General features: G+C 42.2%; 2 protein-coding genes across 2 annotated transcripts; one reads left to right on the forward strand and one right to left on the reverse strand.

Moving 5' to 3' along the window:
• Nucleotides 1–430: 430 nt before the first annotated feature.
• Nucleotides 431–31,886, forward strand: LOC137915373 (calcium-binding protein 8-like). Its single transcript, XM_068758711.1, has 6 exons — nt 431–552; nt 5,919–6,040; nt 13,247–13,390; nt 16,245–16,357; nt 28,759–28,915; nt 31,759–31,886. Exons 1-6 carry the CDS (start codon nt 473–475, stop codon nt 31,884–31,886), a joined length of 744 nt encoding a protein of 247 aa, XP_068614812.1. The 5' UTR covers nt 431–472.
• A 3,275-nt stretch (nt 31,887–35,161) lies between these two features.
• LOC137915371 (WD repeat and SOCS box-containing protein 1-like) lies at nt 35,162–53,121 on the reverse strand. Its single transcript, XM_068758708.1, has 9 exons — nt 52,776–53,121; nt 51,435–51,603; nt 50,522–50,805; nt 50,172–50,303; nt 42,662–42,762; nt 40,620–40,792; nt 39,404–39,517; nt 38,110–38,217; nt 35,162–37,213 (listed from the first exon to the last, which is right to left on the reverse strand). The coding sequence occupies exons 1-9, from the start codon at nt 52,813–52,815 to the stop codon at nt 37,051–37,053; spliced, it is 1,284 nt and encodes a 427-aa protein (XP_068614809.1). The 5' UTR covers nt 52,816–53,121; the 3' UTR covers nt 35,162–37,050.
• Between the last annotated feature and the right edge of the window lie 6,709 nt (nt 53,122–59,830).

The raw sequence follows: 59,830 nt of genomic DNA on the forward strand, positions 1-59,830 counted from the left end.
TGCCGCTGTCTTTCCGTGCCTCTTCCCTTCTGCTATGTGTGTTTTGTGAGCACAGCTGCAGGCAGCAGCTGGAAGGTAGGGCTCAGCCTGTCATTGGGACTCTCTAATGAGCCCTCCGCTCTGTCTCCACATGTGCAGGAATGTTTGCACTGGACAGTGACGGAGAGAGCAAAGGGGGGGAGGGAAATCAGTGGAGCTGTCTTACCTGCATGTCTCACTGCTCAAGCATTTACAACGGGTTTCTTGGAACTGGTGCCTCTACTCTGGGACAAGCCCAAATTGTGGCGGCAGTCAGGCTCGGTGGTTTGTGCTCGGGCAGTCTGCCAATGCTGCGAGAGGGACCACTGCACCTAAGCGTCTGATGGAGGAGGAGGTCACGGAGCCGGAGCCACAGACCGCGGAGCCACCGCCGGGGATGCACTCAAAGATCAATGGAGACTTGCCAGGCAGCCCGTACCTGAGAGACGAGCCGATGGATGTGATGGAGAGTCCAGCGAGAGAGCCGGTTCTGCTGCAGGATCCTGCTGAGTTCAGCCATGGCCACCGGTGTGGGTAAGAATCAGAAAGAGCATCAGTCGCTGCAGGAAGCATGCCGGTAGCACAAGGAGGGATAGAGCACTTCTTTGGGACAGCGCCTTCCCTTTTCTCAGTTTGAACCGCTGACTGCTACTTTGCCGTATGAATGTTTGATAAATTGTCTCGGATCGCTGCCTTTTAAAGCGCTGCAATGTTCCTTTTCTTCACAGTCCAAAGCATCGACCGTAAACTGCTTTCACGGAAGGCTTAGCCATGTTATTGTCGGCTGCTTCAGGGCCAAGACAACGCAAAGGGAATGTTGTTCCGTAGCAGAAACTCCTGAAGGAGATAGTCGGGCTATCAGTCTGCGAGCTGAAGCTCAACTTCATGTACAGGGTGGCAATAATTCCAAGGGCAACTTTGATTGGCTCACAATTAACTAAATTGGGGATTTGGAGATGCTGTGGTGACACCCACCAACCCACCCTGTGATGTCAGAGCTCAGTAACAGTAAGCATTTGGCTACTGCTAAGGCGGGACAACTAGCAATTACATTCAGGCGCTGTCTTTTTATATAAAATCATTAAAATCTGGCATTTTGTGTTAATTCAAGTTTTAGTGGTCGGAGGCAGTTAAGAGGAAGCTGCACACCCGATAGAGGAGACCAAGATCAGGTCCAGGACGTTCTCACTCTATTCCCCTGGACACTCTGGGACATTTACTCTTTGGGTTTTCTTATGCTGTTTTATACTCCTTAGGACCAGATTAGGGCTAGCTGGTGAAAAGGTCATTGGTTATTCATTCATCCTAATCCATTGCTAGATTTTTAGCATCTCCTCTGCGTGTTTGCTTGCAGCAGTGCTCAATATTTTCTTACTGGCTGTTTGTATTGAATTGAACTTGTTCATCCTGAATGTATACATGTGCAACGTGACGTAATCAATAGATAGGTCTCAACCCAGAGGAGCTCGCAGCTTAACAGAGAGCCAGGCACCCTGAAGGAGCTTCAATAGCGACGCAAATGAAAAAGCATGTAAAATGAAATCAGGTGATTAATTATAAACGAAGTCAGAGTTATAGCTCCCAGCCTCACCAGTGATTGCTAGAGTTCAGAACGGAACACTTCCTGCCGCATTCCTCTCTATGTCTGCAAACGTAGGCGTTCTGTAAAAGCGATCACAACCTGAACAGGTGATTTCCCTTCTTGTTCTTATATCTGTGATAATTTGATCCAAAGAAATGAGCTGCAGGCCAGCAAGGCAGTGCGTATCTATTTAAAGCAAAGCTCACCTTGAAATGAATGAATGTGTGTTGTGTACTGAAACTACTAGAGCCACTCTCCAACATGCCAGTGCTTCATGATCTTTGTCACACAGCTGAGGGTCTGCCGCCAGTACGCTGCCGTCCCATTTTGATCGGCTGCTGCAGGGTCTGAAGTGAGAAATGGCCTCTGGCCTGCTTGTCATGCAGAAAGTTTTGAACGCAGTCATGACCATTTTGTCAGGTGTCACTCTCCTCAGAGTTGAGGACTGGTGTCTCTGGGTGGTGATGGGTTCAATTAGTCATGTCACAGAATGAAAGACCGGCTGCTGATCTGCAAAGACGAAAATCTGCTGTGGTGTGAATGCGGATGGGATCAAAGAGTTTGTGCAGCCGAGCCGATGTAAATTTTGTATCTATAAAAAGTGTGAATTCCATATTAATTTACATTGAGTATTTATAAAAAACTATTCTACTTTTTTTATTATTCGAAAAATAATTCACAACATTGTTAAAATGTAAGTGCCTTGAAAGTATACGCTCAGTATCTACAAGAGCTCGCCGCTCTGCCTCCGGTGCGTTGGCAGCAGAGTAACTGCCGTGAGGCGCGTCTTCCTCCAGGGTCAGAGTGCTGATTGGTCGCGCCATCTTTGCCTTGTCCTTGGCGTGTCAGTGCGAGTAGAGCTCGGTTGAGCGTCGCTGCAGTGATGGTGGCTTCTTTCCCTTTTGCTGTGATTGGGTTCAGTTTCGCCACGAACCTTTTAATAACCCTGGAAACACTCCAGATGATAGAATTATGATTTGTCGTCTGCCCGCCTGTCTTGCTGATTCTCAAGTTTTCATAACCTTCAATGTAAATGTTTTTTTTTTATATGTTTTCCAGTTCAGAATTCTTGGACATGACCAGACTTCAGATGTCATTAAACCTGCTGTCATCCTCCACGCTTTGTTGTGCAGGCTTTTATTACTTTTATCCATCCAGTTAAAAAAGACAGACGACTGTGTGCGTGCCGTCGACACAGATCAGTCTTAAAGTCAGCTTTATTTATTATCTGTGTGTCTCGTGTACTTTATTTTTGGAATCAAAGTATGGATTCTGACCTTTATCTGCAGCCTTGTTTGCCTCGGCTGACAGTTCTAGTGACTGTGGCTGTGAGAGATGTTGCGTTCATGTGTGATTTTACTTGTCTCTGTGTTCTTCTGGTCAGCCTAAAGGTGAAACAGCCTCACCCTCTGTAGGTCTCTGCATTCTGAGTCACGACGGAGACCTTCAGAGGAAATGGATGGAGCTGAAACAATCATCATCATTTCAATGTGAATGTGAAGCTTTACTGCTTTTTTATTTTTTTCTATCATTAAAAAAACATTTTGGACCCGGCGCATCTCGGGATACAAGAAGCTGAAAAGAATTTTACCCCAGTGTTATATTTGATGAATTAAACATAGATCAGATAACTCAGCTAAAGTAAAAAATAAATAAATAGAATAAACATGGAGCTTGCTCAGTAAAATAAAAAAAAAACACCATACAATGATTTCATGGTTCTTTCCCCCCCTTTTTTAAGTCACTGAAATTCTATATCCCTGAATCCTCCCCCCCTTTTCTATTTAACTGGTTTATAGAGCATAGAGCTTTGGGAAATATCTAAGAGGTCTGAGTCTTTGAGACAGTGGTGATTTCTGTATTTCACTCTGCTCCTGAAGGGCAGATTAGCTTCAGCTGAGACTAATCAATTTAATCAAGCGTAATAATGCCGATGGAGACATGCAGCTCTGTTCGTTGTCTTCCAGAGGGGCTGGAGAGCAGTTATTTTCATGTTTGAACCCATGATCACGCCAGGCTAGACGGAAGCAGCCTTTTCATCAGTCATCATACAGGACAGCTTGGTTTGGTGTGAAAGGCTCTGAGCTGCTGAACGGATTCCAGCGTGAGAAGGAATTGTCATGTCCAGGAAAATGTGCTTGGTCATGTTTAGTTTCTGTCTTGTGTCTGTGTTTTTCCCACTTCCTGTTTCATTTTGGCACTCACCCCAATGCTCTCCTGCCTTTGTGTGATTGTCAATCCAACCCCGATTGGTTCCACCTGTGTTCCCCTACCTCACGTATAAATTGTTTGAGTCTCGCTTTGTCCTGTGCCAGCTCATCTCGTATGTTTGAAACAGAGAACCAGCACCAATCCTTGTCATGCAAATGAGATTTGAGTCTTTGATAATTTGTTTATTCTTCTTTGGTACTTTGCCATTTTTGGTTTGTTACTTTGTTCTTTATCACGGTCATAGTTATATTTCTCTGTGAGAGTGATTTCCGTTGATACTTTGCATTAAAACGTTATTGAATTGGACATTGCTTCTGCATTTGGGTTCAAGTCCTAGTTCGGGTTGCGACAGGAATCTCCCAAATGAACAGCATCAGATCTCAATTACCTCAGAACTTCCAGAATCTATACCTCATGAGGGAGAGGATGAGGTGAAGGAGACAACAGAGTGACGCCAGCGTGAATGAGCCGCCAATCACGAAGCTGATATTGAACTATTGTTGTCAGTTGGTTGAAGTCCGAGTTCAGTTCTAAGCCCAAAAGCATGATGCGTTTAATCAATGGAGGTATTCTAGCACCTGAGCAATACAGATATATTTAGGTCAAAGATAAATAAGTAAATAAATGATGCAATTAAAACAGTATTGAGGTTTTAGCTGGTATTCTTTATGTAGCATTGATAGTGAAATATTCCTTTTAATTCAATTGTCAATTTAAGTTATGAAGTTGTGGTAAATATACAATCGCTGCGTGGTATTTAGTCTGAGATCAATCATCCAGCAGTATTCTGGTCCTCACTGCTGATCACTCTCTGCTCAGTGCAAATTATTGAAGAATGCAGATCCAGAGGTGCAGAATCGTGAGGAGGCGCGATGCAAGCCTCGGCCCTCCTGCGTGCACACACTGTGCATACATGACTGACATGTGAGCTGATTAACATGCCTGCCTTTCCTTTTTCAAAACACTTTTGCACCACTCTGATAAAAAAAAAGATAAAGATTCAGAACAAGTTTTCAAGTTATTTACTGCAGTCCTGAAAAATGTGCAGTGAAAAACTGCATGCACATTCTGTAGATCATTCCAATAGACCCAGGTTTTTTTGCAACTCTGTCAAACTGTGTCATTTATCTAGCAGCCATACGGGTTGTAACATTAATGTAGAGAAAGGGACAGCGAGCGATGATTGTAATATTCGGAACGACAGCTGAAAGACGACTGAATAATTAATGAATGAGCAAATGGGGGGGGGGGGGGGGGGGAGTCTTGGCAATGCCTGCAAAGAAAGTTGGTCGTAAAGCCCCGGGCGTTACTCATTCTTGATATGTATGCTTATTAAACTGACAAACAAGAAAGATGTGGGGACCACTTTGCAATTTGCGAGGGCAGCTGGCTGACGGCGCTGAACACTGAAACATGGACATCGGCACAGGAACTGGACAGAGTGATAAAAGCCATCAAAAGATGTAAAAACTGCCAAGTCCACTGCTTCAGAACATCCCAAAGTTACACACAGCGCTTTGTGCAATGTCTGAGCTCGTTCTCAACGTACTAAGCTCTCAGATAAATACCGACCAAATCCCCATCGAGATGAAATCCAATGAGAGAGCAGGAAGCATGCGGCCCCAAATCCTTCTGCTGTGACAGCTCTCACTTTCCTCCTGTGTCCTCGGGCTCCGATTTATTGAATAATGAATTGCCGCAGTCGCCTTTGCACATGGAGCCGCCTGTGACGCGTCCATTGCATTTACCTCTAACTATGAGTCCCCTTCACTGTGTGACTTCCCATTTAGTGAAGGCGTTCGACTTCATTTGTTTCTGCTGTGCCTCTCAAACACTAATTTGTTTGTAGACTTAACACTGGAATAAATCAGTCAAGACAGGTGTCTGTTGCCAATCACATGTTTACATTGCATTTTTTTTAACATAAATAATTTTTGAGCGTTTATGCACCTCACTGGTAGCATGGGATTCTTCTGATGAGCTACAGCGTGTGGAGCATCTAATTTATTTTTGTTCACCATTAATCTTACATAGAGTCTAAGGGAGAAATGTCTTCACCTTGTCGCGTTCAGTTTCTGCTGTCTAAATGTCTGCCTGTTGTCTCTAGGGAGACGATGCCGTTCCACCATGTGACAGCAGGCCTGCTCTACAAGGGGAACTACCTGAGCCGCTCGCTGTCCGACAGCGAAGACGACGTGCTGGCCAGCATCTCCGTGGAGGAGCTCGGTGGTAAGCGCCTGGCTGCTTTTTTTTTTTTTTTTTACATCTAAAGGACGTTACTGTAACCTGAATAATACACTTGATTAACTTGTTTCAGTGGGATTCATTCAGGATGCAGCATTTCACTTTTTGCTGATGACATGACGGCACGTAGCATCTCTTTTTAGATGAGGAAATTATGAAAAATGAAAGTGCTTTGAATATGGTTCTCCATACAAATGATCAAAAATTCATTTTTTTTTATCCTCAGTTCTGCTTCATGTCAGCTTGACTGACACCCAAGTAAATTGTATAGGCAGTACCGGTAATACTTTGAACGAAAACACCAAGCTACAAAGCAGCGTTGAGCCTGAGCCAGAGAAGGTTCACAATGTGTTATTCCCTGGGAGTTTTATCTCACCAAGGAATACTTGGCTCTGCTTGTTCTTTAGCCGGTCTAAGAGTTATCACCCGGGCCCACAGAACACAAACCTGTGTATTAGTCACACACAGCACAAATAAAATACTCCACTCCAGTTCTGCAAAATATAAATCCACTGATGCGACACTAAGAGGCACTCTGGAAAATTGGCTGACAGCATGCAGTAATGGCCTGATATCCCATCGGGGTTGAGTTTTGATATGCAAGGAGACAGTTGCGGAGTATGCGTTTCATTTCTATTTCAACAGGTTCATTTTGTTTGAAGAATAAGCAGCTTGTGTTTAAAGAGGTCAATTAAACACCGTGAACCGGTGCCTGTTGACTGTATGATTAATTTGTCAGTGTTGACTATATTTTATATGCTACATTTTGCATGATTATTTGGTGCCATCACACCAGTTAGAGGGTCACCAGCGTGGCTGTTTATGCTCTCTCTAGTTATCTGAGAACTGAGTGGGAGAAATTAGTCATTCATAATGTAGGGCGACGGTGGTGCAGGTGGTTGAGCGGGTCGTCCTATGATCGATTTGGTGGTTCGAATTCCGGCTCCCGCACATGTGTGCACTGTCGTTGTGTCCTTGGGCAGCACAGTTCACCCACATTGCCTGTGTGAATGTAGTGAGTGAATGTTGGGGGTGGTCAGGGGGGCCGATGGTGCAAATTGGCAGCCTCGCTCCTGTCAGTCTGCCTCAGGGCAGCTGTGGCTACAGTAGTAGCTTCACCACCACCAAGTATGAAGTGAATGAATAATGCACAATGTAAAGCGTCTCTGAGTGTCCAGAAAAGCACTGTATAAAACCAACGCATTGTTATCATTATTATTCAATCATATTTCTTGTCAAGCCAATGAACCCATGAAAATCGGAGAAATTAGTCAAACCAGAGAGTGCACACACGTCACACATTCTGCTAGGATCACCATGGATTTGTCTTTGCGGTGTCGACCCCGGAGGATAAAGGGTTTTGAATTCACTTAAAATATAAAAGAGCCCCTTGATGGTGCCGTGCAGCCAACAAAGCAAAGCAATTGTTGCATCAGGAAACAAAGACAAGAAACAAAGCATGCTTATCTTAAAATTCAAATAAAGATAAATATAATGTGAGTATTTTAGGAATAGATTAAGCTTTGAATTGTCCTTTCCTCTCATACTTGGGAAACAAATGTGTAGCACGAGAATGTAATTGTCACGTGAACAAGATTAAACTGTGATTAGTTTTATATAGTTTGAGCTTGTAATCAATCGAAATGCAATGTGTAATATAAAATGTATTGATTTATTGTTGATTGTCATGGCAATATGTTGATTATATACTCTTTAAGTGACAGAAAACAAATATATTCTTAAAAAAAAGAAAATGTATTTATATATAGACAAAAACACGCAACTTGTTTTGAATAAATAAATGCATGCAAAACAAGTCATCCTTCCCAGCAGTGGCTTATTAGTGCTACAGCTTTAAATGTAGCATCGACAGTGTGGACATTTAATTATTTCATGACACATCAAGCATGATTAGCAACTCCTGTACGTATATTTTCCAGTCACTATTTGTTCAGTGCAGCGTCAACATTCTGCACAATCGGCACTTCTGCTTCACAATATTAAAGGAAGCTATTTTCTGTATTTGTCTGGGACATTTTAGAGGCTTGCAGCTGCAGGACTCTCACTTGGTTGTGGATATGGAGTCAGTCAGCTGGGAGGGTTTTTATAAATGCTTCATCTCTCAGGAGAAGCTGTTGTGGCCTGTTTAAATATAGAAGGATAACAACTGGCCCTCATGTCGGCCTTCATTTATTGATTATACCTTGACAACACAAGTCAGTCATTGAGAGGACGCTGGCTATAGTTATCCTTGTTAATATGAAACGGTGAGGTTTTTCCCAGCAGCTTTAGAGCAGGAAAGTAACTGTCTAATGTGAGAAACTGTGGCCTTAAGTTTGCTCTTTTTTAATGTCAAGAAAGTAAGTTCCTCCTTGCATCAACAATTAAGCCTTTATTTATTTATTTATTTATTTTTATTCATTTTCCCCATGAAGTTGCATCTTTACAGAAGAAAGTCATTTTATAAAGCAATGCAGGGTCCTTAAACATTTCTCTTGGGATGCAGGATCACAGATATGCCTGTCAAACACAAACACCAAGCCTGGCTTCAGATCTGAGTCGCTGATCTGTGATCCATTCTAGAGACTGCACTGCTGTCACTCACACGGAAACAAGACCGCAAGGGCTTTTTTGAAATGCTCTTATATTCTTACACAAAAAAATAGTCATATGATATGAGAAATAAAGCGAAGACAAACAGATGCTTAAGCAAAGACTTCATTTAATTCCACAAGAACAATTGAAGTGCTCTTAAACTGAACATCATACTTGAATGCCTTCTCTCGTAAATAACTTTAGATACAGAATTACCATAGACATTTTATTCAATCCATTAACTGCCTTATAGTAAATATTAAAAACCCTTTCATTTATTACATTGCAGCAGCTGCTCTTCTTTTTGTGCTGTATGTTTGATGAGAAACTTGCTCTAGTTTTGTGCAAATTCTTTTACATTTTATATTAAATATTAAACCAGTCAGCATAGGCGGAGAACAGCACTGTCGACATAATTTCTGCATCGGCATTACGATGCGCCCATGTGCAATAATCATCACACACACACGTGCTACAACTTATTTACTTGCATCTAATTTAACAGAACAATTTCCAAGTGTACAAACCCCCACTTGACCAGGTTGATGTGTCTGAGTGGAGATTTGAACTAAAGGTGATGGACGAGGAAGACTCTAGTCACCGAATGATGATCAGCTGACCGTCTTTATATGAATAACACATTACATGTATCCAGTGTGCTCTATGCATGACAGTAGAACCTCAGTTCTAGAACATAATTTGTTCCGTAAAACATTTCAACGGCGTAATACTGTTTTTTGTTCCCAAAAGAAATAATGGAAACTAGATGAATCCGTGTCGGGAGGGAGGTGGAAGGAGGGAACGGAGAAGGGTTGTTCCTTTGAAAGGCAGTCCTCCTCCATAAAATGACTGGGTAACAGTCCTTCTGGGTTTTTCCCTCTCTTTCTCTTTAGCTCCGTTCTCTTAAGAAAAGTTGAAATCCTCGATTTCGCCATACATTTCGGTGCAATAAGTTCTTTGAGAACCAAGGTTCCGCTTCACACACATTGTACTGGGTTAGTTTTGATGTTTGTAGACAGAAAAAGTAAAGCTCCATTCTGGCACCATCAGCACAATGCTCAACAGCGTCGAGCATCCAGACACTCTTTACATGTTGAGCCAAAAATGTTTCCAGTGGTTGTCCAGGGAAAACTTCATAACATTGAAATCCTGGACAGACTTTAAAGCAAAAATGTGATTTTTATTTTTATTAAAGGCTCAGCGAAAGGGCATCAGAATAAATCCTATAGCAGTTTACTTGCTGTGCACGCTGAGCTGAACCAGATGGCAGTAAGCCTGCAGAGAGGTTTATTTCCGTGCAGCCCAGCAGCATTCATTTTTCCTTGAAGCAGAGCAAGAGAAGGAATCGGGAGGTTACTGGGCATCAGCTTACGGCAGCTTGTTTCCAGTTCCATAGGCATAAAGTAAACAGTTCCCTCTCTAGCTTTTGGACTTGGGTTGGGCTGAGAGATTTGCCTACACACTGAATTGGCACGGATGGGTAAATTACGGGGTGTGGATTTGGAACCAGCTGCTAACTGAAACAACTTCTCTTAGCACAAATCAAGGGAGTTACGCAGACAGTCAATCCTGCTGGGATTTGACAAACCTATAGTAAAAAATGATTTCTAGAAACTATACAAATGTAAAGATGTGGTATTATTTTATTGTTTAAATATTCTCAATACCATGTATGTGGTTCCAAACAAGCTAAACTATCAGATTAATTTAACACTCAATAGAATGTTGTTTTTTTTAGCCTATCCCAGCTGACATTGGTTCTGAACAAGATACTGGTTCATCACAGGAAAACATGAAAGACAATAAATAATATGTGACATTTTAAACAAAAACAAGAGGGAGAACATTTTGTAACTGAATGTTTTGTTCGGTCATTAAGTGAACTGTGGTCCCACGTCGAGCGCCGGTCTCCCTCATCAGGCCTACCCAGTCCATCATCGCATCAAGTCAGTGTCTGTCGGTTCACTGAGGATGGGGCGTCTGCTGTTTGAATGGGTACCTCATATTAAATGCACCCACACCTCAGTAACCAGATGAGAAATACATTGAGAATTAACATACTGCCAAATTAATGCAGCACAGTGGAAAGTGTTGTTGCCTCACAGCAAGAAAGTCACAGGTTCGAATCCGACTTGCGGCCTTTTCTGTGATGAGTTTGCATGTTCTCCTTGTGTTAGTGTGGGTTCTCTCCGGGTTCTCCGGCTTCCTCCCACCATCAAAAACATGCAATTTATAGATGAATTAGTTACACTAAATTGTCCATAGGTGTGTGTGTGTGAATGATTGTCTGTCTGTCTGTGTGGCCCCTCGATCAACTGGCGGCTTGTCCAGGGTGCGCGACCCAGTAACGGAAAAAGTGGTCAGGAAAATGAATGAATATTACTAAATTAATAAATTTCCATGAATATAGAAACACAAAATGACACATAGGGCAAATACCGACCAGAGACTATCTTTTAATGTCTGCTTCTCAGGAAAAAAGGTTTTAACGTTCTTGAAAATCCTTTAAAAGTTTTTTTTTTCTGCTCCAGCTTCAGAGTTGAATGTTGAATATGGGCCAACAATTACAATAGCTTGAGTCATTCAAGTGAAGCTCAATTTAATGCCGAGGTAAGACCCTCCTCTGTTTGTGTGGGTCTGTCAGCATTTGTGTGTGCATGTCCTAGAAAGTATCAAACAAGCCTTTGTATTGTTGGAAATGATGACGATGCTTTATTTGCTTGGTACCAGCGTTCTCGGGATGCACAGTGCTCTTTTCACGCAGGTTTGAGACGGTGTCATAATTGAAGCTCCATTCATGGTTTGTTTTAAATGATTTGCCAGCAGACAGGAGTACAGCAGGATATAAAATGAGTGACGCTTTATTTACTTCATTTGATCAAGTTCTGGGTCAGGCAGTCAGGCATGTTTGCTCTCTGACAAAAATGCAAGTAAAGCATGTCTCACCCAGTTGATTTCATCTTCTCTTTATTTCTGTGATTTCCCATGCAGCTTATCCTGCATTGTTTCAGAGTACTGCAACAAATCCCTGGCAACTGGCTGTTGCTTCTTTCATAAATTGTAGTTGGTGCTGAGACTTGCAGGGAGATGCGTGTCCCATTTAAAGACTAAAAATACAGCCTTCCTGCTTACTGGGAATATTGGAAAGCCATCTCTTCCAGCTTCCACACTCAGATTATTCAGTGCTCAACAGTGAGCTCATGCATGCCATGCAGTCAGTGTTCTTCAGAGGTGACGTTCCATCTCTATTTAAAAACACCAGATGCCTGTCGGTCTCTTCTGTCTTCTCGCCATACACCCGCTCCTGCCTGTTGGCACACTTGTGAAATATGCATTTATGAATGCATATTAAAGCCTACACTGACATCTTGTTCACGCGTTGGGAAGCCAGTGACCCAGCTTCTCACTAGAATGTGTATAAATGAGGCATTGTTCTCTATGCTGTGAGATTGAGGCAATTTAGGAGCATGTAGCGTTAGCAGGACTTCATGTAAAGACCAGCTTTCAGAGCTGAAAAGCCCTTCATCTAGCTTGCGGTCCTTCTTAAGGGGCCTGTGGGGCTTTCACCACGCTGTTTATCCTGTGCTGGTGCTTTGTAGCAGACGGTTGGCCCATTGCTACGCCACAAAGCTATGTTGTGATACGCTATATTCATTACCAACTGAAATTCTCTGTCAGGATCCATGGTTTGTTTGTTTTTAATTAAGATATTTATGGCAACGCATTGGTCAATAGACCATCATCATCTTCATCAAAGGTCCTGGTACTTGGATTACATTTGAGGTGTCGGCAGGAAGCACGGATGACAAAACATGTTTCAAATTCAGACTGATTCTGACTTTTTTTTTTTTTTTCTACGACCCCTTGCTTTTGATTCATCCATGTGAGGCAAAAGCATCTTTGATGTTTATGGTCTGATGTTGGAAATATTCATAAAATGAGGGATTCCTCATGAATGAAGAACCTCTCCAAGAAAGTATTGTTATGAATGAAGCAGTAATTTACCTCTGTGGTCATTTACGTTATTATGCAGGGCGTCTGATCACTGACAGCCATATTCTATAATATTGAAGAAGTCCATTATCTTGAAGGTCACAGGCCATTTATGAAACCTCACCTGTCCAACTTTCCAACTGTCTGAATGTAACTTCAGATGGATGGTTGGTAATCGAGATATTAAATATGTTCTATATATGACAGAAAGACAGCAGCCAGAAGGCTTTAGGGGGGCAGAGAGGGGTGGCAGTGACTGTGGCAGCAGGTGGAAAGGATGAATCAGTGGGTGGAATTGATCTTGTTAACATAAAGCAGTGATGCAAGACCAATTCCTTTACAGGCAGCCAAAAGCTGGGTCAGACAAGAAGGGAGAGGGAGGGATGTAGATAGAGGTGTGCAAATGGTAATAACAGAGGGGGGAGGGGTGAACTAACTTACCTGGAAGAACCAGGTAACAAGTTACCAAATAAAAGAATCCCACACACACAACACTGTGAGTAAAGCAAAAGATGTCTGCCACACGGGACTGTAAATTATTTTCATTGTTTGTTTGAGGAAGCACCGGCTTATGCTGAGTCGGCTTCCTGTTTATGTTGGCAGAGATCCGGGAGGCCTTTAAGGTGCTGGATCGTGACGGAAATGGGTTCATTTCCAAGCAGGAGCTGGGAATGGCCATGCGCTCTCTGGGTTACATGCCCAGTGAGGTGGAGCTGGCCATCATCATGCAGAGACTAGACATGGACGGTGAGTCACATGCACACACACACACACACACACACAGGGTTTTACATTAAGTGTCATGATTTATTTCACATATGCGCTAAAAGAAAAAATATCCAAGATATTTGATGCACTTGTCTTATCAATAAGCACATTATTAAGAAATACAGTCAACAATGTTTTCCCCAGGCATTCTTGTTTTTTTTTTTTTTACATATTCCATTAAAAATCTTCATACATACCTGATTCTGGACTCATTTTAATGCTAACCACTCACCGTCTCTACTTTAATACCACAGAGACACGGTGAGGTTATTGAACTGTATGAATGGCAAAGAGATGGGGTTATTATTTAAAGGGAATGCACCATAAAGATATTCAGAGTGCTTATGATTTCTGCTGTCTAGGATTTATTTCTGCATCATCTTTACATGTGACGTTTTTGTCCTTTGAGAGGACTGTAAGATGCAAACACCATCCATCCCTCGTTTTGTAGACAACAAATACACAGAATAGACTTTTTCATTTCATAAGGGGGGCGGAGTGGAAATTAGAGTGGAGAAATGTATGCAAATGTAAGATCACGTGGAAATATTAATATTCTTCATTCTGCTGTTGTAGCCTTTGATAAATGTTTTTCAGTTTCACATTAGGGAGGAAAAAAATCCGGCAAATGTTCCGGACTGAATATTGAAGTTTAAGAAGCCGGACTTCCTTTATTCCGGTTCTGACTCATCTGTTTTCGGTATCTCAGGAGACCAGAGCTGCTTGTGTGCCTCGGGATTAAGTCTGATGCAATTCAAGGAAGCATTTAAAGCTGACTAAGGTCAAAGCAGCTCTTATCTTGGGAAGTGTGAAGTATAATGCTATTCATTTATTCATTTGCATGGTTCTTATGGTCGCTCTTCCTGCAGCTGTAAGCTGGTCAGAACAGACATTCACAATACTGTTAATGGGGGTGACTGATTGACTGATAATAGTAATAAATCAATAAATTAAATAATAGTGATTTATACACTTCATGTGAAGTGGGCCATTGGTCTCAGCCATCGATTTTAATGCCATGCAACGTCCAGCTGATCTCGTTTCGGTAATTTGTTTATAGCTTAAGCAGGATTCTTGGTTTTGCCATGGCACAGGAAGAGCTTGGTACAAGAACTGTGTTCCCTGGTAGGCACGCATATTCACGGCTGTTGCTGGAGCCGATCCCAGACGGCTACAGGCGAAAGGCGGGGTACACCCCGGATAAGACGCCAGCTCAACACAGGGCAAACAAAGGAGAAACAAACATGTTCACACACTCGCACCTACTGACAATTTGGCGTAGCCCAATTTACCTAAGCTGCATGCTTTTGGAGGTGGAAGGAAGCTGGAGAACCAGAAGAATCAATCAGGTGTGCTCTGTGATAGGAGAGTATCAGCGAGGATGAAGGGAAAGGTCTACAAGACAGTGGTGAGGCCAGCCATGATGGACGGCTTAGAGACAGTGGTGAGGCCAGCCATGATGGACGGCTTAGAGACAGTGTCTCTGAGGAACAGACAGGAGGCAGAGCTAGAGGTGGAAGAGATGAAGATGCTGAGGTTCTCCTTGGGAGTGACCAGGTTGGATAGGATTAGAAATGAGACAATAAGAGGGACAGTGAAGGTTAGACGTTTTGGAGATAAGGTCCCTTACAAGGTTGGAACAGGGCTAGAGGTTGACCCAGGAGAAGATACATGGACGTAATGAGGGAGGACATGAGAGTGGCTGGTTTTGGGGAGGACGATGCAAAGGACAGGGTGAAGTGGAGAAGGTTTATTTGCTGTGGCAACCCCTGATGGGACGAGGCAAAAGAGAAAGAAAAGGAATGCTCCAAAGTAACGCGTGACCACAGTCAGAGCAGCAGCAGAGGTGCTGTTGCTGTTGTTGGGTGCAGATTCAGTCGTGCTGCTCTGGTAACGTTCCACTGACAATGCATCGGCTTCATCTGTAGATTCAGCAGGTGACAAGATGAGGGGAACCAACAAGAAATGAGGGTGAACAAGGTTTTCAAAGAATTGAACACAGTAGAGAATGTGTCCAATTTTCTCTCACTTGTGATTTACCTAGAATTGCTTTGACAGATAATTTCAAAGTGCGTCTTCATGGGCCATTATTTTTTAATGTCAGGTTTAAATTTTCCGCCACGTTTTGCTAAACCCTTAGTGATCTTATTATAGATGGCCTGTAATCTACAGGAAGACTATGCAGTGCAGCTTTGTGTAATTATGCACATAATAAAACGAAATTAACATAAACAAGGGACCTGAACGAAGCTTGACAGAGTAAATGATCAGATCAGCGTTGACAGAATCAGTGTGCATGCAGGATTCTGTGGATGAAAGCTGAGATCTGTTCGTCGGAGATCATTGATTCTGTCTCTTGTCTCAGTTACTGGGGTAGTGAACCGTGTCTTTTAAAGCAAAAAACAAAAGTATTTCCCTTTAAGCCCAAATATAGTTTAATATGTTCTCTACAAAAGCACAGAAACCTTTTGCAACCTTTAAGGCTCAGGGGAACCCAACCTGTTCAGGATGCCAACACCGGCTGTTATTATGCCCCGGCTACAAAATAATCAATCAATAATCAGGAAGGTTGTTGTCATGCTGTCTTTATCATTTTTGCAGTGCCGTGTAGGAAGGTTAAAATGAAACAAGACAAACTGCAGACACCGATCCTTTCTCTGAGTCTGCACTCTTCACGAAAGAGAAAGACGGAAGAGATGAATGAAAATTCAATCGGGATGGCCAAGATGATTGATCTCCATTGGAGTGATAAATTGAATATTCCGGATGGGAATTAATATGTTGTTTACAACCAGCAGCTAATTCTACAAATCCATCTTTTTTATTGTATCAGGTGATGGACAGGTTGATTTCAACGAGTTCATGACGATCCTCGGACCCAAACTCCTGTCTTCTGAAACGAGAGAAGGCTTCCTGGGCAGGACAATAGATACCATCTTCTGGCAGGTAAAACATGATTCTCTCAAACATATTGGATCTGTTGACTTTCTTGTGAAATGAATGCTGTTTGTTTTAGTAGAAGGGTAGAGCAGGATAATTAGCAGATTATTATTTACATATTTACATATTTTTCATTATTTTTCTTCCTGCAAACCTTGTTCTGAGATATTGGAAATCTTTTTTCCCAATTGAAAGCTGTGGTTGTCTCTGGTCCAGGGCCCAGTTCAAGCAACCTCAGTTGTTGTTCTCTTGAACCTCGCACTGTACCTTGATGTAAAAACTAAAACACATCCAATCATGTATGGTTCAAGCTCTAATTAACCTGAAAGCGATGTTTGGGGTTCTGAAGCTACATCTGGTGTCCGGTTTCTTCAGTTTTTTGGCACATTATTTTCTACGATAGCCTGATCTAGTGCAAGGTTTTGGAACAACATATGCTGCTGTTCATTCTTTCTTCTCCTGTCCTGCATTCTAAGTGAACACAATGCAAGTGCAATGGGGTTTCTGTTTGTCGCTCCTCTGGACTGTGTTGTGACACGGTTGCACAGCTTCTCTGGGGTTCAACATGAACGAGAACGAGTTCAGTTGCTGGTGTCTTTGAACTTAAGAGGATTTTATGTTGCTGAAAAGGAATATTTCTGCCCAGAGAGAAACTGTGGCAACAGATTTAAGCATTCCCTGAAGAGCTGAGAGAGCCTACCCTCTCATCTAACACTATAAATCATGTTAAAGGAACACTAGTCTACCAATCTCAGTTTCACTCTGTCAAACAAAACTAATCCTAATATACTGTACCTGGCAGCATATATACATATATATATATTGTGACTGATGGTAACGTGATCCCAACAGTAAACATACAGGTGAGACACAGAGCAATGGATGTGGAGACAATTGAAAGAGTGAGAGTGTTCGGATAGTGATGCTGTCAAACTGAGCAGGTGTGATGGAAAGGTCATCTGGCTCTGATCGTAACACTTGGCAGGCTTGCCCTCTTGATATAATGATCAGCTTGTCCTGTGTCTTTTATAGGGTGCAGGATCTTGTGGTTTATACCGTGAGGACCACAAGTCTTTGGAGGCTGAGTGCAGGCTGGGCCTGCGTGCTGCCAGCTCCTTTTGGGTGCTGCTATAACCTTGGCTTGTGCGGGGAAGCGGTTGGCTTGAAAAGTAAGGCTCGTGCTTGTGGGTTGAGGTCGGTGGCTTCCACAAATTCAGTTGCTGATGAACTCATGTCTAGAGGTGTGAATCAGAAACCACTACATCATCTTATATTTAGAGAAAAAAAATTAACTCGAGTATTTCCCAAAATGTCTCACAGATGATTGGTAGCCTGATGTAATTCAGTTTTACCTCATCTCGCTTGTTCATGGACTGTGGCGCATGACTGAGCCTCTGCTGATCTGTTGCTGTACTTGAATATCCGTTGTGATGTAAAGGTGTTTCTCAGCTTTAGAGTAGTGGATTGGCTTCACATTATATATGCTATTTATACATATGTTCAGAAATACCAATAAGACATATGTCCAGCATGTCAATAGCATTTTGTTGAATTCTGTGAAGCCTTTATTTTCCTGTGCTGAGGTTATACGATGAGTTTAACCCGGCTAGCTGCTATGAAGCACACATTATATTCGGCTCCGTCTCATTGAACTATAGCAACAGTTCAGTTCCTGTCTGTCCAGAGATTTCCTCATTCCACTAATGTCAGGGAAAGTGTCAAATCCTCACCAGCTGGAGTGATGGGATAATGATTCAGTCGCTGTCACACCATCACCTTCCTACTCACTCGTTTCTGATCTTGGACCGTTTGTTAATGCATCCAGTCATTCTGAGCTTCCAATGGAACAATTGTAAAGAAGCATTATAAGGAGACAAAGTGCTTTGCTATATTTGATCTCCCGAGTTAATTTATATTTCGCATGAGTTATCTCTTTGCATTCGATGATTACATTTGCATGCCTTTGGTTTGCTGGTCACATACGAGGGCTTTATTCTGCGCACGATAAGTTGAAGTAAATTGAGGATGTGTCGAACGACAAGGCTTCTCTTTGTGCTTTTAATTGTCACTTGTGGAGAGCAGTGATCAAGGCTGACGGTGAAGATCGTACTTTTCCTTATTCTCGGTATGCGGCATATAACATTATAGTTGTCCAAAACGAAATATTATGTGTGATATGTGTATTGGTAATATACGGTAAAGTTAATTTTATATTCAGGGCGGTACTTCTTGTTAAAGGGTGTTTTCACTGCTAAACACTGAATGTGTTTGCTTTGCCTCTGTGACAGAGTCGATGGTAAACCTGCCTGTAGGATGATCTATAATTCATGACCCTCTTCATCTTTTTCACTGACTTCTCTTAGACTTTGGTGTTATGTGTGGTTTGTTATTTTTCCTTGGAGCCAATTATTCCATGAAGTCAAAATGTAGCATGATGCACCGTCAGCCAGTTCACTCTTAGTCAGCATTTTAAAGAATATTACCTTGAAGATATTAATACTTTCATTCTCAGGCAAGTGGAGTCTATATATTAAATGTTCATCAAACGTTTAAAACCAGTAAATGTAGGCAACGTTAGACTCTTAAAATCACCACTCATGTCCTCCCTCACTACGTCCATGTATCTTCTCCTCCTATTTCAGAGCCTTTTGCACCACAATTATTCTTCATGCGCTCTGACTAAACACCTTCTTTGAACATGATGTGCTATTGCAGCCATCAGAAAGAATATTGATGGAGAATGAATTTATTCATGAACAATATACTACCTGATCATCTAGCATGAGTACTGTCACACGTGTTACTACCTGAGTCAGTTTCTATTAATTTGGTGGAACTATGTGTCCCTACCGATTGACATTATTTTCAAATAAAAGTACTGGTTGTAAGGAGTCAGGCATTATGCAATGAAAGAATCATTTTGTTTTAAAGGCTTACGATATTGGAGCCTAGCTTGGGATGTGATGCAAATTACCCGTCTGTATTCAACAAGTCAAATTAAAATAAGGTAGAATTTTAGAAGAGACTTTTGGGAATCTCCTTCTCCCTCGGTTCTTTTATTATTGCTCGTGTTGGAGGTGTTTATTCAATGATGAGTCAGGATTATAAAATGAATCAAGTTTACTGAAGGTTTTCAGTCATTACAAAGCTGGTAAGGAAATACAGCGCTGGACTCCAGACGCGGGAGCGGGACTCTGTAGAAGAGTCCCGAATGTTCTACGGCAGTGATCTTTATAGTGGGTGTGAAAACACCCTCCTCCCAGGGGGTGCTTACACCCTCCTCCTAGGATGGGCCCTGACTTATTCCCACCATGTATCAGTTAACAATTTGTGATTCTTTATATGTGATTAATATATATGTGTGAGTACCACAAAGTATGTAGAGATAAAGAAACTAAGAGTGCCTGTGCAACCTGTGTATTGTGAGCATGCATGCATTACTAAAATATCTAACAGGCTTATGTGTAGAAAGAATCTATGTCAAACTCAAATATGCAATATTTACTTGTAAAATGCTGGATTATTGACGATCTTCGATATTAGTAATTAAAAATAGATTTTTATAAATGAGCAAGATTAAATTGGAAGCAGTCTCGAGTGCTGTGCAATGTAGTTCATATAGTTTATTAAAAAAACTAGGTATTACTGTTTATTAACGACTCATTTAAAGCCCGACACATCAATATTAGTGTGGAATTATGCATTTTCACCTCACACACATTCCTATACAAACCTGTTTGTTTGTTTTTCTGGAATACCTGAATAATAATAACAGCCAGAATAAATACAATAGAATATAGAATTTCACATGTTGATAACATCTATTGCACATTACATTCATGTAATCTTATGCTGAGGCTGTCAGCATCAGATATGTCGAGCTGGGCTCTCTTTTTATTTAGTTAACAAATATGGCACACGGACAAAGAATGCTAAATAATTGCTGCAGCCTTTCAAACTGTATCAGGGTGCCTGACCATTATAAGGTGCAGGTGCAGCACCAAAGTCATTCATTATGCACCTCCTAAGATCAATGAATATTTATGAATCATGTGCATGAATAGACAAAAGCAACAAGTTAATGCATTTTCTGCACGCCGCTGACTTGGATGCACACACTGAAACATTCACAATGGACGATCGTATAAGCCTGAGACCAAAATTGAATTATGTATTTGACAATGAAACTAAAAGCCTCGGACTAAATCATTCTGACATGCTGGACTTTTTAGAGGGGAGCTTTTTATCATTTCTATAATCATACTATGGAATCTCATTTGGATGAATGAGAAAATAAGATGCGTGCTGTTGAGTGGACGCTCTGTTTTCAAATTGTTGGTCACTTCAGGTGTGTTTTGAAGTATAACATTGCTTGAGGTGGGTTAACCTTTCTTTTTCCTGTAATTAGTAAGTCATCAGTCTGGTAGACAGCAAGGATGAAAGGTGGATGTGGATTTCTGGCTTCAAGACATGTAGGCCATTATCTCATTAATCATTTAATGTTTTCGTTTTCATGAGCTGGTAGGACCTCATAATCCTGCATGAGTTAACAATTTCCCCTCATTTTTAACTGCAGGCTTTCAGTGATCCGGTCCTGGACTTGAGGCATCTTTTCTGAGGAAAAAAAATAGATTTCAAAGAGCGATGTGCGAGTACACACGCATGCTGCATTCTGTTTATCAAGACTTTTCATAGAATGCAAAAGGGGGGGGAGGGAAACAAGCAAAAGCGTGTCTCCTCAGTTCTGTGTCATGTCTTTAAAAGCCTAAGATATCAAAGTAAGCTGACCTTGTTCAATTCTTCTGAAAGCGAAGGGTTAGAGGTTGTTGTTGGCTGTGCAGACAAGGTTAACCCATAGGGGGGGCTGGAGGGTTAACCTTGTCTGTACAAACATAATGAGAAATAGTATATTTACTCAAACACGTGCGGTCGTGCGGTTTCCTCTAGCCACTCAGAGGGGCACATGCATGCAAAGTATACATGGATATAAAATAAAACTTGTTTTTGCTCCAGGGAGGATCACAATAAAAACATAATAATAAAAACATAAGAGTAAAAACATAATTGAAGTCACACCGGAGCCACACTCCTCCTGGAACAGTCCCTACAACTGTTGTATTTAAACTTTGATTGCTTTTTTTCTGAGGTCAAAATATTTTTTTTCTGCTGGCGGATCCACGGCAGGATATTGCTCATCTATTGTATTTAATAAACTGTCAAAGGACGGGTGGCTCCCCCTGGATAACACCACTTTGAAAAAGCGGTGCTGAATATTTCCAGGTTTGTATTGGGCTGCATTTGAATGCAAATCCAAATCCGAGGCCATGGTTCTCGACCGGAAACGGGTGGTTTTCCCTCTCTGAGTCGGTGGGGACCCTTCCCGAGATCCTCGGGGAAGACCTAGGACACGCTGGAGAGATTATGTCTCTCCGTTGGCCTGGGAACGCCTCGGGATCCCCCCCAGGAACAGCTGGAGGAGGTGTCTGGGGAGATGGAAGTTTGGAGGTCCCTGCTGAGACTGTTGGCTCCGCGACCCGGCCCCGGATAAGCGGTGGAAGATAGATGGATGCATTTGAAATGCCGAACCATCTCACTTGTTCCCGTGAACAGTCTGGTCTCTCAATCTTCTCGTCCATCAGTGTGTTTGTTGCTGTCTTGAACTGATTCTTCCGTTCATGATCTCTTTGGCCTCTGTTCCCTATTTTGAGTAACAATGATGAATTGCATGGACCAGTGTGTATAGATCTACTGATTTCCACTAATGAGGATTGTGGCCCTCAGGCAGCTCTTTCACGCTGCTTGATGGAAGCAGTTTCTTCAGTTAATCGTATTAACAGAAATTGTTTCTTGATAGCTTGCGTCGTGTTTTCTTTTTTTTTTTCCTGTTGCACTTTCTTTTCTTCTTTTTCCTAAATTTCTTTCAAGTTAATTGAGTTGAATTTGCTGCCACCACTGATGTGATGTCATTGTGCTCGCAGCAAATGACATGTTAAGTGAGTGAATGTCTTCAAGGGAGACTGTTACTGTCTGAACTGAGGGTCAAATAGAGTTCCCAAAGGATCCACCGTCTGTTAAATGAACTGTGGCCATTTATCCATCCATGTCTTTTCTGTATTGTTGCTTCTGATTGAGATCACAAATGTACTCGAGATGAAAATAAGTGTGGCTGCATGGTGAGTTGTTTATGTCGACCATTTGTCGATCACAGGGCATTAACCACTTTAATGTTTTCATTGGAGTTCAGAGTCCAAAGATCTGGCTGCTCTTCTCAGAGCCTAAACGCATCAGTCTTCGTCAGTGCCCCTCAGGGTCAGTATTTCTGTCACTCGCAACACTTCTTCTGTCACGAGATGGGTTTGTTTTTTCCTGTGCTGATGATCTGCTGTCATAGTAAGACTGGCTGTTACGAGAGGAAGCCACAGGTTCAGACATTTGGTGTATGTGCTTGGCTGAGGAGCCAAAAGTGTGAAGCTACCATCTGTGGGATTAGGAAACACGAAACACCTCTAAATCAGGATCCCACCTAGAAGTAATAATAATGACTGCGCTGACTGTAAGATTAGTCTGAATCTGAATTAGAATCGGTTTGTAGGCATCGTAAATGAGGGTTTGCAGAGGAGGATTTTTTTCCGGTGCAATTGTGCAACATGTAACGGATGGTAATGACAATAATAAAATGCAAACTGCAGCGTGCTGTGCCAACAGAAATACATTGCAGTTGTTAATCATGTCTTGCTCTTTTACTTGACTTTATCCTGAATTTGATGCATATTTAGGGAGGTCACTATTCTGTAATGAATAATGGCTTCGAAAACTAGATTATAGAGTGATGACATGGTTATTTATTAGTTTAACAAATGAATGACCATCATTGGGAGGGAGCTTATGAGCCAAGAAGAACCGGACATCACAAACAACTCCAGAAGAACACATTGACATGACACATTTAGTGTCGATATGGATGAAGAGACTTCTATGTGATAAGTACATTTATAGTTAACATGACATTTAACATGGATCATTTTTTTTTACATTTAGATTGAGGATTATGACTCTAATTTAGAAGATCATGGTTGCTTTGGTTTGCTCATGTACCCTACATGAAGAGTATAAGAAAATGTTATTACCTCCAGCAAGGAGGTTATGTTTTCCGTGATGGGAATGTTACCAGGAACAGATAATCCAGAAGAGATTCTGGATCCCTTTGAAATGTTTAACATTGATCAATGGATCTTCAAAGTTTGTTCTATATCTCAGTTGATTGACAAATGTTTATTGAATTTGACACAGTCGTGTAGGGTGGGGTCTTCTATCTTGCCACCGAATTTCATCCGGATTGGATCCAGATTGTGGATATTATTGAGATTTTTTATCTGACAGACAGATAGATAAACACCGGCAAAAGCATAACCTTCTTGGCGGAGGTTAATAACAATTCATAAAAAGAACCGGGACTAAGAAAATGCCAAGATAACATCCTTAAAACTGAGAAGTGTCGACATGGGAAAAAGATCCAGATACCGTGAATATTTTTAGAGCGTATAAAAGAACGCCTTTGTAAATAATAAATGTCCCATCGCTAAATATTGCCAGTCGTGAGCAGTATAAAGTTTTGAAAGATGGATGTGCTGAAAACTGATGGCTCAGAGATTATTTGATGGCATGAAGTAATGACCTGTCTTCTCTCATACAGCAGCTGATGAGATCAGAGCTCACAGCTGTTGAAGCCTCGGCCTGTTGTCTGTCAGTGATGAAGGGTGGCATCACTGCTTTAACTTTACGTACAGATATTCAGCTGTTGTATTTTTATATAAGCAAGGTCTGCAAAAGAACTTATGGAAGTCAGTTGAGAAATTAACTTTATTTCTACCGTGCATTTTTTTTAATTTGCGCTATCAGATACATCCTCCTTCACATCTAAACCTGCTCTTAGTCAGATTTTTCTTCTGCTGGTGGACACATTGTTCTCTTGAGACAGAGACAAATGTTCTGATGGGATTTGACACATTTCTTGCAGCCACTGGGTGTCTTTGCTTATTGGAGGCCCGTAGATTCCGGCTGCCAGTTTAAATACTTTTGCCTTCTGGTGAAAGTATTAGATTTCTTTTTTTGTCAAATCATGTCAAAACCGTTCGCTGGTAGCATCTTCTACAAGTTTTCATTTTGAAAGCCTTGCCAAAAATCTAATAGTAATTATAAAGTGAATCAGATCCGAGACTAGACTAGACTCTCAGGATGTATTTCTCACCTGGCCTTTCCTTAGAAGGAGTCTTGTACAGCTGCAGAAGGAGCAGGTCCTCCTTCATGTGGTCTGATGTGTTTTGTACAGTGCTGCCATTCTGCAGTAGTCTACCTATCTCACCGACACCGTCTGCCAGTGTTGGTTCTTTCCAGGGTGGGATCAGGAGAGGGGAACCAAATCCCACAGACTGGACCTTTTGAGGGCATTATGAACTGAACAAAGCACTGGGTACTTGTCTAAATGAACAGAGCTCTTTGCTCGGCATTCATCTGGTGACGTCCATTTGTCATGTTTCTCTCTGCATGAAATGTGATTAACATGTAATGTTTGACCGATTTATATGAATCATTTAAACTGGGAGGACTATCCTGTGTTTCAAATACGTGAGTGTTTGTGTTAATTAAAATTAAAAGGCCAGCTCATTACTTTGAAATTAATTAGTGAATATAGTTAATTTTAAGGGTGTGCAGAGCATTATCTGCAGCCCATAATTAAGCTGCGTTGCAAAGGGCTGGACTCAGCAGATGGATGCATGCTGTCTCTTGGCACCTTCACACCGCCTGTGTGTGAGAGCAGCTGAACACGCCTCATTTATAAGTGAGGAGAGCAGCAGTGCTTTCGCTATATGGCGGTGGCCTTCCTCATCATCATCATCTTCAATACTGAAAGCACTTAGCAGTGGAAAGACAAAACGCACAATGGTATGAGATAGAATGGTCAGTTGAAAGTTTCATCTAATAATGAAGGAATTACTGAAGTTCTGGATGTATAGGCCATTTATACTGTACACATGTACGTACTCACAACTCCTCAGCCAGTGCGTTCCGCTCATTGTAACAACGATTCCTTGCCACTAAACTACTACTACTACTACTACTACTATTACTACGTTTATTTTCTGAATTTTGCATTGTTGAAACTTTTGTCAGCTTTGTCATAAATATGCTGAGACAGTTTGTTGTTGTTTATGTATTGTTAGCCAGATGCAAGCATTCATAGCAAAGTAATCCAAGTATTCGAGTGTACAGAGTTATATTTAAGTTATTGTTTTTTTCTTTGTGTTTACACTATTCAAAACATTATTTTACAACCCTGACCAAACTAAGCAAGACTCATTCTGATCACAAGCTAGTTGTCCTATTCATGAGAAGTGTAGAACTACATCTTTTGTTCAAGATCTTTTGGGTTGTAGTCGCTTCAGATCACCGTAATCTCAGATAAAGGTCATTCCAGTCTTGGAAATTACTGTACGCTGAGAAAGCTGCAGGATGTGTAAAAGAAAATAAAATGACTTTTTCTTATCTTCCACCGGAGCGTCAAGAGCCCTTCTCTCTTTGCCCTGACTTATGATGCTCGGGCTGTCTTCTGACGTCCCCCAGAGATGGCATCACTAGGAGCAACAAGGTTGTATGAAGGTCGGGTAAACAGTTCAGCCCCAAACCTTGAACAGAAGTGACAGCGATGGCTGAACTTTGGCTGATGTTGCAGGGAAGTGCCTCATTCGTGACAAGAGAGGAGATGAGCAGAGCTCTGCTGCTTGTGGGATGTTTACATCTGTTTTCTGGCGATCATCTCTGGTTGTGAATGTGGAGGTCTGGTAAAAAGTGTGCGGCAGCGACACAAGGTCACAGTCGTGACATCATGAATTTTAAATAACTGACGAAATGGACATGTAGGATTTACAAATTCACTGAAACAGTAAATCCATTTCTTGAATTATATTTTCAGTCAGTCATGAAAGCTGAAAAGAGATCAATATGTTAGCGGTTTAATTTGACTTTGTGTTCTGCTGGAGGCCGGGCAGATCGGCGCTTAACAATGTGAAATGTGGCTAAATGTGTAGGCTGCAGTAATAAATGCTTATTGAGTTTTGGAATGTTCACTCGTTTGTTTTCAGCAGTAAAAAGTAAAATGTCAGTATTTTACTTTTATTCAACTTCCATTATTATTTATCAATCTTTATTTTATTTTATGTTTTATTTAATAGTTACATTACATTATGTTCTCCTTTGATTTAAAGGTTTTCCCACGTTTCTACGCTATTATGGTGGTTTTGGGTCCTTATCAACCCGAAAACAGCTAAATAAACCATCCAGTCAATCACTCGTCGTTTGCGTAGCTCTGTAATCACCTCCTGAAACACATCTGGAAGAAATACCGTACCTATTGGCTTGATGTCAAGCAGGGGGAACGTGAACATGTACGTGCACATGCGTGCGTGCGTCCCTGTGTCTGCGTTCTGTCTGTCCACGCTCTACGGCATTTTCCCTGCATAAAGTTTATTTTTGGTGCTAATGTTCCGCTGAAAATGGGTAAAAACGTTTTAGTGTGTGCTAAACACGTTGAACGAGACGCTTTATGGAGCGGGAGACAGACAGCGATAGATATCGGAGCTGCGTCCGTGTTATTGCGAGCTGAGCCGACGAGGAGGCTCGGGGGGGACCACGGGGAAGACCCAGGACGCGCTGAGAGACGATGTCGCTCGGCCGGCCTGGGAATGTGGAAGAGCTGGAAGAAGTGGCTGGGGAGAGGGAAGTCTGGGCTTCCCTGCTCAAGCTGCTGCCCCCCGCGTCCCGACCCTGGATAAGCGGTTTGAAGATGGATGTATGGATGATTCAAAGCATTTTTATTCCATCCTGAAATTATTGCCATCGTTGCGCTGTGTGTGTGTGTGTGTAGACACTCTCCCCCTGAATGCGCTCCGCACGTCCAGCTCTCCCTCTGTCTCCTGCATGAGTCGAAGAAGAAGAGCAGAGTGGATAAAGTTAACTTTTTGTGGTAATGCTCCAGTGAAAATGGCCTAAATATTTTTTGTGTGTGCTGAAATGTCCCTCACGGTTACCATGGTAGCATGCGTGTGCGTGTGCTCTCTATGAACATACTTTTGCTTCCGGGTTTAGAGCGTTTGAGACAGAAATGACGGACGCTGTCCTGCAGCATCTGTTTGTTATTTTGACCAAAGACTGGCACAGATATTTCATATAAGTGTTTGGGAATTGCATTCACTTGTGGAAAAAGGGTATAATATGGGACCTTTAATACCCGGCAAACAAAAGCTCTAATAATAAATTGATTTGATGTGTGATTGGCATGAGAGCTCTTCAGCTCCCTGTGAGGTGCACAGATGACAAGTGGTTATGAATGTAAGTGTGATTTATACCCAGCATTGATTTATGCTGTTATCAGTGTTGCCAGGAAATCCAATGAATGTTGCCCTTCCAGGACATGCATCATTCATCACAATCCTGCAGAGTGTTGCAACAGGGATTTAGGATTTGCAAATAGAGAACAAAATGTGTTTAAAGTCGGCTTTCATTGTGAAGAATTTATACTCTGTGGTTTTCCGTCTCCTTTCGGCTTGTCTTATGAGACTAGATATCGATGTGTTTTATTTAATGTAAATACATTTCAGACTTCAGGCAACCTGAGTGTGTGTTATCTGAAATGAGTTTTAAGCTCAGATCCTGTCGGGGGCTGTAAGAGCATCATTTTTTACAGGCTTCATCCCATCGTTCAGTCCAGACTGGAGGAGCGGCGCTTCTATTGTATTTGTAACAGGATTGCTTGTCTAGCTTTCCTAGCTATGATTTGATGATTTCTTAATTAGTAGGAGTGCAGTTTGTCTTTCAGACATGTGGAAAAATTAAATTTGTCTCTTTATTCAGTTTTAGACTTTGTTCTATTAATTGTCGACTAAATATATGAGGACATATTAACGAGTGCTTTTGGGTTTTGTGATGAAAGTTCTGTTTCAGATTAACTAATTTGCTGCAGATAACGTCCTTTTCTCCTGCTGAAAATTCAGTCACGTTTTTATTTCACCGGTCATATCATAATAATAATCATCTGGGGCAAGAAAGAAGGAACATATTTTACATAGCATAATATTAATACGGGGCAGCAGTGGCTCAGTGAGTTGGAAGTTGGGTTTGGGACCGGAGGCTCAAGTCCCGGCCCAGGCAAAACACGGAGTCTGGACTGGTGGCTTGAGAGGGGCCAGCCTACCTTCGAGGCACCGTTGTTTTGTTGAAGCTTGAACACGACTTCAAGTGTTTGAGCTTCCAAACTGCAGAGCTTTTATTTGTGAAGAAGAAGAAGAAAATGCTCTCCTTTGGAAAATCCCTTCTAATCTGCTGTCCCGTTCCGCAACTCTCTCCTCCCATAGTTTGACATGCAGAGAATCACCCTGGAGGAGCTGAAACACATCCTCTTCTACGCCTTCCGCGACCACCTGACCATGAAAGACATCGAGAACATCATCATCAATGAGGAAGAGAGTCTGAAGGAAAACTCTGGGAACTGTCAGACAGAGTTTGAGGGAGGTGAGTGAAAGTCCCTGAACTCTCTGAGAGCATCTGCTGGGTTTGTCGTGAGAGATAAAGTAATCTATGCTGGCAGGAGGGATTTGAAATGTGCAGCCAAAGTCACTCAGCACTCCTGCTGATTTATTGATTTGGGTCTGGTGGGTACCGGCGTCAGCTGGTCACCAGCTCAGCAGTGGGACGGATGAAATATGCATGACTTCACTCTGCAATAGCAGCCATCCAAGATTCATGGACCAGAATTTTAGGACATTTTAACCCTTTTTCAAAATGAGAAATTGTTTATTCTCAATTATATCAAGTATTTTTGGTGCCTACTGCTTTGAATCCAAGTTCTATTGTTAACTGAAAGAATTTTGAACTGACTTGACGTTAAACGTTTGATTTGATTTTAATTGCAGTCCTAATTTTTTTCAGTTTCAACTTCAGTCTCTTATTAAATCAGAAACATAATTATTGAGATTAATGAGGGAAAACGAAATTCACTGTTAAAAAATGTGAACTTGTCTTATTAATCTTGAACTTGGTACGATGGAGATCACGACGTTTTTGTAGATTTTTGTTCTCAGACAAATATGAAGTATCTGAGGGAAAAGTGTGAATGTTAGCTATATCATGCTTTGAATCATGAAATAGGAAAAACAATGCGTCCTAGAAATACACCTGCATCCATTCTTTCTCACATTATTCACGTGTATTCAGGATGTACATAAAATGCCCAGTTTCCATTTGCAGCATTAATATAACCGTATGTGCGAAATTTTGCATTTTTCCTACGTGTTAAGGTTGTGTGTATTTATTCCCTGGGCTGATGTACAGAGGCCAAATAGTCCTTCGTGGTCCTCCACCAGAGGTCTGTCCAGGAGGAGATTTATTTAGCCGACAATGCTGTCGCTAAGGATAGACTTGGATTGCACCAGCACATTAGCAGCGTGTTAAACTGTTTTATTGCATGAGAACGCTCGGTTTATGATGAAGACTAACATGATCATCACGTCTGTCGTCCTCATGGTCCTTCAGTCCTACCTTCCTCAGGTGGATACCGAAACACTCTGTCAGGAAGAAATCAATACTTGTCAAAGTGCAATTCATACCGAGTTCAGAATTCATCACGCTACTCTGGTACTTTGTGCGTCAGCTCGGTGATGCATGCGGTAGCATAAAAGGGTCTTGATTTCCCTCTGGCTTTACCTTGCCGTGGAATCGATGTGGTGTCGAGCCGAGAACCAACAGACTAAAGAATGCAACCATTGATCCATAATAGTTCACAAGGTACTGAGTCATTGCTGAACAAATGGCTGCAGCAGTGAGCTGTCTGGGGAGCGCCTGCTTCCCCTGAAGAACTAGACTTACTTACTGAATGCCACAGCTGTGGGGCAGGTGAAGAGATCTAAAGCGCCATCTGATCAGTTTGTAATCTGGAGATGTGTGATGTACATCTTCAGGGTGTTGATTTTATATATGTGCATGGAAACCAATTCTACTGCTCCTGTTCCAAACTCAGCAGTATTGTCTAGACTACCCTCTAGAGCACCAGCATGTTTTTAGCATTTCCATCTCCAGCCGGGGAAGAATCGAACGGTTACCGCATCGCACTGGACTGTTTTTTTCACTTGAAGAAAGTCAATGAAACCCTTTAGCTTTGTTTAAAGTTCGGTTTTATTTGATAACCCAGCGTTGTAGAATAAACTATCTTATACCACAAATGTTATTTTATTTTTAGGCAGCCTGATGTTAGCGGCCTGGAAGCAGCACCTACGCTTCGTAGATTTGCAGTGGTGTGGGTACAGCTGAGGAGAGGTTTTATGGGGTTAAGAAATATTGTTAACTAAATCCATCTCTACAGTTGTACACATGATATTTCTGTGTTTCATACATCTGGATGGATGGATGGATAAAGTGCCTCCTTTATTTCCCCCCCATCTAGTTCAGTGGGCGGGGCTTACCTGATGGAACAGCAGGGACATGGACAAAGCCCTGTTGAAATCAATAGTTCTTAAAACATTCCTTTACAAATTGTAAATCACAGACATCAACTATTGTGTACAAAAACCAGCTAAAATATTGAGTCCCATAGTTTAATCTCAAAGCTCATTAGCTCATTCTACATATCTCATGTGGCTAAAAATGAATAAATACAATATAAAATAAACTCATATGTTTTAGATGGCGTGAGACTCTGTTTCTCAAGCATGGAGCTACTTCTAATAACGCTCTCTATAAAGATTTAGGAATCTCACCATCCACTGTGCGGTTCCTTTGGAACAGTAGTCAAGCAGCCTTTTGGGATGACTTGGTGCTTTTTGAATTGAGTTAAGAATAGAAGGTGTAAGGGTGTGAGCCATGTGGCTGAGGGCCATTGGCCCGCTCCTCTAATTGCAGCTTGCTGTTCACCGACTCGCTGAAGGGAGAGGACGCTGCAGAGCTATTGGTCGACCCCATAGAGACCAGGGAGTGATCTTTGCTGCTGGTTTATTGTGTGTCGAGATTTCAATATAAAAGGTGCGATCACACCTCTGCTGGGGTTCCTTTGGTCCCGACCAAAAGGAAAGAAGTGGGCAATGACATTTTACCATGCAATTAATGTGAGATGTGGTCCATTGACGCTGAAGCTCACCTGAACATACAAACACTTTGTTTACTGAGATTTTTATTGCGCTTAAAGTTTCTGCATCCAGTTTTACCTTCACTGTTGTTATTAGATAAGAAGAGCTTCAGTCCAGACATCCTGTCAGTCCTGTCTATTTTTCCACAGTATCTTTTCCGTTTTCCACCAAAGCAGATTTGCAAGACTTTTGGCATTTGTTGTTTCGTTTACGCTGCTCTGTTTGCGACTTTTTCAGTTCACCCTTCAAAGAAGAATCGTCAGACGTGTGTGAGAAAGAGCCTCATCTGCGCCTTTGCCATGGCATTCATCATCAGCGTCATGCTCATCGCAGCCAATCAGATGCTGAGGAATGGCATGGAGTAGCTATCCCCACTGAGCGGGGACCAACCGGCCTGCATGTGCATGCAAGTGGGTTAGGTCTCGTCCTTGTTGGTTGGAGAAGAACTACAAGGAGCAAACCCCCAAATAATCATCAACAAAATCATTTTTTGGATTGGTTTTTATTTTCGAGCAGGTGGGACCGCTCAAAGGCGTTCAACAAAGCCAGCATGAGGGGTCATGCAGGACTCCTTCCCCGTTTACTCCGACAGGGACACTCAAGGGCTGACATTACACACATTAACCCTGATGCAATAAAAACGAGTTGCGTGCATGAGTTCAGAGCTGCTCACTTTAACAGCAGGCGAGATGAGAATGTGTGTCTGCAGATCTGCCACCCACCAGGAGTCTGATGAGCTGGGAGGGCTGCAGTCTGGGCCCTGAGGGCGACTGGGAAGAAGGGAACAATTGTCCTCTCAGGTTCCGGGACGACTGATGGCAGAACTTGTTGTCAGTGAAGTGGAAGGCTCTGAATGTGTCACAGCTCTTGGAGCTCTCATGGTGCTACGATACTGCAGCTCGCCAACCTCAGCCATCAACTACTGTGTCTGCGGGTTAGCGTAAGGAGCGGAGAGAAATGCTAAAGGAAACTGAAGGTGTGAGATATTTAAGAATGAAAGCAGGTTTGATGTTGGGTCTATTTTTTCCGGGACAGGGGTGACTGAAAAGGTTTCGGTGTCCTGTTAGATCAGAAAGTTCACCCTTTAAAGACTCTCCACCTGTCATTGATCCTGTATCTGTGATGTTCAGCGTTACTTTGTTAGGTGAGTTTGGGGATGCCCCCCCCCCCCACACACACACACACACTATTTCCCAAAGTTACTTAACAGATCAGAGAACAGGTTTTGCATTCAGGTGTGTGAGAAATCAGTGCAAAATAACATCACTGCTTTAAACCCAGCATGTTTTGGGTTTGTGGCTTTAACATGTAATGTGGGTTTTAGTCATTTTTCTGTAGTCAAACTTGCATCAGCTGGAAATATGAGAAGCCACTTCATGTAGTTTGGTCATCTATTAATGGAACGATGAGAACTTAAAGGAAATGAAGGTAAATGGCCAGATTCCTGGACCTTTCCTGTTGAAAGGTGTAGGTTTAGTTTTTTCCCTTCAGATCACAGAGAGTCGAAGCGATGAATGGATAACTCAGTTTACTGTGTTAACAGTCATGCTAAAAAAAAAAGGGGTTGTAAAATTAGTTTCTGTGTGTGATTTCTGAATAATTTCTGTCATTAATTTTTAAATTAGTAACAAGTCAAATTGTTAAACTGTTATTTGAAGTTGAATCAAATAGTTTTGATTTTCTCCGCATTTTACTTTATGTTCTTTAATTATTTAACTAAATTTGAATCCATTCTGCACAAAACATCTGCAACTATTCATTCATCTGTCATTACCCTTTATTGAAATTAGGAGGATTCCTTTCGGAATATTTTTAATCACGTTTTTTTATGCAAAAATAAATCTGTTTTGTTTTCCCTTTCTTTCTCTCGCTGACAGAAAATAATGAATTAATGTCTTACTAGCCCATTTTGAAGTGGAGTGAAGGTCCTGGGCTCGGCTCTGAACTCCTGCACTGACTCTCATTTATATGTCGATGTTATCAAGTACTAGTGTTCAGTAACTGTAACCCATTTCTAAAGTGTGTGAAGCATCTGTTTCTGGTGTACAGTGCGTTTTATGTGCATGACTATTGGTCAAAAAGGTTTCATTCACAGATGGCTCACCAACATCACCTTTTGTTAAACCTTGCAGGTTGCACTGCTTTGCATTTTTTAATCTAAACAAAAAAGAATTTACTTTTGTTTCCCAATCTTGCAGCATTGGTGAAAAGTGAACGGATTCACTGCGAGGCATTGCTGCCATGTCGTGGTTAAAGTGGGCCGGCGCTTTATTTTGACAGGGACTTTGTCTTTTAAAAGGCGATTTGAGTGTTTTTATTTAATTTAATTTAATTTTGTGTTCTTTTGATTGACTGTTTGGTTTGGTTGGAGTTTTACTGTAATGAAACTGCTCCTCCCTTTACACAACAGTTGCATGTCTGGATCACGGAAGTCCTGTTTTATTTTGGAGGGGAGTCTCTTCAGTAGCATGGTAGAATCCCTGTATTTATACGTAACTTTGTACATATAGCTAATAAAGCAGCATATATACTAGACAAGCACACAATATACATACTTTGCATGTGCAACATTTAAGCATTTACATTAGAGAGACTTTAAGTTGGACTATTTAATAGAGGAATAATTGTAAATATAGAAATCTGTACAAAAGTCGAATGATTAAGAATTAAGGCAATAAAACAATCTTTTCTTAAATGGTGCTCTGTTTTATTCTGTATTGCAGTTGTGTGGGGTGTCACGGTGGCGCAGTGGGTTGTGCTGTTGCCCCACAGAAAGTCCCAGGTTCGATTCCTTTCTGTGCAGTGTATGTTCTCCCCGATTCTACGTGGGTTCTGTCCGGCTTCCTCCCACCTCTAAAAACATACAACTTAGTATCTCTTAATTTTCAACATTTCTTTGTCTGATATTTTCTTAAAAGTATAAATGTATATATTTTCTCATTTAGAAATGCTCTATAATCTTTGAGAAAACCCCATAAACTGTTCGTTTAGGTGTGTGTGGCCATGCAATGAACTGGCGGCTTGTCCAGGGTGTACCCCGCCTCTCGCCCGTCCACAGCTGGGATTCCTTTACTGCCAGTTTTCCTATACTGTATACGTTTGAGCATACAGGCAAACCAAAAGACTGTTTATCTCTCGAAACACAGCCCACCAAAAACAACCATGTACAGCATGGACAAGCAGGAACCATATGGGCCCCCACAACAAATAATCCTGTGAAGTGGTTAACACAATTAATGGGATTTGTGAGCCAGTGCACTTCAGAAGATCCCCGAAATTAGACCTAACCCTAACCCCATGCCGCCCTCTTGTGGTCGTTTCTTGAATTAAACCAGAACGGAGCCTTCAAATGAAACACAAACCACAAAAAAAACAGGCTCTCCGGAACAAAACATCTGAACATTCAGATTTGGAGAACTCAACATCCCACAATCAGCGTGGTATTCAAGCCGCTTCAGTTTACATACACCATTCGAGTTTTGTTTTAGTGTAGGTCAGGGGTCACCAACATGGCACCCGCATGGACCACATTCGGCGCCTGTTCCGTTTCCTACCTTTCCAAATGATTGCTGACAATTCTGATAAATCATTAACATGATCAGTTTATTGACAGACGAATATCATTAACATAATTCAAGGTAAATTCAATAGTGTTTATGAAACTGGCAACTTTTGTATTACCGTAAATAGGTAACCAAGGAGTAGCTCTCAGTTTCTAGGTCGGTGACCCCCCACGCCGTCGCTAGCGGCGCATAGCTTGGTGTCCGGTTTACGTTGCACTGAATCAACTCGAATTAAAGAGTCGTCGAAGCAGAACGATGATATTGGTGTTCATTTTAAATGTGATCCCATGTGATCTTGTAAAGAAAGGACAGATGCACACAATCAGTGATAATTGTGATTCATTTTACATTGTATTGATTATCAATAGCATCAATTGGTTCTGATTTTGTTCTACTTAAAAACAAAATAACAATACCAGTGATTTCTAGGAAAACCAATTTACTAGATGGTACAATACAGAACTGTGCAGGCCTCAGGGATAAGCTCATAAAACCTGAAATGTGCATCAGCAAATATATAAAAAAATACAAAATATTTCCACAAGCCAAACAAACATTTCTGGTTCTCATGTTACCTTCATTTTACTAACAAACTGGAAAGGACTCCTCTACGTTCTTTTAGACAGACCAAAGATGACCTGACTTGGTTGGCTCTTTTTTTAATTGGCTCACAAAGACAATACCAATAGAGCTGCCTTAACTTCAAATTGGAGGTTAACGCTCACTGGTTAGCTCAAATTAGCTTCTGGTGCGAGTGCACAACGGTGAGTACCATTTGACACATTTGGTCGGCCTTTAACAATGCAGAGATACCCCACAGGATCAGATCACAGATGGCTGGAAAATCTGCATTCAGCAAGCCTCCATGAGGCCTTTCCCTTTAGTTCATCGATTTGCCAACAGAAAGAATAACATTACAGCAAGCACCATTTGAACACTTCTCAAAGTGAGAACAAAAACAATTTAAATCAGGATTACAGACAAAGTCAACAGAAGAGGAGTGGAGTGACCTTCTGTCGCATGGTTCGGGTCAACGCACTCTTTTGGATTTCCATTGGTAGTTGGGAAAACCGCACACTGCTGACAAAGTTATTTCGTCCGTGTTCTGATGGACTATAAAAAGATTTTTTTTTAATGATGCTTGACTTGCTAACTTCAGCTTATTCTAAAACACAGCGGCTTCATTAGCATCTACTGATTTTGCATCTGTCACAATGAAATCAACCAACAAAATGACTAAATTCAGGCTGGCCAAAAAATATAAATCTTACTATTACCGTCTGAAAATTTGCTTTGAGATTCTATTATGTGGCACGGATACCATTACCGTATGCTGTGAAAGAGCAAGGACGGACCGATGGAGAAAGCCTCTTTGGAAGAAAAACCAGGAACATCTGGGTGGATTTTACAGAACTATGATGATTTAATCTGGGCCATATGCAGCTTAATTTCCAGTACATACAACAAAATAGAAATGCAGGTACCAAAAACAGGCAAATTATAATGAATAATGATCAATAAATCAATAAGTTGAACCAAGCTTTGCCATGCAGTAGCACTTGCAAAGCTTCTCGTATTGTGCAACAGCCAGAATGTGAACAGTATTGTGGAGAGAGAGAACCAGCCAGAAACAAAGCAGAACACTTCAAAAAACAAAATCCGCTAATGGCGCAGAAATAACTTGACCTCAACAGGTGTAGGGCTGCTGGCACACCAGTTTACTAAAGCACTTAAATATGTACAAAACCAAACAATATTCCGCTGTGAATGGATGTGGAATACGATTAGAACATAGCTCTGGAGTCCTGGTAAAATTATTTTCTTCTGTCCTATTATTTTGCTTGTTCAAAGATGCATGGAAACCTGTTTATACTTAAGAGAATGGGGAATTCGCTAGTTTTCCAATTTACTGCTGCAGCAGATCCAGTTGTGTCCACTGGTGCTGACTTGGCTCGTAGGGATGGGGCTAGATGACTTTGTAGGTCAGGTAGTCACAGAGTGGCGTGGGAATGGCCAGGACCTCCACCTGCTGAGTGGTCATCACCCGGCGTAGGGCCATCCTGCATATGTGCTGAAGGCTGGCAATACTGTGAGGACACTCCCAGAAGTGGACACTACCATCCCGAGTCCTGGAATAAAACGGAACAGGAATGAGATACAGTGGAACCTCGGTAGTCAAGCAACTCTGTTTTCAACCAAAAAGAAATGGAGTTTAACTCGCTCTATACTAAAACATATATACACATGTCAAAGAAAGGAAAACGGTAGGAACACGCTCCGCCCTCCAGATGAAAGATGACTTTCATTTGGTCGGTTCCGTGTCCGCATACTCACGGTGCATAATATTCTGTGGGTCTTGACATACAGGGCAAAATGAGCAAAATCCGCCGGTACTCGGCGTGATGCAGCGCTGCCAGCGGCTGGTACTGAGCGAGTTAATAAACCTCGGATTGAACAGATTTTAAGAGGTCGAACAAACGAGTGGAGCCGAGGCAAACCGAAAACACGCGAACAAAGGCGGAGTCTACCCGAGTAGGGTCCGTTTGAATCGACCCGCTTGCATATTTTTGGGGGGGGGGGGTTTATTCTTTTTATGCCTTAGCCATGGATCCAAAGAACGGTAGCAGTAATACTACTGGAAAGGAAAAGAGGAAAGTAGTGAGAAGTGTTGAATTGAAGAAGGAAATAATTGCCAAATCGTTAAGCTCATAGCACAACTGCCCATAATAATAGAATTTTGTTAGATTATCTTTTATTATGCTTTTTTTGTACAATTTACACTTGTATGTGTTATCTGTTGTTTAGATAAGCTTAATATAACTAGGCATGAAAATGGACTTTATCTGGGGCTTAGGAACGGGTTCATCCAGGTTTACATTATTACTTGTGGGAAATAGAGTTTTGGTTTTCGGACAGTATTACGGAACGAATTATTGTTCGACAACCGAGGTTCCAATGTACTGTTGTTGTAATTTCTACATCCCATATTAGAAACGAATTGGGCTGCAGTCTGAATAAGTCTTACCCGGCAGCAAGGACACTTCCTTCAGCGGAGAAGGCACAGCAGAGGCCATTAGAGAGGGAGGCAGTGGCCTCTGGAGCTCTTTCCTCTATGCTCCAAAAACGAACCAGCCTAAAGAGGGGGAAATAAATTAATCTCAAGCATAACCCAATGCGCACACAAGCACCTGGATTAATTACAATGCAATATTTAAAAATAACAGCATCAACTAATATCATATCCGTGTTGTTGCATGTACACCTCTGCATAACATTGAAGAAATGGAAAAAAAAGAAAATAAATATAGCTCAACTTACAACAAAGAATAACTTTATCATTGTTTTTATTCTGTCAGAGAAAAGATTAAATGATCCAACATCAATGCTTGTAAAAATCAAAAGAAAATTCTTGGGTAATACCAGTAAATAAAATCAGGTAATCTGGTGCTGTAGCCTGTAAACTCACAGCTGGATTTTAATTCAACATTAATTAATTTGCCTTTAATCAGAAATAGTTACGTGTATATTGTATTTATTTCTGCTCTTTCTGCCTTCAAGCTTTAAATAGTTAAGTCTGGCAACATGACGATACCTGATACAGGATTTAAAAATAACTCTACAAGGATTCTAATATTATCAGTGTAACGATCATCAATAACTAACTGTCTGCGTAACATGGCTGCCTGAGAGAGAGGACATGATGTCACATGCTGCATGACTGTATGCATTTAAATGATTAAACATGTATTAGTTTCTTAGTATTAAACTAGCATTAACTAGACATAGTACAGACACTGTCACACACTGGTAGCTAGTAAACCACGTGAGGTCATCGATAACAATAAGTACATGCATATTATAGCCAGTACCCACTAATGGTCACAGATTACATGATATAAACTTTACCTGCTGAAACTAATGCTGTGACGTTTGGACACTTTATTCCTGTAATTTTAGCAGTTATATGCGAAGCATTGCAGTCCAGTGTTCTCTAAAGTTCTTTCTTTTGAGGTTATTAATCCACATATTAACACTGATTAAAGTGGTTCTGGTGGTCAGATTGGTTCCTATATTTTTCCCGTTCATGCAGCCTCTAAATCAGGGATCGGAAACCGAAGACACGCACGCAATGCGTGGCACGAGAGGGTATTTATGAATTTTATTGTATTTGTAAGGCAGTAACTAAACACACCGCTAGGTGGTGCTGAAGCACTGCATATCATTCTGCTGAGGCAAGCAATTTCAGTTTGTCCTTCGTTCTCCCGAGGGCACCATGTTTTGTTTAATTGAAATTTTATTTTTCCCATTAACTGTCTTACCTGTCATCAGTAATGCTGGCAATATGGCGGCCATCTGAGGAGAAGCTCACAGAGCGAACCCAGCGGTCGTTTGCCCCTCCAGCAAAAATGGGTGAAGGAGGGGGGAAAAGGTGGCTATATGAAGATGAGAAAGGGTTAAATAAAGCCATTGGTATGACAAGTATCTCACTTTAAATATGTACATTAATGATGATACATTATAGGTGAGAAACTCCCATGACTCAAAGTCAACAAGAAAAGTGCCAGCATAATTTCATTTAATGTATTTTCTGACTACAAGTCACTGGAGAATTAGTCACATCAGACAAAAATTGGGTCACGAAGAAAAAAACAAGTCACACTTTTTTGGGAAATGTATTTGACAAAATCCAAGCATACACATTAAGCTTGATATGTGTCAGGTATGTTAACAAAAGACAAGACATTAGCAGTTACTCAGCTACACAATATCATAAAGAACACACCTGGGAGGCTGGATAGGCAGAATTAACATATAAAGCTCGCAAGTCCAACAAATAATTGCCAGGAAGCAAGTTTAGCAAACTCGCGATCTCATTCAACATCACTGATCAGGGTTCGACATTAACGGCTGCCCGACAGCCCGGGGCATGTAGACGCTCCTTTCGGGCAGTCACTAACCTTAAGTAGGATGTCCGACGGGGCAACCAACTTTTATCCAATTATTATATATCAAATTCGTCATGTATTTTGTAGGGATGCACCGAACGATCGGCGCAGATTTCCTTAGTTTTGCGCGATAAGCGATCGGCCGATTTCTACATATATATATGTCGATCTAATCTACCTCTGCAAAGGTCTGAAATTCAGCCACTCTCGTCTCCTGCTCTGCCTTGAGGTCACTGACAGCCCCGACTACTTGCCCGAGCCTATGGCTCCGCCCCCTGCCGCATTGAAAACGAGCGCCTGTTTAGCTCGGCTGGACATGCAGATGAGAAAAGACGTCACCTGTCTGGTGAAAAAGCAGAAGTGGCCTGTGCCGTGTTAATTCTAGTTATTAGCGTTTACAGATTTACTCAAAATGTGACTAAGCCCACTAAAAACGCTGAAGCAGGCTGAGATTGGTAAATAAGCTGACATCTCTGGAGAAGCACAAGATCTTCCCGTTTTTATTTGCCAAAGCGCCACCTGCTCTGGAATCGGAGGATATGAACAAAAAAACTCTGGTGTGAAAAGCCCCAGTGTGTTGTTTTCATACCCCAGTTCCAGGAGGACGGTAGCCTTGTGGTGGTCCCACACGATAACCCGAGTGTCATACGAGGCAGTGGCCAACATCGCCCCATCTGGTGAAAACTCACAAGACACCACATCATTGTGGTGTCCCTCCAGCTTCTGGATTAATGTGTATTTATCCATGTTCCATAGGAACACCTGCAACATGAAGAAAGGAAAGTTAGAACTAATGGAATGACATACTATAGTACAGTACATTTGCCATCTTGTATTTACAAATTCTATACTCAGCACATCACTAAAAAGATTTAAAACTTAATCACTTAAGAATTAAAAACACAATTATACAGAATTCTCAGGTTGTATGTCATTATCAAGCGTTGATACTTTTAAAGGTTGAACAAGAAGAGACATGCTACAAAAGCAGCAAGGCTATGTCAAAATGCAGCTAACATTTCAACATTCTCATGTGCTATTTAACTACAACATAATGACAATTTGTATATACTGTATGTGTATGCATTAAAAATACTAAACTTCCATTATTTTGATGTAAAAATCTACAGAAAGTAAGAGAAAATGAAACAAGTAGTAACTTAAGGTAACATAATGTTACTCCACTGGTTTCCCCTTTCAGAGTTTTAGTTCACTGTGTTTACAATAGGCTCGCACCTCCGGCAGAAGCCTACGAAGAGAGACAGATACTGCAAGAGAAAAGAATATTTTATGGCCAAAGGGTTGATACCTCTGGCAAAGAACACAAATGCATACAAACATACACCAACACCAACACACACACACACACACACACACTCACAGAGAGTCAGTAATCATCTGTGGTAACCTTTTGCTTCTAACAGACATGGTTTGACGATAATCCCATTTCCAAAAAGGCTGTAAAATTAAAATTTAAAAAGTCTGCATTGATTTGCAAATCACTGAGACCCCCAGTCGCACAACCTCTACGTTTAGCAACATTCTGGAAGCTTTTGATAACTGAGGAGACAAACTGCCGTCATTTTTCCCATTCTTTCTTGCCTGTTCCAATTTCCTAAAAAAACCTAGAATTTTATGTGAGCCGTGTTGTTTGTCACAAACACGATGGTGGACAAATGCGGCTGAGATACAGTATTTCTTGAGATTGTGCCACCATTGCTGTCAACAGAAAAATCATTAAATTGCTTAGCAAAAGCCACAGATCAAATGCAGATGAAGTTTACTAAACAAGCATTTACCTGGGTTAAAGGACTACTGAAAAAAATATGTAGAGCAACTATGACAGCAGAGATAGACAAACACGGAGCAGCACCTACGTACAGATTGACCCTGCAGGTCAGGTGTCACTCTGCTCTAGCCCGGCCTTTGGGCATTGTGCGTCCCTGGTTTACACCGGCTGCTCAAAATGTCAGTGCAGCGCTCCGTTCAAACCAAATCACACACTGAGCTCTGCCACCACCTGTGACAGGAAGAGCAAGACACACACTGTAGGGACACACACAGCCCAACCAAGATGCTACCATGTCTACCATTATCAGTAGAAATGATCTACAACTGAAAAACTGGATTTAAGGTAAACTAAGAGTGTCTACTCTGCAGAATTAATATCCAGAAACGCTTGCTTTTAAGGTCGCAGAAGGGGTTACATTTCTCATTAAAACAAAAGGAAATATTAATTTATTCCCGATTTGTTTTGAAAACTTCAAAGTATTTTAGTAGATTTCCCCGTTGTGTGCTTATGTGGGTATAGTTGTATTTTTCCCAATTCAGCATCTGCTTTTCAGTGGTATCTGAATTATATGATAAACCATATATATATCAGAATAGTGAAAAAGCTCTGCTGGCAAACTTGAGAACGCCAATAACCGTTTTTCCACTGCAAAAACCATTTTTCCATGGCAACAGGGAGATTTTGGCACACATAACTCAACATATGACATATAGCAATTTGTAGTAAGGTGGAAATGGAAAGTTGGGTAGTTTCATTTGAAGGCTGAGCAAAACTCATCACAAGAAAGTGCACATCGATTAGCTAAAACACTAAAATTATAACGGAATTTGTATACTTACTGCTTTTCCAGCACCGACTGAGCACAGGATTGAGGAATCAGGAGAGAATGCACTGCAGTAGACCCAGTTCTGATGTTCCCGCAAAACCTTCACCATGTTACCTACAAGACGGAAAAAAGTTTCTTAGCTGAAGCAATAGATCATGTTTATTACCATCTAAAGCACCCTGCTGTGCAGAATGAGTACTTTACAGCAGACAGCATAGCAGCAGTGAGAGGGGAGGTACATCATGCAACAATCCTGTTCTGAATGAAACCAGTGACGCCATGGCCTTGTGAGACGCATTTTAATCAAGATGCTTCTATAATTATAGTCGTACTGCTTTGACTTTACTTTATCCATAAAAATGCTTTTACAGCGCATCAGTCTGTCCCTCAACACTTAAGGCTGGTTGTGCCCTTTATTTTGTCGTGGTCACCCTCTATGAAACGACCCACTTTTTCTTTATATGTCAGACCCCCACATGTCCAACACAACCGTGACCAGCAAGCTTGGAGACAACAGTTTAACACTGAACAAAACCAGTGCACAGTGTATAGCAAGTGGGATAAAGTGTTATTCAGCAGCCCGGTGGCACGCTGCAGGTTCAAATCCGACTTGATAATAATAATAATAATAATACATTTTATTTGTATAGCGCTTTTCTTAGGACTCAAAGACGCTTTACAGTGTACATAGTAAAAACAATAAAATGAAACAAAAAATACAAACAATAAAAATGTGAACACGGATATAGAATCAATAAAATTCAAACAGAAAAATAATACATTAAAAGTGAACACGGTTTAAGCAGTCAATAAAATTTCAACAGTGCAATTATAAAGTAAAAGCAATGTTAAACAGATACGTTTTAAGATCTTTTTTAAATGAATTTAGATCCGGGCAGGCTCGTAGCAGTTGTGGGAGTGTGTTCCAAAGTGTGGGTGCAGCAATGGAGAAGGCTCTATCACCCCAGGTTCGGAGCTTGGTCCTACAGGGGAGGGAGAGGAGGTTGGCGTCTGCGGAGCGGAGGGAACAAGATGGGGTGTGATGGTGGAGCAGATCTGTGAGGTAGGGGGGGGCCAGATTATGGAGAGCTTTGAAAGTGATGAGGAGGACTTTGAACTGTATGCGTTGGGGGACCGGGAGCCAATGAAGGTTTTTAAGGACCGGGGTGATGTGTTCACGGGAGCGGGTGTGGGTAAGGAGGCGAGCAGCAGAGTTTTGAATGTATTGCAGTTTATGTAGGGTTGTTGATGGTAGTCCATAGAGAATGCTATTGCAGTAGTCGATTCTGGAAGTGACGAAGGCATGGATCAGGGTTTCGGCAGCAGAGAAGGTGAGTGATGGACGGAGGCGAGCTATGTTCTTGAGGTGAAAGAATGCAGTCCGGGTTATTTGTCTTACATGATGATGAAATGACAGTGTAGAATCGAGGATGACGCCAAGGTTGCGGATAAGTGGGGAGGGAGTCAGGGTGGTATTGTCGAAATCGAGGCCAAACTGTTGGGTGGATTTTGTGATATTTTTTGAACCAATGAGGATAATGTCTGTTTTGTCACTGTTTACTTTGAGAAAATTGTATTTCATCCAACTTTTGATGTCATTCAAACAGTTGGTGACTGTGGAATGGACCTTGGAGTCTATGGAGTTAGTGGTAATGTATAGTTGTATGTCGTCAGCATAACAGTGAAAATGGAGAGAATGACGACGGATGATGTCGCCAAGTGGGAGGATGTAGAGGATGAAGAGGAGAGGACCAAGCACTGAACCTTGGGGGACACCTTGTAATAGCGGGGCTGTAGAGGAGGAGCAGTGGTTGATGTGAATGAACTGTTGTCGGTTTGTGAGGTAGGACTGAAGCCAGGACAGAGCGGAGCCGGTGATGTTGAGGGTAGTCTTGAGGCGGGATAGGAGGATGGAATGGCTGATGGTGTCAAATGCTGCGGTGAGGTCCAGAAGGATGAGGATGCTTAGATGGCCGGAGTCTGAGGAGAGGAGGAGATCATTGGTGACTTTGATTAATGCTGTTTCAGTGCTGTGGTTTGGACGGAAACCGGACTGGAATGGTTCAAACAGACTGTTGGAGTTGAGGTGAGTCTGAAGTTGTGCAGCAATGACACGCTCTAGAATTTTAGACAGGAAGGGGAGGTTGGATATGGGCCGGAAATTTGATAGATTTTCAGGGTCAAGACCAGGTTTTTTAAGTATTGGGGTAATAGCTGCCAACTTGAGAGACTGTGGAACAGAACCAGAAGTGATTGAGGAGTTTATGATTCTAGTGATCAGCGGAGAGATTATGGGGAGACAAGTTTTAATGAGTGGAGAGGGAATAGGATCTAGGGAGCAGGTTGGAGTTTTAATGCCTGTTAGAAACTGAGTGAGCTGTACAGATGAGATGGCGGTGAAGTGAAATAGTTGCTGAGTGGAACTAGAGAACGGTGAATCAGGGGGAGCTAGGTGAGTTGGGGGGAGATTAAGGGAACTGTAAATATTGTCGATTTTAGACTGGAAAAAAGATAGGAAACTATTACATTTGGCGATAGTGAAGGATGAGGAGGTGTTGTCTTTAGGCTTAAGTAGTGTATTGATTGTAGAGAAAAGAGATTTGGGATTATTGGAACCAGAGTGAATGAGATTGGAGTAGTAGTTTGTACGGGCAGAGTTTAAGGCATCTTTATATTCCTGTATAAAATCTGTGTATGCTTGGAGATGGACAGTTAAACCAGATTTCTTATACAGTCTCTCAAGCTGGCGCTTACGTGATTTCAGGTTATGGAGTTCAGGGGTGAACCAGGGAGCAGTATGGATGAAGCTGACCAGTTTAGTTTTTGTAGGGGCAAGTTCATCAAGACAGGAGGAGAGAGTATCGTTGTAGTGTGTGACCAGTTCAGAGGGGTTATCAGATGGTGGGGGAGGGGAGATAGCCATCTTGGTGGTAAGGAGTGCAGAGAGCGCAGAAGGGTCGATGGATTTGAGATTCCTGAAGACTATTTCACGCTGTGTTCTGGAGATAGTAAGGGGAATATGTAAGTTAAATGTGATGGCAAGGTGGTCAGATATGTGGAGATTATCGCTGGAGAGGTTGTGGATTGTCATGCCATTAGTACAAACTAGATCCAGGATATGGCCACAAGCGTGGGTGGGGAAATTAACTTGTTGTGTCATGTTGAAGCAGTTGAGAAGTTCCGAGAATTCGGTAGCGGGTTTGGAGTTTTGATCGTCGATATGGAAGTTGAAGTCGCCAACCAGAAGAATGGCTGATGAGATGGCACTTAACTGGGTGAGAAAGTCTGTAAATTCTGATAGGAAAGAAGGGTTGGGCTTGGGGGGGCGGTAGATTACAGCAGTGACAAGGGGGGAGGGACCGGGCAGTTTGAAAGTCGTATTTTCGAATGACTGAATATTCAAGGGAAAAATAGTAGTGACTTTAATTTCCTTTCTGAAAATGACTGCTGTGCCCCCACCCCGCCCTCCTGGACGGGGGGTTTCAATGTATGTAAATCCAGGAGGCGTTGTTTGATTTAAAGAGAAATAGTCCAGGGGTTTATGCCAGGTTTCGGTCAGACAGAGGAAATCCAGTTGATTGTCAGTGATGTATTCGTTTAGGATGAGGCCCTTGTTATTGAGTGAACGGGTGTTGAGGAGGGACATCTTGAGATGACGTGAGTCTGGCGTGTCACGCGGACAGCGGGGTAGCGGACGGAGATTGGTCAGAGTCACTCGTTTGTTGTGATGACGTAATGCAGAAGTTGCACAGCGGTGTGACCAGAAAGATGGAATGGCGTTGGCGGATGAGATGTGATAGGAGAACATACGACCTGAGTCACAGTTTGCAGGATAGGAGCTGCGGGGTAGTCCGAGTCGCCGGGGATAAGCAGCACAGAGCGGGCGGCAGCGGTGGTGTAATCCACGGAGAGCCGAGGTAGAGGACTGCAGCGGCATGCTGTGCAGGGCCGGTGGGTTCTTTATGATCGCTGAGCTTACTCGTGTCTTGTTTTCATTCTGTTCAAGAGCAGCTACCCGGTCACGCCTCGTTAGAGTCCGTTGTGATCCATCCTCCCCAAACCAAGGGGCATTCATAGGACTGATTGTCATGTCCTCATTTAAAAGACCACAGGTTATAGGTGTGGCTTGAGGAGCAGAAGGTGGAGGCGGTATCCGAGGGGTTTGGATTAAATTGCCCTGATCGGCAGCAGAGGGGCGAGATGAAGCACGTGCTGAAGTTCTCTGGGAGTAGATAATGGTGGTTATTACAGCGTTTGGGCAGCAGGGGGAGCTGGTGATGAGGACCGGTGATGGAGAGGTCCCTGAGGAGGAACAGGGGCCATCAGAGGCCAGCGTGGTGACCTGTGCCGTTGGTGGTGTGGTGGGATAAGGAGGTGCGGTCAGTCAATGATGGGGAGCTGTGGAGACTGCGTGGGACATGTTCAATGAGAGAGCACGCATCCCCTGGAAGCTGGGATGGAGACCGTCTCTGCTGAAGAAGGAAGCTCGATTCCAGAAAAGGTTGAAGTTATCAATAAAAACCAGGTTGTGTTCCGGACAGGCCGACTGCAGCCAGGTGTTGAGGGCCAGCAGCCGGCTGAAGCGACCAATGCCTCGGTGCAGCGTGGGGATGGGGCCAGAGATAAAAACGGACTTTCTGCTGTCTTTTAGTTCGTTAAAAAGACGCTTAAAATCCTGTTTTAAAACCTCGGACTGCTTCTTGCTGGTGTCGTTGCTTCCTACATGGATAATGACGTTCCTGATGTGCGGGTGGTCCGTGAGGACCTGCGGGATGTGTTGCGTCACATCAGAGACGTGAGCCCCCGGCAGAGAGTGGGTCACGGCGTGTTTGGCCCTGATGTGCTTGATGACGGAGTCCCCAACGATCAGTGAGGTGGGACGCTGCTCCGAGATGTTTTTGCCGGCTGGTCTCGGCCAGCGGGCGGCGCGTCTCGGCATGTCGCCCGGCCGAGGGACGGGGGACGGCTGAGACCTCCGGGGCCGCCGGTGTGAGGGGGAACTGCGGTGTGAGGCAGCTGGCAGCGGGGGGAAGTCCGCCTCATCCAGGACGGTGAACCGGTTTGAGAGCTCCAGGTCGCAGGGCGGCGCGGGCGGCGACTTCTTCCTCCCGTTATGCCCGCGCGCTGCGGACCAGAGCCCGTGATTGACAGTGGAGCTATGGATCAATAGGTTGGGCGTGAATGTGGCCTTTACAGGCCGCCTTGGTTTTGCTCCCTGTCGGAGCCAGAGATCGTCGGCGCCCGGGGACGCGACCGGGATGGTAGACTCCAGGTCGGGCCCGGCGGCAGCGGCGTCGGCAGCCGCAGCGGCGCCAACTGTCACTCGTGAATCTAAGAACGATTCACTCTCTCGGATCTGGTACAGAGTGGAAATGCGACCCTCCAGCTCAGCAATCGTCTGACTCAGATGGTGGCAGCGATCGCAGCCGGACGGAGAGGTGGGTGACGGCATCTTAGATGAGGAAGTTTTTTGGCGGCACTTCCTTGAATACCGCAGTTTCGTCGTTTATTTTGCGGGATCCTTACAGCTGATGCGGCGTATTTAGAGAGGTTGTTAACAGGATTCAACAGACTACTGCATGATTTGCAAAAGGTCTTTTTTGATTATCCTACAACTCTCTGCGGCGCAAAATCCTACAGCTCTCTGTGGCGCCAAAGTTTGAAATCCGAAAAACGGAAATGACGTCAAGGCAAGTCTGCACACACACACTGCACACACACGTCGGCTGCGATTCATTTGATGCCTTACTGAGCAAAATGTGCACGTTCTGCCCTCGTCTGCGTGGGTTCTCCAGCCGGTTCTCCAGCCGGTTCTCCAGCTTCCAAAACCATGCAAATCGGGTCGCTATTACTAATGAGAATTAGTTATCATTAGTTAGTTCTCATTAAATAACTGCTGAATAATTAAAGACAGTTGTTCATACAAGCCGTCCACCGACAATTCATGAAGACTTGATTGACTCGGTAAAACCACCAAAGACTGTAATCCTATGTCGTCAACCACTCACTCAAGCCTTCATCCAAAAAGCAAAGTGGTTTACAGGAAGTATTACTAGGAGGTAATAATAGTTCACATGCAAGTAAACTTCAATTGATAATATATTTATATAGTGCTTTATATATTATAATATATTTATATAGTGCCAGATCATTACAGAAGGTTGTCTCAGGGCACTTTACAGGTGTAGCAGGGAAAGATAGAACCCAACTTGTTCCACAAGAGAAAGCACTTTGGTGATGGAGGCAAGAAAAAACTTCCCTTTAACAGGCAGAAACCTTGAACAGAACCTAAGACATAATTTGCATCCATCGGTCTTTACCGGTTGTGAGAGAGAGAGAGAGAGAGAGCAAGAAAGACAAGGATAGGTAGGAGGAAAGTCAAAAACAGAGGGAAAGAGTGACAGAGAGAAAAGGAGCAGATAAAAACAATGTATTTACACTATATCCTGTGACGTACAACAGGCTGCTGAGCAACCCACTGACTAAGTAACTGCCATATAAAACCATAAATGCTAATGCTAGCGATAGGAACATCCGATTTGACGGCCACAGGTCCAGGTTCTGCAGCACCACGGACAGAAGGACCTGCAGACTGAGATAGAAAGGAGGGACAAACGGAGCACACAACGACTGAAGAGAGGAATTCATGGTTTATTTTAAGTGAATAACCAGATAGAGGGGGAGGAGCTCCGTTTGTCATAGGGGGTTACGCCACCAGCGCTGGCCTATAACAGCATATTGATCATTGCGTTGATTAATTATAAGCTTCGTTCAAAAGGAAAGTCTTTAGTCTACTCTTGAACATAGAGATGGTGTCTGCCTCACAAACCGAATCAGGGAGCTGATTCCTTCGCCATAATACTATGGTGAAGGACAGCACCGGTACGTGCTACTCCGCGAGGCTCCTGACTACGGCAGCCGTAACGCTCCGACAATCCCCTACCCCCTTTAACATTCTCCTGGTGTCCTCTCCTACGTCTGCCTTACAACAACACATAGGGGAGAAAATGTAAGACTTTTAGGTGCGCCTTATGGTCGGGAAAATACGGTATGTTATTAAGACGCTTTAACAACACCAAAGGAAACTGCCCGACAAAGCTGTGAAATTGGTGCAACTAATCTGCCAACAGTGAATATTACAAGCAGCTGTGGGAAATGAACAATATTCATGATTTTCAATGACAAAACCGCACACAACCAAACAGGAAGTGATAACCCGCTCACCGGAGTACGTACGTACGTACATGCATCGATCCTCACACAGCTACAAATGTTGCTTAGTAAGTAATGAGATGTTGAACTGAACCTTTCAACAGCAAAGCAAGCATTAGCTACAAATACTTGTCATCTTAACTTACCCACATAATTTGTGAAAGGAATGCCAGTTGTTGGTAGAAAGCAAAGGAACACCTTCCATGTTCGGAATATTTTCATTGTCAAATGTTTAACATCGTTTTTCTGATAGCTTATAACAAATATAGAAGAACAAGTGAAGCGAAATGAAGAAACGTTAGCCTACGTACCATCATCTTTGAGGTCCCATACTCTGAGGGTCTTATCTCTGGATGCAGAGACCAGCATGAGGCTCCCATCAGGGGCAAAGCTCAAATCTCTCACTAGATCGGTATGGTCCATCAGATTCAGCAACAGTTGGCCTGCAACAAGCCAGAAAATCACATTAAGGGAATATTTCCATACATTCAACTTCATCAGATGCTTACCTGTATGGCCTGACTTTAAAATAAAATGTTCTTAAATTCCAGACATACAGAAAAGTTACATTGAGTAGGGTCAATCATTACTAGCATTACTTCTTCCCTTACATTACATACAGCAATTACCAGCTAAGCTAATAAACATTAGCTGTCCTCACCACTGTAAACATCCCAGATCTTGATGCGACCGTTGTTGAGGCCTGTTGCCAGTAGTAGCTGGTCCTGACCGAATTGGAATCGGTGCCACTCGATGTTAACACAGCGGCTCTGTTTCTCCGGTACAGAAGAGCCGAAGGCCAACCCCCAGACGATGTCGCCACAGTCGATGGTGTGTTCGCGGGGCTCACAAGTTGTGGGTATCACCTGGCTTCCATTACTGTTCTGGCGGGAAACATGCCGAGGGCTCAAGGCATTGGTGACCTCTCCATCATGACCCAACGAACTAATGCAGAAGAGACAACGGAAGAGGCTCAAATCCCATCTCCTCGTTACATCATTGATCCCTTACATCGTCTTTCGCACCTGTGACTCAAGGTGAAGTTTACAAATCAATTGAATCAATAAATTGAGTCGAGGACATTCGTCCCCTCTTCTATTTGAGTGGCAATTTAATTTCATAATCTCACAAGTTTATCTTATCACCAGCATAATGTACATTTCCATTATCCTTCATTATTTAAACAACTACTGTTCAACCTCAAAATTGTCCCGAGTAGCAAAAAAACCTGCAGTCAATACTCGACTCTGCTGAAGCCGTCCCTGGCGTTAGAAAACATGCAACAGAACAATCAGGTTGTGGTTCACATCACAACACAAACAGTCTCTGGTAACTTAACACTCAATGAAGCCTTGGAAAACAAGGCTGTTTGAACAGTATCGTAAACCTCTAAAATGTTCTTGTGGTGTATCTGCAATCACACTTGTAATAATTGTAACATCTGTGTCTTCTTATCGAGTCATGTTGACTTGTGGGACTCCAGAGGCAAATGACAGGTACCGGCAGGCCAAGCGTACTGCACACACACACACATACACACACACACACACACACACGCATACATACACACTTACAAGTTCTTGAGGCATTGTGCCCAGGGAATGAGCCTGACGATACGATGCCCCTGAGACCAAGCAAAGTAGGAACCGTTGGGTGCAAATGCTACCGTCCAACCCTCACATCCAGACTTCTGATCGAAGGGAGCGACAGGCACCAGGAGTTCTCCGATGAACTTAGCATTTCCTGGAAATTAACAAACAACCTCATGACTCACACACACACACACAAGGGGGCTTGCCACAAATGCAGACATTTGATTGGCTGACTGTACTAAATAAAAGCAGAGGAATTTAAGAAATTGCTTAATTAACTCATTCTATACCAAAACATATATAGATTGGGGTTTGCCGATATGGACCGAAGCACGCATCATATTTTTGGGATGTATCACGATATGGGTTAAATTGATATAATTAAATTAAGCGGAGTCTTGCATAAAAAGCTACAAACCTTCACCCGTATAAATAATGCACTTGTCTCAAATTGTAAAACACATTTATTGATAAACCGTGCAATACATCAAGTGCATTTAATGTTTACCAAACTAGCTCAATGCTAAGAATTCAGAATTCAAGTATACAGTTCAGTAGCAATTGCAAATTGCAAAACAGTACTACAGCTAAATATTGTCTGAACTTCAACTCAACACGAGTTTAACATTTTTTTTTTGTATTATTTTTGCTTCATGACACTGACATGACACTTTTGTTTGCGCTTGAGATGGTCGAACAATTTTGTTCTGTTCCCACCTTTTGCCATCACTTGATTTCCAATATTATGTCTGTTGCTCCACATCTGCTCTATCAAAACCAAACCAGTTCCACATTACAGAAGTGCCTCCTCATTTAGCAACCATCTCCTCGTCTATAGTCTCCGCTTCTGCGGTGTTGTCTTCAATCAATAATACTTAAGCACGTCCAAGCATCCACGTCAAGCGGAAGTAGTACATTAATATTCGACTGTAGTATACCGGTCTAAAGCTATAGATCACCTTAATCTGTCTCAGTAGCAGGCGGACCCATCTGAAGTCAGGCTAAAGTAAATGAGGTTTGCCCAGGAGTGCGCTAATGCTAACCTAGCTTTAATTGACGCAACCAGCGTTAGCATTTGCTGCTGGGCTGATGCAACTGCAGCCACAGCGTGGCTGTGAGAAACCTCATTAGAGCATCGAGTCACAAAGCATGAAGCTGGTGTGGGATTTTGTTTTATAGTAAATGGAAACTACTTTACCAGGTTATACTGTACCAATATGACGCACAAGCTAGCTAACTCTGACCCGAGCAGGACGCACACGAAACCCCGCTAACACAGCACGCCGCTGGCTAACCTAGCGCCAGAAATGCGTTTGTACTTACCTAAATCATTTTCGTTGACAGAATCTGGGAAGCTTGCCATCTAAATGAGGGAGCAGAACTAACCAAGACCAAGTACGGACAGCAGAACAAAGATAACAAGATGAAAGAAAGAAAAAAAAACTGGTGCGGAATGAGACGATCCTTCTCCGGCTGTCTAGAGAAGTCGGTCGAATCCCTCCGCCACGCGTAAAGACCAGGGCGAAAAGGCCACCTCCGCTGACGTCTTTTGTCTTTTCCCAGTATTTTAGTTTTGCTTTTAAGTTTATAATTATCCCGCTCTCTGCGTTTAACGCGTTATTTTAGATCTGCTGGACGAGAACTCGAGAGTAAACAGTACAAAGGCTTCTATCTGAACACCGCCTAGTTCCATCTGCAGGAGGTCTGACCGTAAACCGGAAAGGGTGTGGCTGGGGGGGGGGCTTCATACCACGTCAGCACCGTTGCTATGGTAAAACTGTTGTGGCCGCCCCCTTTTTCTTTTTTTCCCCTCGCATCAAAGGAAAGTTCTGTTGCGCCACTGCTTTTTATTTTCTGTTCATGCAAATCTCAAACACAAAGTTCAAGGTAATTATTAAATCTATAAAACAAGAAGGAAACATTCAGAATCGATGTATTTGCCATCGTCAGTGAAAGGATTCACAAACTGGGATTTCTTTCTCAGCGCAATCGTGCAACATGAAACATAAAATACGACAAATAATACACACAAAAACAGAACAGGCATAAATAATAATTAAGAATAAAAACTGATTAACTATCAGAAAAACATTGGGTGGAGGGTGGAGTCCACTCTGCATATGTTTGCCAGTTCATCATAGGGCCAAATAGAAGGACAAACAGGTGGAACTGGGAAGCGCAACAGTGCTATTGTGCTTCCCAAAACCATATTACTTAAAAATTAATTCTGTTTAAATTAAGAAATCATCCACAAATGATAGAACTTGAGGTAAGTCAACAAAAACCAGTTTGGGTGAGTTGTTGGAGAAAACTGGGCCGTTTGTTTCTGTCTTAGATTATGTTAACATGTCATTTTTACACGCACTAATTATTTCCCAGTCTCAACACACATTCTTAAATTCCTAAGCAACAAGTAAGCCTTATCTGCAGGCTTAGATATGTTCACAATCATAAAATTATAATTTTCTGATACATTTTAAGCTTTTGGAATGTATGGTGTTGCAATGGGTTGTGCTGTTGCCTCAGTCAGAAGGCCCAGGGTTGTTATTCCACCTGTAGTTGAGAAACATCATCTTCCTCTGCTCCTGACATTGGTTGATTTGTTACGCAGCATTTATACATTTCATCATCACCCTTTTACCAGTCTTTTATTATTATTCATTTGACTAAGCAATCAGTTAAAGCCAAACCAATTAATCCCATCAGCCATCAACCCTGTTCATCCAACTTTTGTAAGGATTTAGTTTAACACATTATTTCATTTAGATCTGTCTTGACAGTTCTTTGTTTTGTGAGAAAGGGAAGTCAATGTGGATGAAGAATGTTCCAAAAAAATGTCAGAGATGAAATTGAATGGTTGTATTCTGAAAACCAGACGTATTCAAAACTGTGGTGTACCCAAAGCATCAGGGGTTGGACACATCACTGTCTGGTCAGGTTTCAATCAGCAGATTATTATCATCTTTCTTGCAATAATTAGCCAGAAATGATATATAGAGATAAAACAACCTTCCCCTTTAACTGTTTTTGGATCCCATATTCTACACCTTTCCCACAAGTTAATGCAGTTCTCAGGCACTGATATGAAATATCTGTACCAGTATTTGGTCCAAACAGCAAACAGATGCTGCAGGACAGCGTCCGTCATTTCTGTTTCAAATAGCTCTGCCAGAAAGTTCTAAACCCGGAAGCAAAAGTATGTTCATAGCAAGCACGCACACATGCACGCTACCATGGTAACCGTGAGCAATAACAAAAACATTTCTGGCAATGTTTGCCAGAACATTACCACAAAAAATAAACTTTATCCACTCTGCTCTTCTTCTGTAATTTATGTAGGAGGCAGAGGGAGAGCTGTTTTCAGAACTAAGCTTGTTAAACATTCAGAAAATTCAGATATAAAATCAGAGTCTGGACCTGGAGGGCGGGAAACTATAACAATCAGGACTGGCTGGCTTGATTTCCATGTTCAGAGTGACAGACTAAGAATATGACTTTCAGAGGAGGTGTAGTTTAATTTAGGTTTAGGATTAATTTGGAGTTCCAAGTTATAGATGGCTCCAACTCCACCGAGTTAACCAGCCAGGTTTTAGTCAAACAGAAAATATCAATGTGGTGATCTGATACAAGATCATTTATAAAAAATGTGAGATGCCAGTGAGTGAATATTTAATAGTCCACATTTAATGGTTCTATTAAGGTTGACCTGAATATCTGGATTGCGCCGTCATCTGGAACTGCACTTAATTTAATTAAAAATAAATCTAAATTCTGAGATTAAAGACAGAATTCCGACTGTTTTTTTAATTGACAATGAGGTTTTATACTCATAATTATACTCATAATTTGCATGTGTTTGTGGTGAGATCCGGGGCCCATGACTCACCTTCTTCCTACACATTTTGCTAGCCTAAAATGGCTCAGGGGAGAAGCCAGGGTTAAACAACTCAAAATGGGAATGGCATTTAAAATAGGCAATGCAGCTCTGCCCTCAATCCCTGCATACCTGAATAAACACCTTCGAAGATTTAGTGACACCCACAGCCACAATACTAGAGGGAGCTCAAACAACAACCTGATTACACCCTCCTATAAGACAAACATGGGTAAATCATATTTTTATAATACTGCCCCCCAAGGGTGGAACTGTTTGACTCCTGCCCTCAAAACATGCACCTCTTTGGCCTCCTTCAAAACGGCCCTAAAAATACACCTTTCAGGGGGGCAGAAACGGATCTCCGGATCAACCCCCCCCCTTACCTTGCCCCCATTCCCCCGTTTTTTCTCCACCTACGTTGTACAAATTATGTGTCTTTTTAATTTATTTTTATTTTACATCAATGGAGTAATTTATTTTTAGTTGTATTTGTATTGTTAAATGTCGATGATTTATGTACAAAGGACTTTCAACGGAAACGAGACCGGAAGGGCTTTTTTGAAATGCTCCTCAGACAGGATGTTTGACTATACTTGTACTGTAATACATACTATTGTTTGACTTTATTTATTACTGCTCTAACATTCTATCTAATAAATATATTCATCATCAGAGACAGGACAATTTAAGAGCCAGAAGGTTTGGGCCAGGCCAGCTCCGAGTAACTTTATCAGGTCAGAATACTCACAGTGTGTTAATGGCTCACTGTGTCTGAACAAGTAGAAATGAACTGTATTTACCTACTTGAATCTTTTGCAACAGTAACATGATAAGGAGATTTTTTACACAACCAGTGACAAAGTGTCCAGAGCTCTGACTGGACTTTCATGTTGAGCCTTTTCCTTAACTCTGTAAAGACTGAACCATGAAGCCAGAAAAATAAAAACAAATTTAAACTGAAGTGCTTATTGAATCTTCTGAAAAAAAATTCAAAAAGAAAAGAAATTGTACATAAAGTTGCATCAATTTGTTTTAATGTGTATCAATTTTGTATTTTGTGCATGTACAATGCAAATGCATGTGTCCTATCAGGGTTTTCAGTAAAACAATTACCAATCTTGTAATGCAGAGATCTCAAAACCCTGTAAAGCCATGTGTATTAAATATGATACACGTGGCACAAACAGTGTACAAACTGTTTGTGCATAATGTATGCTAAATACAAACAGTTTGTATTTAGCATCACATTATTCATGTGTTTTAGATGTAATGAATTTAACCAATCATTCTCCTTTAAAATACAGGTGTTTTTTTTGCTACAGCAGACACCATTGATATTTAAATTGCACATTGTCTTTGCTGAAAGACAGGAACGTGGTCCTTAGCTTGTAGACTTCCTGCCTCCACTGTCTCCCATTCCTCCACCTCATCAACAGATTTGTTTGATTTAGGATGTTGAAAAGAAATACGATTAATGAGGAAAATGTTTATTACAGTACCTGCATCAATGTCTAAGCAGCAGAAACAATAACATCTCTGTTGGATTTGTTATTTCTACACAAGAAACAGAAGCTTCATTCGTTCATTGTGTGACAAATATAATTAACTGAATATTAACTGAATATTAACTGAATATGTGATTCATTGGAACGATATTGTAAAAATTAAAATGTTATGAGACAAATCAGAACATTGTTATTTTGGGTCTAAAAGGATTTTTTGTCATTTTCATTTTTTTGTTTACTCCTACTGTACTGTCTTCTTGTCCCGTGAGGGGTCTCCACAGCAAATCAATGTTCTCCACTTCACCCTGTCCTTTGCATCGTCCTCCCCAACACCAGCCACTCTCATGTCCTCCCTCACTACGTCCATGTATCTTCTCCTGGGTCGACCTCTAGCCCTGTTCCCTGCCAGCTCCATCCTCAGCATCCTTCTACCGATATAGTCCCTGTCTCTCCTCTGGACATGTCCAAACCATCAAAGTCTGGTCTCTCTGACCTTGTCTCCAAAATGTCCAACCTTCACTGTCCCTCTCATTGTCTCATTTCTAATCCTATCCAACCTGGTCACTCCCAAGGAGAACCTCAGCATCTTCATCTCTTCCACCTCTAGCTCCGCCTCCTGCCTATTCCTCAGAGCCACTGTCTCTAAGCTGTCCATCACGGCTGTCCTCACCACTGTCTTGTAGACCTTTCCCTTCGTCCTCGCTGACACTCTCCTATCACAGAGCACACCTGATACTTTCCTCCACCCGTTCCAGCCTGCCTGCACACGATTCTTCACCTCCTTTCCATCACTCTGCATTGTTGACCCGAGGTACAGTACATGAAACATGACTGGTTGAATTAGAATAACATTGGTGTCCATAGTGGACATTTTCCATTCTAAAACATACTAAAACACAATTATACAAGAGTCAGCACGACTCTGACTGCTAACCGTTTAAAAGACTGTAAGAGGACTTTATATTGCAAAGGTCGACAGGGGCCACCCGTCATGAAACAATGTCGCTGAAATTCATCTCGTCCAAGGGCTTGATGGCGTGAATGTTGTGCGTTTTCAGTGTCATCAGCCATACCGATCCGTGTTGGGAGCGCTCAACCAAACTAGAATGTGTTGAGTCAGCGGCCCTGCAAGGCTCTGTCCCTCCCCAGCCAGCTATTTATACACACCCAAACCAGTCCTTGCACATGCCAACAAACACACAGAGACACCAGCAAAACCACATACACATCTTGTTTGATCTGCTTACAGACACACACACAGCATGACCGGCTTGTGCCTTTTTAGCAGGAATGAACACACACGCTCGAGGAAGGGAGGCAGCACAGACACAGGACAGCTCAGTTTGTTCCAGCAGGAGACAATCGGGCTGCTTGGCAGCAGCTGGACCTTCACCAGAACCCACAGGTCAGCACTGAAGTGACATTAGGGCGCCGTGCATTTTAAAATATATTTTATTCCACTGTAGGATGATAGCAATAGAATAATCCGTCGAGAAAGATTAGTCTGCCTGATCGTGCACGTAATGTTACTTTAATTCTCATTTAAGAGGTTCATCATTTAAGACCAGTGTATGGTTTCTGTTGTGACCATGCGAAATTCAATCCCCTGTGTGCTTGGCTTCTTTTACAATGTGCTGATGTTGTTTTTTCACACCAATAGTTCAGTGTGATGAATTTATGTCTTGCATGAATGCAGGTCTTGCTTGACCTCTGGCTGGAATTCTGATTTACCAAGGACAGATGAGGCATCCTGTTAGTGTACAGGTATAGCACATAGCAAGGCACCGTCTTTATCACAGTTCGAGTCCAACTCGTGCCTTGTGCTCCATGTCCATGTCCATGTCCATGCTTACCCAGTCCAGTCGCTTTGTCAAAGAATCCTTGTGCAAGACACTGAAATTGAAAGTACACTAGTCAGGGGTGTCTTGCATGGTGGGAATATATGCAAACACCACTGTATGACGTTTTGCATGAGTTGAATGCATACGTAGTCGGTTTAACCCTTTGCATGACTGTCTGATTTGTTGAATGTGTATCTCAGGGGCACCTACTGGATGAATAACAGTAGCACAGAACGTGGAAGTGCTTTGACATTCATAAATGTTAATTGTCAGTCACATTTATCTATTTACTCAAGGTGCTGTGGGACCATTCTGTACTGTGGCTGCACACTTTAACCATTGATTCACTTCGAACGATGAAGTCTTTTACAAACGAGATACAGCGACGTTCACCAATGGGTGAAACACAAGGCTGAATGAACTAAGCACTTTGCGCACAATGCAAAACCCCGCTGTTTGACTTTATACATGGTAAAAACCCCACACAAAAACAAATTGACACTGTAATCCTTGATTTCTCACAGAGGGAGTAAAGCAGGCGAGTTGTTCCACAGACAGCTGCCACCAGCTGCTGATGCACGCCTTTGGCTTGTTTGGAAGATTGACAACACAGTTAGCTATCTGCTGAGAGAAAAGGAGGGGGGGGAGGGAAATGCACGAAAGAGGGAGGAGGAAAACAGGGAGTGTGGTAACAGCTATGGGAAGAGTTCCTGGCTCTATGTCGTGTTTCCCAGCAGCCTGCTGCACTCAGGGATTATTCCAAAGCAGTGCAGCACCGATGTTCAGCAGACAGTGCAAATGGCATGGTAATGTACATTAGCAGACGCTTACTGTATCCGTCTCCGTGTGTGACTTGTGATAAGAGGTGTTTCTCCTATTTCCTTGTTGGACAGGAGTGTTGTTAAAGAACAACGCGCATTGTGAAAAGCTCCTCTGTTCCATTTAGTAACAGTATGAGTTGTTGTTGTGTGTGAGTGTGCTCAGTTGATCAGGCTCCTTCATCTACCTGTTAGGTAATTCATATACAAACCTATGTGAACTGAACCCCTAAGTCAGTCGTTGAGTCAGAAGTTAGTCATTTGATAAGCCTGGATTAAAGTGTGACAGAGATCATGTTAAATCTGTGGTTTACCTACATGATATCTGCAGGACTGT

Source organism: Brachionichthys hirsutus, unplaced genomic scaffold (assembly GCF_040956055.1).
Source record: "Brachionichthys hirsutus isolate HB-005 unplaced genomic scaffold, CSIRO-AGI_Bhir_v1 contig_1006, whole genome shotgun sequence".
In the NCBI taxonomy this organism is placed as follows: Eukaryota; Metazoa; Chordata; class Actinopteri; order Lophiiformes; family Brachionichthyidae; genus Brachionichthys; species Brachionichthys hirsutus.

Bases quoted from the DNA above. Each gene is read 5' to 3' on its own strand.
- LOC137915373 (XM_068758711.1), top strand. From the start codon at position 473: ATGGATGTGATGGAGAGTCCAGCGAGAGAGCCGGTTCTGCTGCAGGAT. The intron at 6,041-13,246 runs GTAAGCGCCTGG...TTATGTTGGCAG, and splicing joins CTCCGTGGAGGAGCTCGGTG to AGATCCGGGAGGCCTTTAAG. The intron at 28,916-31,758 runs GTGAGTGAAAGT...CGACTTTTTCAG, and splicing joins TCAGACAGAGTTTGAGGGAG to TTCACCCTTCAAAGAAGAAT.
- LOC137915371 (XM_068758708.1), bottom strand. From the start codon at position 52,815: ATGGCAAGCTTCCCAGATTCTGTCAACGAAAATGATTTAG. The intron at 50,806-51,434 runs GTAAGTGTGTAT...CTTCTGCATTAG, and splicing joins GCACAATGCCTCAAGAACTT to TTCGTTGGGTCATGATGGAG. The intron at 39,518-40,619 runs GTATGAAAACAA...ATCTTCATATAG, and splicing joins ACCGTCCTCCTGGAACTGGG to CCACCTTTTCCCCCCTCCTT.